Source organism: Diabrotica virgifera, chromosome 5 (assembly GCF_917563875.1).
Source record: "Diabrotica virgifera virgifera chromosome 5, PGI_DIABVI_V3a".
In the NCBI taxonomy this organism is placed as follows: Eukaryota; Metazoa; Arthropoda; class Insecta; order Coleoptera; family Chrysomelidae; genus Diabrotica; species Diabrotica virgifera.
In genome coordinates, this window is record NC_065447.1 from 132,007,751 (window position 1) to 132,079,839 (window position 72,089).

The 72,089-nt window shown below is 33.2% G+C and overlaps 1 protein-coding gene and 2 long non-coding RNA genes across 3 annotated transcripts in view; 2 read left to right on the top strand and 1 right to left on the bottom strand.

The window, feature by feature from the left end:
• LOC126885157 (uncharacterized) overlaps positions 1 to 867 on the bottom strand; it is a 2,731-nt gene extending 1,864 nt beyond the window's left edge. The window contains exons 1-2 of the long non-coding RNA XR_007698311.1: positions 376 to 867; positions 115 to 317 (exon numbers count right to left, since the gene is read on the bottom strand). This is a non-coding gene — a long non-coding RNA (uncharacterized LOC126885157). The remainder of the gene's footprint in view (positions 1 to 114; positions 318 to 375) is intronic.
• A 5,822-nt stretch (positions 868 to 6,689) lies between these two features.
• On the top strand, positions 6,690 to 9,726 carry LOC126885160 (uncharacterized). Its single transcript, XR_007698315.1, has 3 exons — positions 6,690 to 7,226; positions 7,310 to 7,484; positions 9,370 to 9,726. It is a non-coding gene; the product is annotated as an uncharacterized LOC126885160 (long non-coding RNA).
• Positions 9,727 to 12,695: 2,969 nt separating this feature from the next.
• LOC126885155 (cytochrome c oxidase subunit 6C) lies at positions 12,696 to 32,020 on the top strand. Its single transcript, XM_050651582.1, has 3 exons — positions 12,696 to 12,862; positions 13,018 to 13,190; positions 31,717 to 32,020. The coding sequence occupies exons 2-3, from the start codon at positions 13,021 to 13,023 to the stop codon at positions 31,781 to 31,783; spliced, it is 237 nt and encodes a 78-aa protein (XP_050507539.1). The 5' UTR covers positions 12,696 to 12,862; positions 13,018 to 13,020; the 3' UTR covers positions 31,784 to 32,020.
• The last annotated feature ends 40,069 nt before the right edge of the window (positions 32,021 to 72,089 follow it).

Genomic DNA, 72,089 nt, shown 5'->3' on the forward strand with positions numbered 1-72,089 from the left:
TCAAGTACTTGCATCATTACTCTACCCGTGTAAACAAGTCTTAAATCTACTGAATGAAAATCTACTTAATCTTAATCTACTCTTAATGAAAAATGTCTAAAATCATTTACCCACCTAGTATTATTGTAGAATTTAAGACAGTCCAGTGCCTTATAAATAATTTCAATATGAATATTTTTTCCTTTAATTCTCCTTTGATAGCACTCCATTTTAGATTTTGGGGAACTTATTTCATTGTGTTTATAGCCCATATTTATTGAAGGAACCCAATCTGGAGATTGTTATTATCGATTAAGTCGGCTGGTTTTCCTATTTTCCTATAAGATTAAAATGTTAACATCTTCAAAAATCGTTACTGTTGTAATTGTAACTTACCAGATATAAAATGATTACAGCAGACAGGACAGGAAAATTTTCATTTCGCTAGTAAAACCTGTACATTGTATTGCATTTAACCATTGTTGTCTCTCAGATACCTTATTTAGTTCAGTTTAAAAGTGAACTTTATCTCGACTTTATCACAATTACTTTGCATTTCACACTTCAAAACACAACACCAATGAAGCATATTATCTTTCTAAATTAATACTTCCAGAGAAAATATTAAATTAATCTTTGTACAACACAAAATTACAAAGAAATACAACTAAAATTATCTAAAACTCATGAAGAACAGATAGAATAAGATTTATCTTTTACACCCAGTAGCCATATTGAGAATAGTAAATATATTATTATCAGTAGAAACGATTACATTTAAATTTGGTAAATATAACTCCGCACGACCACGCAACTCGAAACACAAGTACGCAAACACGGTTGCGTGAAGCGTGGCTCGCAATCGTGAAATTTACGAGACTTGCTCGACCTGTAGATTCTTGTACTCCGCACGACCACGCAACTCGAAACACAAGTACGCAAACACGGTTGCGTGAAGCGTGGCTCGCAATCGTGAAATTTACGAGACTTGCTCGACCTGTAGATTCTTGTACAATAAATGGCCTCTCTTAAAATCTTGTAATGGAAAATTTTACCCCTCCAGGAAGACATTGTACTATGTTCATAGAATATCTTGTGGTAAGTTTCCACCCATAATTTAATCAGATAGATGTTCACGGAATAGAACGGTAGTACCTACATTCCTGGAATGTTTTGTGTTGTTAGGATTAAACTTTTATTTTATTTATTCTTGAATATTTCCTATTGTTAAACATTGTAACCAATAATTTACAAATAAGATTTTCATTACATTACATAAAATCAAAAACATTTTTTGGATATTAAACTATATAGTTTGTTTATAATTGTAATAATTGTATATACAATTTTGAATTAAGATTTAATCTTTTCGATTTAAACTACAGTAAAACCTGTGTTACCGGCCCCCTGCAAACACCGGCCACCTGTACTAACGGTCAGTTTAAAAATTCCCCAAACCAATTACAGTAAAACCTGTCAGTAACGGCCACTAAAAATGAAAAAGCTATTGGCCGATATAGAAAGGTGACCGGTATTGCCAGTTTTTGTAGTCTAGATATAATTGGTTTGGGGAATATTTAAACTGGCCGTTAGTACAGGTGGCCGATTTTATCAGGTGGCCAGTAACACAAGTTTTACTGTATATCTAGACTACAAAAACTGGCAATAACGGCCACCTTTCTATATCGGCCAATAGTTCTTTCATTTTAGTGGCCGTTACTGACAGGTTTGACTGTATTTCATTAACGTAAAGTTAACGCGTAAGTTAATATTTTATTTAATTATTTTGCTATTTGATCCCGTAATTGGTATAATGTGTCCAATATAATATATAAGCGTTCATAAAACGTCCGTATTTCGTCCAGTATGGACGTCCAAAGGACGTTCAACGTCGGACATCCAAAGGACGTCCATATTTATTCCGTCCGAAGGACGTCCAACGTCGGACGTCCAAAGGACGTCCATATTTATTCCTTCCGAAGGACGTCCGTTTATAGTCCATGGACGTAAGGACCAAAAATGGACCTATTTTGGACGTCCAAAGGACGTCGTGTGCTATTAGGGGTCAAATGACAGGAATCATGTTGGTTAGTAATAGCAGTCTGATTTTTGCATGAGAGTTTAATGAATAGGTAACAAATCAATTGGATGTTCTGTCCGACAAAATACATGGGACGTTTTTTTAATCTGACATTCAAAATTTTTAAACTGTTCCACAATTAAAACTTCCCCTGTTCCAGTGTTTGCGTACATCAAAGTTTGTCCGAATAGACACCATTAAGCTATTATAACAAATTTTCAGCTTTCTATGAATTAACTTTATTTTTGTATGCGAGATCAAGGCCTAGCAGGGTAACATTGCCTGGTACTTACTGTATCCTGATGATGTAGTGTTAGTAGGAAATAATGGAAGCTACTTAGAACAAAAACAAGAACTCACTTTATGATATAATTTATTGAAGTACTAAACAACTAATTAAACTAAAAATCAAATACAGGTATAACACACAAACAACTTGGTTTCACAAATAAAAAAATAACATAATAATTGTTCTGAAGCTATTTCCTTGTGGCATTTTTATAATAATTAACTATTTTTAATGGAAAATAAGCCACAATTTTACAAAACAAAATGATTTTAATAACTCATAATAATGTTAATATCGAGATATCGCAAATGCAAACGATAATATCGTGTCAAGACGTAAATAACGTATAACGTTCTATTTCAGCACAGGCAACAAGAGAGTTATCGCAAATGTTCTGGGGCGGGGCTTAACGTTATTATGACAACCGACGTTTGGTATTACAATGTAACCTAGAAATTAATTTTGAGGAATACTGTAATTGTTTGTTTTTGAAAAATGAATTTGGATATTGAGCTGGTTGACATGCATTTTAATTTTAATGATTTAACCAACAATAAATATAAATAGTTAGTATAAAAATAATATAAAATATCTGAATAAATAATATCCTAACCACAAAAAGTAGTCTATTGTAGACAAAATAAAAATGCACGTATTTCTCAACATAGGATGATTCACAGTATTTAGTTTATAAAATTTGTATTCTATACATTATTTTTATGTTTCATCCCAAATGTCAAATTAGCGTTAACGTTATTACCGTCCCTTATTTCAACCTAAATAGCGGGACACGCTATCCGGTATTAGCGTAACATTCATTCTGCGCTTGCGTACATGTCAAAATAGCGTATTCCGCTATTAGCGTGCGATAAAAATGCATTTGCGATATCTCTCTAATAAAATCATTTTTTTAGTAAAATTGTGGCTTATTTCCCATTAAAAATAATTAAAGCGTGCGTTTATCTAAAAGAAATTACATACGAAGGTAGGCAACCGCTTGGATATCGTTGATACATGATACCGATTTTACGTACATGTGTTATTGGAGATTACAGCCTGTAATTCGAGTTTACCGTACGTAATCAGTTTACGTAAAGATACATCATAGCCCCCAATATTTCATGACGAGAAGCTAATTGGCTGTGAGTTTCGACGGTAGCGCTATCTCGCGGTTTGAAACTTATACTTTTCTGATAAAATTTATGTGTGTGAAATATGCAAAACGAGAAAAATAGATACTTATCTAGAAAGACACAAATTATGAACTGAAATATTATTGTAACCTGATTACTAAACGAATACACAGAATTAATAGTAAAATTAATTATGTTTTTTGATTTTATTCATTATAATTTTAATATTTAATATATAAGTTTTTTGAAAAATCCATATTATCCGCCATTTCAGTTTGTGAAGTTTATCAAATGCACAAAACAAAACTGCCAAGGCCAACTGCCACTAACACAGCGTTGCCACATTTTATTTAGAAAATCTACTGTAAGTTTAGCTTACTAAAATTTACTTATCAAAAACTAAACTATACTATAAAACTTTATTAATATATTTGTATATAATTTAGGACTTTTTATAATAAAAATAACAGCTGACTAACTAGAAATTTGTTTTATTTAGCTAATGCCTCGACAACTAATGGGCATTGGCATGGTGATGGTACAGTGGATTTTACCAATTAGGTAACTAGTGTTATGTGTAGTGTGTGTGTTGAGTAAGTGTCTTGTTACTTTGCAAAGTCGATGTCATTGTCTCTGCAGAGACGCTAATTGTATCCGAACGTCTGCGGTCCCTCCGGTGGGTACCGATCCCACAAGGATAGAAACTATTTTCATTTATTAATTTATAATAAACGAAAAATTCTACCCTGGTGAGATTCGAACTCACGACCATTCGGACCTTTCGATCCAAAGGTAGGCGCTCTTACCACTGAGCCACAGAGGGAGTTTAACTAGAAATTAATATGACTGTTTGTAAACAAAAACCAAACTTTTTTATATTTTAACTGGGGAACAAAATGACCAACTATAATTAATTTTTATCAGTTTCATATTTAATATTTGTATATAATATTTTGTCATCAACTGATTTTAACATTTGCATGTCTGGATCACATTCTTCAAACAATTATTTCGCATTTTACATTAGAAACACGCAAACACAACATTTGTTGTTTTGCAATTATAATATATATTATATAATATATATTATAATGGGTCATTCCATTTCAAATCACTCAATTTTGGAGCAAAAAAAAATTTGGACCTCCGATTTGTATGAAAATTGTATATAGCTTCTTCGTTACGTAAAAATAAGATATTTAAGGTCAAAAAATCTTCTTCTTCGTTTGTTTCTCAAAATGTTATTTTATGCGATTTTACAGTGATTTGGTGTTTATTTAGACAAATTTGCATTTTCTATTGTAAAGTATCAATGGAAAAAAAATATTTTAATAGAAGGGACTCAAAAATGTCATTATAACAAGTTACTTTGATTCAAAACAAGCTTTTGATCAAATTTTATAGTGTAGAAAACGTTAAAATACCGTTTTTTACATTTTTCTCGATTCCCAAAATACATCAAAATCGATTTGGCTGAAAATGTGCCCACAGATAGACAAAACATAGGACTTTAAGTGGTGAAAAGGATTTGAATTATATATTACAATACCAAAAAAGTTACATGCAATATTATAGTCAAAAATATAGGCATCTACTGTAAGTACAATTAACTCAAAAATATCGACTTCACGACAAAAATTGTTAGAAAGAAATTGTAATAATTGTAAATACGATTTATTTGGAACAATTTCAGTTCCTACCATTTTTGTCGAAAAGTTCAAAATGGCGGAGATATTGAGCAAAACAGGTTCTCCTTTAAAATCAAGATGGCGGCAAACGTAACGGAGGAATTAATTCGTGATTTTAAATTTAGGCTACTATTAACTCCCCTAAAGATCAGAAAAATAAAATTTTGGGCAGCTCGGCATTCAAGGTCAAATGCTATCCCGACTGGGCTAATATATACTGTTGAGTCTGATATTACTGCATGTAACTTTTTTGGTATTGGAATATAATTCAAATCCTTCTAACCACGTAGGGCCGGTTGTTCGAACGCTAATCAACATTGATCACTATCAAATATTTAATTACTGTCACAACTGCCAATGTCAACTTTGGTTGGGTTGCTGAAAACATAGTTAATTATAATTATGAGATTAGTTAGTCAATTAACATAATAATTATTAACATAATTGATTAACTAATTTCATAATGGTCATCAATAATTATGTTTTCGGCAACCCAACCAAAGTTGACATTGACAGTTGTGACAGTAATTAAGTATTTGATAGTGATCAATGTTGATTAGCGTTCGAACAACCGGCCCTTAGAGTCCTATCTTTTGGCTATCGGTGGGCAAATTTTCAGACAAATCAATGATGATGTATTTTGGGAATGGAGGAAAATGTAAAAAACGGTATTTTAACATTTTTTACACTATAAAATTTGATCAAAAACTTGTTTTGATTCAAAATAACTTGTTATAATGCCATATGATGACATTTTTGAGTCCTTTCTGTTAAAATATTATGTTTTTCATTGATACTTTACGACAGAAAATGCAAATTTGTTTAAATAAACACCAAATCACTGTGAAATCGCATAAAATACCATTTTGAGAAAAAAAGAAGAAGATTTTTTGACCTTAATTATCTTATTTTTACGTCCCGCAGAAGCTATATACCAATTTTCAGACAAATCGGAGATCCAAAATTTTTTGCCTGAGTGATTTGACATGGAATGTACCTAATATATATTATATTTTAGTTTTTCATCGTTAGCTTCTAACAGGCTCACCGAATACCAGAACTCTTCAATAACACCTGAAATAGGTACTGATTGCACTGCTACTTGAAATCTGCAAGTTTGTTACACCAGAATCCAGTTTCATTTCTGTTTAATATTCATCTTCTACGTCCTGGGGCTAGATTCCGTGCACTGTAGATATCTGCACTTCGCTTTCTATCGATGTCAATTGTCGTGAAAATATTTGAATTTTTAGCTTTAATTGAATTATTTTCTAGTTTTGCTAGTTGATGCTGAAGTGACACTTAGTAAAACAAGAAAATATTTGAATTAAAACTAAAAATTCAAATATATTGACATTGATAGAAAGCGGTCGGCGGTGTTAGCAATTGTACACAGAATCCCACCACTGAATCTTATTTTCGGTAATGACATTGGGAAATTGTAACAAAATGTCTAAAAATTAATTTAGAAATGGGGTAAATACTATTAAAAAGCAAATTTTATTTTATTCATAAGAAAATGTTGAAATATACCAAAAATCTACTAATAAATATTGCCTACTAGAATTTTTTAAAATATATCAAAAATCTACCAAAAAAGTAGAAATCTACTAAATTTGGCAACGCCGCACTAACAGCGCTGGTGAAAACCGTCAAATCCCCTCTCCTCTACCCATGGCGCGCCATTTGAATTTATCAGATAAATGCACAAAACTGCCACTAACAGCGCTGGCGAAAGCTGTCAAATCCCCTCTACCCATCGGCTCATGGCGAATTCGCACACTTTAACCAACGTTGCCAAGTCGCTAAAATCTCGAACTTTGACACCAATTTGACAATTGAAAGATGATCGAGGCCAATCGAGCTGTGATCGAGGGTAAATTGTAAACATAAATAAATCTTAAAGAATATAAAATAAACCTTCTATTTTATATTCATATATTCTAAGAAATAAATCAAATGGATAAATCAACGGGAACAATGGATAAAAGCCAAAAAAAGGAGAACAGATCTAAAATTAAAATATGAAAGAGTATGCAGTGAATATTGTATAAGTGGTAAGTTTAATGTAATTCAATTAATACGGTTTTTAAATGTCTTCAAATAATGATAAATATGTAATAATTCAAACAATTATTAGGAAAGCCAGCCACTTTAGAGGATATAAATAATGAAGATCAGAAGATTGGATTCCAAACCAAAACATAGTGTACCAAAGCCAGGCAATAAAAAGAAATGGTGATCTAGAACGCAAGGAAATAGCTGATAAAAGAAATAAAAGTGAAGAAAATAATGCTGAGACTTCTCTCGACCATGTAAGTGTACGATATAGTTTATTACAATATGGTTAGATGCAAAGCTTACGTTTTGGACCGCCTTAATGCATAGGTATAATCTAAACTGTCCTCAAATTTTCTTCTTCTAATGGCGCTACAACCTTTTGTGAGTCTTGGCCTGCTTAACAACGTTTTTCCATTCTACCCTGTCAGATACTTCAGATACTCCTTCGACACTATCTAATGTGCATGGTTTTAAGATCTCCCTCTATGTCATCTATCTATCTTTTATAGGGCCTCCTCTTGGCCTATTTCTTTGGGGCTTCCATCTTTGGATTACTTTCACAGCTCGATTATCTGGCATTCTTTCTAAGTGATCAAGCCAGTTTCCCAGATAGCACAAGTACGTTTTATGGACATCCAATGGACATACATCTGTGTACATTGGAACGTCCAATGGACGTCCCGCTAAGGTACAATGGACATCTGATGGACGTCCAACGAATGTCCAGTGTTCACAAAATTGGACGTCCATAGAACGTCCGCTACAAACGTACATTGTACGTTGTATTGGAGCTTTCAGTGTACACCTTATGTACATTCAATGTACGTCTTATGGACATTTGTAGGGCACTTTTCAGAAAGCAATCTAGTATCCATAATTTTGTGAATACATAGCAAAAAGCTTTTATAGGAAATAGTTCCTTATAATACTAAACTTATAGATACTTAAAAATATTACACAAAAGACCTTTTTTATTTCTCTTTACTATAACTTCATTATAATAGGAACTTCATTAATGCACGACTGCACTTGCACGATAAACAGAAAACACAAATATATCACAGGATGTATTTTCATAAAGACGAGATTCAGATAATGACGCCCTAGGAAGCATGCACATTAAAAAGAGGTTTAATCTCTGTTCTGTTTCTGTTCCAAACTATTTTTAGAGTCAGTACCGCTGTTGTATATTACAAGCGCGTTTGCCATTCTGTGAATTATCATAAATAAACCATCCTTCAGTATTCCACAACAATTAACAGCGATAATCCCCTAAAAGTACCTGCCTAATACTACACCTTTCACGACCGATAGCGCGAAGAGCGACAACGTTGTCAAGAAGATTCTCATTTAGTTTGTATTGGGACTTAATATAATAGTCGCGTTTTGTGTAAAATATCCATGGACCACAAATGGATGTCCAATGTACGTTGAAATCAAACGTCCAATGGACGTCCCGTAATGTACGTACATAGTACGTCCAGTTTTGGTCCATGGACGTTTGGACTTTAAATGTACATTATATGGACGTACATCGGACGTTGTGTGCTATATGGGTTAGTCTTTGAGATTTTACAAATCTAACAATATATGTGCTCTGCATTAGTTATACAGCTCGTGGTTCATTTTAATTCTCTATGAACCATCGCTGTAATGTGTTTGGACCAAATATCTTCCTTAGTATTTTGCGCTCAAGTATTCTCAGTTGATTTTCATCAGTCTTTGAGAGGGTTTAAGTTTCACATCCATATGTGACCACTGGTCTAATTACCGTTTTGTATTAGACTCACGATTTATTAACTTAATTTTCATTAAGTTTTTGTATGCATAAAAACACTTATTACTGCTGCATTTATTATTGAGCCTAGGTAGTGAAAATTGGAGGCATATTTATTTGTAGATATTATTGTCTACCTTCAGATTGTTATGTTGATTCAACTATGTGCACTCCATATATTTTGTTTAACATTCATTTATATATTAGACCAAACATAGCAGCTTCCTGTTTCAGCTCCATTTCGCTTAATACCTTTTTGTTGTGTCTTATTATGGCAACTGTTCTTAAATAATATTAAAATATTCTTGTATGATTTTTTATGGTACACAATGTAGATGTTTTATTGATGTATTTATTTTTAGGAACAAACACCACTAACACCAGATATTGTAAATGTATAAAAAGGAGAAACTGCTGGAACTTAACACAAAGGGGTTTGACTAGTGAAGATTTGGATAAACAAAAGGAATTACTTTGGGCTATAGCTACATGCAGGTTTATTTCCTTGTGGCTTCCTATGTATATTCTTATGAACTATACACTTTGATATGTTTTTAGTCTCATGAAGATTTTATAATTTATTATTTTATGTATATTGTTATATTTATGATGAATAAACATTATTATTATTATTATTACAGTAATTTCCGTAATAAAGTTTAAATAAATTAACTGTAATCAATAAACCGTTTTTAATGTTAATAAATTATCAATAATGATTCCCAAATATTTTATTTGTTTGACAACTTCTATGGGTCGATTGTTGAATCATGGACCTTGAACGAAGATATGTGCCAAATATTGGAAGCATTTGAGATGTGGCTATATCAGAGAATTCTTAAAAGCCCATGGACTGATCGGGCCACAACTGAGGAGGTCCTTAGAAGAATGGGTAAGAACCGGTAGGTACTAACCACCATGAATCCAGATATGCCCTCCTACAAGCCATTCTGCAAGGAAAAATATTTGGAAAGCGAGGTATAAGAAGAAGAATAACAACCTGGTTAAAGAACCTCAGAACTTTAGCTTTAACTGTTGCTCGTAAGTACTGCTCTGAATCATTTTCAATACAAATATTTGATCTATGGTGGATCTGCCCTTTTTGAATCCTCCCTGGTATTCACCAACCTGCTCATTTAAGTGCCTTTCCAATCTGCTTCTTATGACTCTGGCGAGTACCTTATATGTTACGTCTAACATGAAATTCACACTGGGATTGCAGTACGGTTACGATAGGAATGCAATTCAACACAACATCTGCGCAGCTTTTTGGCGTTGCTGCAGATAAAGTGAAGATTACCATGATGATCACCAACATTCGTTACGGACAGGCACAGCAGGAAGAAGAAGATTGTGAGATTAATATTGATCATATTAATATTTTGTATTAATAATCAATGCTTGGGTTTAACAAATAGACAACTTATAATAGAAATATATTTTATTGTCATGGAAAATTGTACAATTTGATGGACAAAGCTTACTAAAGAGTTATAAAAAATACAAAAAACAACGTTTAACTTGAACCGGTGCTCTACAAGGTTGTTATTGAGTGAAAAACACTTTAAAACCCAATTATAACGAAAACTGTCCATAGAAGGCCATAATTTTTAAATCGATCATATTTTCTTTTAATTTACTGTAAACGGCCATTATCGATCGCTTAGTTTTTTTTTGTTATAACAGCCTGTATATTATACCCTATTCCACGAACATACGCCTGTTTTGGATTACTTCGACAACGAATATTTTACTGTGCAAAATAAGAAGAACGAAAGTAAATTGCAAATTACATTGTTGTTTATTGGAATAATTATTAGCGCCATTTACTTTCGTTCTTCTTATTTTGCACAGTAAAATATTCGTTGTCGAAGTAATCCAAAACAGGCGTATGTTCGTGGAATGGCCCATAGCATTAATTCAAGTATTTCTATACTTTGCATTAGAGGTATTTTTTTTAATGTGTAATAATTGTTTGATTGCTCTTGACCAACCTCATGTTTTCAAAATAAATTAACGAGTAGGTACTTCTACGACTATATAGTTCGTTTTATTGTATTCCTTAAGCCTTAGATATTACATACTTAGTTTGACAAACTGACAAACACTATTTTTTATCACTACGCAAATACAATTTAGGTATGGAAATTTTATATAAACTTTTACTTTTTTGTACATATCGCTTAAAAGCTTGAATACACTTATGTTTTAAACTTTATATTGACTTTAAGATTGCCTAGAACTTTATATTACTACCTTTAATAATTAAATTATTATATTACTTCATATTTATCATTAATTTCATGTTTGTGTGCTGGCACCATACATCGTCTATTTTAAATTTACCGCGCACTGACTGGGACGCGTACAATTGGCAACGTTGGTTAAAGTGTGCGAATTAGCTTCTCGTTATTTCCGTTATTTCATGCAGTTGATGTCATTAAACTGTCAATTGTCTAGAAGCTCGCCAAGAAAGTATTAGCGGTTTGTGGTTTGTAGACTAATGTAGACGCCAACCCTGTAGACGCGAGTAGCAGTGCTGCCGTTCTAGTACAATTGTACTATTTCTAGTACATTTTTAGCGAGCGAGTACGAAAGTACATTTTGTAAATTATCCACCCATTTCTAGTACATTTATTACACAATCTATTTTCTTCACTTTATACAGATATCAACCAATAAAGGAGATGTATTATGTATTTGGTGATTTTTCTAGTGACTTTTTTGGTTATTGTGTTGGTTGTGTGAACTGTCTTTTTAGTTATCTGGCAACTCTGTTCTTAGTTTACACTTTATTACGCCTGCCGTTGTGCCGTTTGCGACTTGCGTCTTGGCTCCTCCATATTTATTGTGGTTTATGTTTATACACAAAAAATAGTCTAGCCGCGTTAATTAGTCAATATTCTACAAGAAATATTTTAAGTATTTGATTTAGTACTCGACTGAGAGTATTTTTTCTTAACTTTCATCTAAAAATGTATATATTTTTTTATTAGAACTTACACTTCTTGATTTCTATATTTTTAGAGTGAGAATAAGTATTTAAAGTTTCAGTTATGTTGTTTTAATGTAAATATAAACTACAGTAAAACCTGTGTTACCGGCCACCTGTACTAAAACGGCCAGTTAAAAAATTCCACAAACCAATTATATTATGTAGACTAAAAAACTGGCAATACCGGCCAACAGTCCTTTCATTTTTAGTGGCCGTTACTGACAGGTTTTACGTTTTACTGTATATTATATAAATAAAAATAAAACTAGTTTTTGTTGTTTTCTTTGTCTTTTATTTTGACATCTAACAAAATATTCTGTCATTTCTTCTTTTTGGGTTGTTATCTGTCATTTTTTTTCTTTTCTGAGCTGTCAAGTGTCATTTTTCCGTCGTTGGCGACAGTGAGTACAATCTAGTACATTTTATGAAGACTTCTAGCACAGTACATAGAGGTATATATTAACATAGAGGGAGCCTACCTTCCGCGCTTCCTGACGACAAGATCTCATGGACTGGTTTGCTGCATCTCTTTCTAACACATTGTATCGAAAATCTCGATGACATTCAGTGTGAATATAGGCATGGAAGAGGAGGACAACTGTAGCAGCTTTACTATGCGTAAGAGTGAAACAGCACTAATCCAAAGAAAAAAGATGGCGTCGTCACTTCGCTCTGAATGACACTCTCTCTATGCTAATATTTAACTCTATGGCACAGTACATGACAGACTGTGACTTCTAGTACATTCCTAAATTTTTCAGCGGCAGCACTGGCGAGTAGTTATTAACTGCTGTGGAAGTGTGGAAGAAGGTGAAGGTGGTATTATTTCTTGTCTTGAACAATCGAAAGTTAGAGGGAGAGTGAGTATTATTTTATTTTTTAATCTATTCAAGCCTATAAAGTATATTTTTTGAAATATGAAAATGTGTTTCCCTTATATCATTTATCGCTTATTATTCACACTTAACCTATACCTTAGTATCACAGACACAGAGTTATATAACATCTTTTTAAGAAAATGGCGGGTGGTGAAGTAAGTAAAACAACAAAACCCCAACTAAGAGGTCTCCTAGCTGGACAAATTAAATGGAATATTATCATTGCTGCCACTATGGCTGCTGCAGCTGCCATAGCCCAGAAAGTGTTTGTCAATGATCAGAGAAAGAAGGATTATGCTGCATTTTACAGGTAAGTAGGTAATAATAGCTAGGCTAAATTTACAACTGGAGTTTTGGAATTTTACAATATTAAAAACTTTTGCTATTAATTTATCTAAAGAGCATTTTATTTCTTTTTTTACAAATTATTATTATAGAGTTGTTCCAAAAACAGGCAACTTACTTTTTGCAGTGTTACCTACCAAAGTTTATATATAAAATTCAAACTAAGGGAAATCAAATACTTCTCGCATATCCATATCCCGCCAGTGGTCGCTATATGAGATTTTCTCTCATGGTTTCAGAAAATTGCACAGAATTTTTTTTCTGGGAAATTATACGCTCTGTAGTTCCTTCTAGTCTCCTAACTATCCTCCCTCGACATTCTAATAGACTCGTCCGCTTAGATAGTGACAGTTGACCTAATATCACCCAATTGTTGAGTCAGCGCGCTTCAAGTGAGACATTCTCTCATCAAGCGACCACCCGCGTTATGAACTGTACATAAAAATTAATTTTATTTTGGCACTTAAAACCTGAAATAGTGTAAAAAAATTGTAATTATTGTCATCAATCAATTTTTCCAGAGCATTCTTGTTATATTTGTGTGCTGTGACGTAAATGATCAAGATACGGAGATTGATTAATATTTGTTTAATTCCGATTATTTCTTTTTATTTTATTATATTATTATCTATATTATGTTATATTATTTTTTTCTTATTATTAGTTAATAAAAAAAGTTTAAAAGCTGTTTTAAAAATTCTATTTTGTAAAAAAAGGCAAAATTTGGATATTTGAGAGAAAATCTCACTCGTGACCACTCGCGTAACAATCTACCTAGCGACCAATGCCGGGATATACTCATTATAGGTCAGATTTATCTGTTTTAGCTCCTAATCAACTTTCTCAATGCCTTTATTGTTAACACATTCACGGACACGACTGCATATGAAGACACTTACTACATAAGATGTGTCTACATGTGAAGCGTGTCAGCAAATATGTTAATCGATTATTTAATTTCGTCTAAACTTTTACTTTCATGTACTCATCGAGTCTATCTTCTCACCTTTTAGTTAGTCTTACACTTCTTTTTGCATATTCCTTTAGCTTTTGTCACCTACTGTAACTTACTTTCGGCCATTCTTACAACATGACCAAACTATTCAAGTTTTATACTTTCTTGTTCAGTTATTCTTCTATACCTACTCATTCTTTGCCTGTTCCTCATACTTTTCCCCTAATCTTTCTTATACCTCTTGCTGTTAACTTACTTTCATATTATTTGTTAAGCATCTCCATGATTTACTAGCATATTGTATTCGTGATGTTAAGTCACAATGACGACCTCTAGTGGATTTCGGCTGAACTAACATTGAGGGTGTTTTCAATGTCAAACGCTAAGCGCACATGCATTTGAAACAGGTAGGTAATATTCATTATTTATTTTTACATGTATTTTACAAATATTATATACAACATAGACGCCAACTTTTATTGAAAGGTGAAAATTTTTTTATGATAGAATTTATTCATCCACAAAGTTTACACAATTCTTACAAAAAAAATGTATAAATCTTATTGGACTAGTCAAAATTTTAGTACAATAGAGTACACTATACAGTAAAAGTACACATAATGTAAAACAGTGATTACAATAAAATACATAAGAAATATAAAAGTTACAAATAAAAATTTTAGAACTACATATGTATTGTTGCAAAAATGTTAAAAATTTAAAAATCCATCAATACTGTAGAATGTGTTGTCCATTAAAAATGAATACACAGTTTGGCGAAAACCTTTGTGAAGAATTACTGAGAGTTAATATATTGACTATTTTATTGTAACATTTTATTCCAATATATTCAGGTGCATGTTGGGATACACCTAATTTAGAGAAAGGTTGTCGAAAATTTGATTTACCTCTAGTATAATGTGAGTGAATGTCCTCATTTCTGTCAAACTTAAGCTTGTTTTCCTCAATGTGCAATATTAATTGGAAAATTAAAAGGCTAAGTAGTGTTAAAATATTAGACTTCTTAAATAGTGGTTTGCAACTATCCGAAAATGGAACGCCATACATACTTCTTAAAACTTTCTTTTGGGCTATAAATGCCCATTCAAAATGAGATGAGCAGTCCCAAAATATTAAGCCATACTGAAGTACAGACTGGACTAAACTAAAGTAAATCATTCGCAATATGATCCTCCTTTATGCTTTAATTTAAACCGCGGAGATGTTTTAACTGATGAAATGAAAACTGAAAGCTTTTTCTACGACTTTAAATCAGCAAATTTTCAAGGTATTTCTGATTACTTAGACACAATATACTGGGATGAAATTTTCAGAGACAAAAGTTTAGATGATATGGTCAATATACTTTATGATGTCTTATATGGCGCTATTGATGTTTATGTACCAATGAAAAAGTTTTATACCAGCAATTTTCCTAAATGGTATACCCGAGAGCTAAGAAACTGCATCATTGCTAAAAAGAAAGCTCATAAGAAATTTAAAGTGACCAGGTTACCTCAAGACTATAATGAATTTTCTAGATTGAGGTCGATATGCAAGTCCTTATCAGGTCAAGCATACAATCAGTTTGTAGCAAACGTTGAACATACACTTCCTAGTAACATTAAAAGCTTCTGGAGGTTCATAAATTCTAAAAGGAACAATAATAGCATTCCGAACACTTTAAACCATAATGGCCAAACCAGTTCCGATGGTCCTACCATAGCCATGATGTTTGCTCAGTACTTTGCTGCAGTATATAGTGAGGACGAATGTCCTATTCCAAATAGTGCAAGGGCTAACACTAGTTTCAACATTACTGGTTGTGACTTATCTATTTCAGAGGTATATACCAAATTATCCCAGCTAAACATACATAAGGGTCCAGGGCCTGATGGAATCCCACCCAAGTTACTGAAATACTGTAGTTTTAATCTTGCTCGTCCCTTATTCTTTATTTTTCAAAAATCATTACAAACGAGTGAATTCCCTCCCATTTGGAAAGTTAGTTTTATATCACCGATATTCAAGAATGGAGATAGAAGCGGGGTACAGAGCTACAGACCTATTAGTATCCTTAATACTATACCTAAACTATTCGAGAGTTTAATATGTGACAAAATTAAGCCTACTATACAAAATGTAATCATTGAACAACAGTATGGTTTTGTTATGGGGAGATCAACTGAAATGAACTTGTTAAATTATACCTCCTTCTTAAATGAAGCATTGGAAAGTAAACAACAGGTAGATGCGATTTATACAGATTTTTCCAAGGCATTCGATAGAGTCAACCATACGTTATTGTTACATAAGATCGAACAGTTGGGTTTCTCTGATCCTCTGCTTAGTTGGATTCGAAATTATCTATTAGATAGAAGGCAGATAGTTCGTATTAAGAATTATTTATCTAATGAAATTATAGTTACATCGGGTGTACCTCAAGGCTCCCACTTAGGACCTATCCTTTTTAGTTTATTTATAAATGACATAAATAAAAGCTTCAATTTTGCTCAATTTCTTCTATTTGCTGATGACCTTAAATTATTTCACATAATTACCTCTGATTTGGATCACTACAATTTGCAATCAGATCTTAATGGTCTTGTGGAATGGTGCTCACTTAATGGTATGGACTTAAATGCAAACAAATGCCATGCTATAACTTTTACTCGACTAAGACACTTTGAGAATAATTCTTACTTTATATGGGACACTAGGTTACAATTAGTTGACTCAGTTATAGATCTGGGTGTTATTCTTGATACTAACTTAAATTTCAACCTACACATTAATAGCATGGTTTCTAAGTCATTATAGATGCTTGGCTTTGTTAAAAGATGCAGCTATGACTTTATGACTGGTCGTTCTTTAAAATTTCTTTATTGTTCTTTGGTTAGACCACATTTAGATTATGCATCATGTGTTTGGTCACCTCAATATAACTGTCATATTAATAAAATCGAACAAGTTCAGCGTAAATTCTTACGTTATTATGCTTATAAGATGCATCTCACTGGTCAAAGTTATGAGTCTTTACTGCAAATTATTCGACTTGACTCATTACAGAGTCGTCGTCAACATAAAGATCTTTGCTTCTTATATAACTTAATTCATGGTCATAAATTCTGTATCCCACTTTTAAATAAAATTGGTCTACATGTACCTTCAAGAACCACCCGTTCTGTGACCACCTTCCACGAGGTCATTAACCGCACAAATTATGGTTCAAGTTCCTATCTCTCTAAAACTATTAAATTAGCAAACACATTATCTCCGCAAATTGATTTCTTTGTGAACGACTTTACTGCGTTTTCCACACAATTACATTTATACTTAACTTAATGTTCTAATTTCAAGACTGATTTGTCAACTACTGTTATTGTCTTTGTTCTAGGATAAGTTGTATTTGTCAATTTCAAAATGTTCTAGCTCTCAAGTGTTAAATGAGAGCAAGTAATTTTATTCTTTATTATTGTTTGTTATGTATTTACCAATTTTGTACCTACTAGATCTTATTTTTCTAATTTGTGTGGCATTTTAATTGTATCATGTACTAATGGACTTCGGTCTGTAAATAAATAATAAATAAATATATCAAATGAGACAGCTTCTCTTAAATAATGCATTATATAACTACATGTACTTAACTTTGCTGATACATGATTTACATGAGATTCTCATGTAAGTTTATGATCAAGGGTTACCACCAACAATTTCGTTGTAGTATAACTTTCTACTGATTTGCCATCCACATGTAAATAAAAGTCAGAATTTGGAGTTAAGTTTTTTGGAAAGAAACGCATAAAATGTGTTTGTGTTACGTTGAGCTTGAGTCCATTATTTTTACAATATTATTCTCTTCCAAATAAAACTTCCAGCGGTCCAGATGGTGTTCCTAATTTCCTGTTAAAAAATGTGTCTGCACTGTTGTTGGGCCATTACTGTTATTATTTAATAAATCCTTACAGTCTTCTACATTCCAGGTGCTTGGAAGGAGAGTTTTGTTGTACCCATATTTAAAAAAGGTAAGAAGAATGACATAGAAAATTATCGTAGTACAGTGGAACCCCGATAAGTCGGCCCCCGATAACCCGGAAGTCCGGCTAACCCGGACCGATTTTCATCGGATAAACATTTTGATTTTCAATATTTTGTATTTTTCAATTTAATTGTGGCTTATTTCCAATCAAAATAGTTAATTATCAGACAATCCTTTCAACAATAAAAATGTATGTAATATAATATTTGAGAGATAATGTGTCTAGACTCTCTGTGTCGTGTACTTATGTGTGTAATTTGAACACGAGATTAAAAATGACTCATAGTACACGCCGCAGAAACAACAGCCAGCTGTCTGAAGTATCTATTCCTTTTTATTTCAAACTGTCAGCATTGTTTAGGAAAGACTATTTAAAAAATTCTTTTATAAACAATGGTCTTTAGTATTGTGTGTCTGGTATTGTTCTGCTTACGTTTGGGTTTGGTGTTTTTTTTAGTAATTTTAATGAGTAGGTAATACTGTGCATATTTATAAATATATTTCATGTTATTTCAATTCTAACGGAGTTTATCTGTAAGTATACCGTATTTTATTAATTTTTACCATATTCTCCGGCTATCTCGGATTTTCGATAACCCGGATCGGTCGTGGTCCCGATTAATCCGAGTTATCGAGGTTCCACTGTATATGCATTCAATCCGCAATTCCTAAACTCTTTGATAGTTTGGTAGCTAAGCAGCTGCCGTGGGTGTGCAGGGGTCTGACACAAGGGGGGTGCAGGGGGAGAAAAATCTACAGTAACGAATCTAATTTGCTACCAATCTGATCTCTTAAAGCATATGGAAGATCGTAAGCAGATTGATGCTATTTATACGGATTTCAGTAAGGCATTTGATCGTGTTGGCAAGAATATTGAAAGTTTTTCTTCAAAACTACCAGCTACATATACATCACTCCAATCAATATTAGCTAAAATATTTTGAAAAGTTATTAAGTTGGCATCGCATAAGTTTCTGGTAAAAATAAATATGTTGCCCAATAATTAATTTAAAACACATAAAAATAAATAATGAATATTACCTACTTGTTTCAAATGCACGTGTGCTCAGCATTTGACATTGAAAACACTCTCAATGCTAGTTCAGCCGAAATGCACGAGAGGTCTCGTTATGACAACTTCGTGAATAGTATTTTGTAAATTCTTATTTTAGTCTTCAGTGAGCTATGGACATAGGTACCTATCCATTTATTATTTATTTGTAAAACAATCACCATCATTTTCACAAAATTTTCTTGGTATTTATTTCTGTTCCCATTTTCTTTATGTCTTCTCGCGATAATGTATGATGTATCTATGGAGACCTGTAAGAAGGAGTGGAAACGCAATGCATCGTTTGTGGGCTAACTTTTCAACATCTAATTCAGTTTCCAGCAATCGCCGCTAGAGGCGCAAGTGTTCGAATAGGTGCTACAAATACTTTAGTTCTTATGGACTTATTTATTATTTAACTCATTCTATTCATGTTTTCAGCGTAATTAGACATTCATTTATTGGTTGACTAGTGCTGAATATATTTTATGTTTTATGCCAAAAATAAATTATTTTAACTTTATAACATATCGACGTGTGGTAAAAAGTGTATTCTTTCTATACCATTGGGCGTGTTCACCAGATGCAAACGTTGGCAATCAGTTTGCACTTTATGGTTCTGAACGACTTGCTAACGTCAAACATGTTTGGAAAGCGGTCGCCATTTTTGCAAACATAAGATATTTAAGTTGAACTTTGCAAACGTGTTGAATATTGAAAAAATATGGCGGGAATTTAAATTGTATATATTGTAGAATATATTGATAAGGGTTTTATATATAAAATAAAGGCTACTGAAGATATTCTGCTACGTTATTATCTATTAAATAAATTTTCTTTTTTCCTTTAATAAAATAAAATAAATTCAAAAACATATTTATTGAGAAAATTTATTTTAGGTTACGTTCAAACCAAGCAAGCAAAATGTCAAATTTTAACCTAAACAACCAACCGTTCAGCTCGCTGTCAACAAGTTTAGAATCAAAGCGCAAACATTTGTGAACGTGTTTGCATCTGGTGAATGCAGTCATTGTAGATGGAGATGTGACATCAAATTTAAATTTGTCATTACTTTAATGTGGGACAGCTTATTTTGAATCGGAAATGTTTTATCACATTATTATCTAACTGCCACATTTATATACCAATGGTATTTCAACTGCAAATTAATTAATATTAAAAAGTGTGTTAGCTGAAAAAAATTGAACTTAACTGTACCTAATTGTTTTTAAAAAGTTATTTATATTATTTGAAGTTTATTAATCAAATTTTTTTTGAATTATTCTTTCATTAAAATTTAAACTGTTTTTTCTTTTGAACGCTTCATTTAAATTCTGAAAGCTTATATTTATACAGATCTTTAAATTTAGTTAATAAAAATATATTGTAAATTAACTACAGACGACAGTCTGACTTTTATAAAATTAATGTTATTTTTTGTGAAATATTTTGTCTCAAAAAATGCATTGTTTCGACAGAAAAACTTTCAAGATCCTCTTACTATTATAATTATAATTTTCAGGCTAAAATAAAAACCAATCATAGGATAAACACAAATTTTATTTACACCGAAGGAAATATACCAACGAATATTTGTTGTTTGTTTGGGTTTATATGACTGCGGACACTAAATCCATTCGCCAACCAACGAGTATCATCCATGAACGTTTTAAATAACAAAGACAAATCTTTATAAAAAGTCTTATATTAACTTTGTAAAGTTCCCTTTTGCTCCGACGCCCCTGAGGGGCATAAGGAGTTTCTAAAAAGAAGAAGAAGTTCCCTTTTGAATTTTTTATGGGAACGATAACTCGATATAAATCCCGGTATGAAGCAAGTTCTTTTAGTGTAAGCTTTCTTGGCACTCATTTAAATAATATTAACCACCAAAACCAGTAATCTTATATTAACTACGAATAATTAATTATTTTCGAAATTTTCACATTTACTCCAATGCAAAACTAGCACCTATCTCTACGCAAACGCCGCCATATCTCGATTCCTCTTCTCTGTGTAGGTCTCCATAGTTATATCTCACTACTATTTATTTTTTGAATCCACTTTTAAAATTATGTATGGAATAGATAGATGGTCAGTTCAGGAATGGACAAAAGCTTAAAGTAGATGAAGGAAAATCATACGAATTCGAAATGGTAGAAATATTTACATACCTAGAAGCAATAATATCACGTAAACTGAACATTAAAGAAGAAATACAAGCTAGAATAATGGCAGGCAACAGAAGTGTACATTAGGGTGGGCCGAAAAAGTCAAGAAAATTTTTTTTTGGAAAATGAAGTTTAGTAAAAAAAAGTTGCAAAATCGGCAGACAATCAGTTTTTTTATTTTAATTAAAAAAAAATAGCCCCGCCCCAAGGGGTCGAAAAAATTTTTTTTCTGATAATTTTTTTGAGATTTGATATAGCATAAAACTAAAGTATATTAGCCCATTTATGATGAGAAAAAATTTGGTCACATTATTTTAATATTTAACCGCGCCCTGGCGTTTTGAAAAATGCACTTGAATAAAAAATTCGAAATATTCAGCCCTTCGCTTGAAACAATGATATTGTAGCAAAACAATGAGTCACCGGCCGCAAGACGTAAGCCGAGAAAAGTCTAGATCGAAGCACGCTATACGTGGAACCGACGCGCGGTTGTTGGAAGGTCACACGATAGTCGGAGAGCTGGCTTAGCCCGGAATGATCGAGAATAACGACTAGGATATACAGGGTGTCCCGAAAAGATTGGTCATAAATTATACCACAGATTATGGGGTCAAAAATAGATTGATTGAACCTCACTTACCTATATACAATAGTGCACACAAAAAAAGTTACAGCCCTTTGAAGTTACAAAGTGAAAATCGATTTTTTTTCATATATCGAAAACTCTCAGAGATTTTTTATTGAAAATGGACATGTGGCATTTTTATGGCAGCAACATTTTAAAAAAAAATTAAGTGAAATTTGTGCACCCCATAAAAATTTTATGGGGTTTTGTTCCCTTAAACCCCCCCAAACTTTTGTGTACGTTCCAATTGAATTATTATTGTGGCACCATTAGTTAAACACAATGTTTCTAAAACTTTTTTGCATCTTAGTACTTTTTCGATAAGTCAGTGTTTATCGAGATATTTTGAATATTTGTCGAATCCACCACATATTTGTATATGGTTAAGTACGGTCATAGAGACCTGTTAATAATCTGAAAATTTATTTATAATTTACATTTTTAGGTATATTTTGAAAAAGAAGCTACATCTCGATAAAAGGTGACTTATAAAAAAAAGACTAAGGGGTAAAAGTCCTAAAAACACGTGTTTAACTAATGGTACCACAATAATAGTTTAATTGGAACGTACACAAACATTTGGGGGGTTTAAAGGAACAAAACCCCCATAAAATTTTTACGGAAATATATTGAAAAAGGAGCCGTATCTCGATAAAAACTGGCTTATCGAAAAAATACTAGGAGGCAAAAAAGTTTTAAAAACGTTGTGTTTAACTAATGGTACCACAATAATGAATTAATTGGAACGTACACAAAAGTTTGGGGGGTTTAAGGGAACAAAATCCCCATAAATTTTTTATGGGGTGGACAAATTTCACTATAATTTTGTTTTAAGATGCTCCTGCCATAAGAATGATACATGTCCATTTTCAATAAAAAATCTCTAATAGTTTTCGATATATTGAAAACAATCGATTTTCATTTTGTAACTTCAAAGGGCTGTAACTTTTTTTATGAGCACATTTGTACTAAGGTAAGTTAGGTTCAATCGAACTATTTTTGACCCCAGAATGTGTGGTATAATTTATGACCATTCTTTTCGGGACACCCTGTATAATGCATAATTTTTGTAAATAGAGTAGTCTTAAGCTAAAGTTTGTAAAGTAAACTTGTATAAATAAATAATAAAGTCGTAAATAAATACCCGAACGCTCGTTTTTGTTACAATATATTTAAATATTGCAATAACATTGTATTTTTATCATTTATTCAACCCACACTCACCACGGGGAGGTGGCTGCATGTCGAGTTGCACCCGCCTCCCTCCCATAAATGTTATGTAGTAAATCTAAATTTAATAATAGTAAAGTAAAAGTTAATTATTATTTAATGTTTTTACCTTTTTAACTGTAAAATATTGTGACTTATTTTCGAACGTAGGAAAATTCTGTCTTGCTTCTAGTCTAACTCTTATAAAACCTTCCCTAGCCGAGTGACCACAAAGTTTGCTAGATGCCTCTGTTACAATTTTTATACATCGCTCAACGGCTTGAGTGTGACTTGGTAATTTGCTTAAAAAACGATCTATTTTTAATAGTGTTGAAAAATTCTCGAGAATGAAAAATCGAATATTCTCGATATGGAGAATTTTCTGAGAATGAACCCTATGACGCGCTTAGGGATATTGTTAAAGATGAAATAGGGTATTAACAATTATGAAATTATATGAGACGAAACAACTGTGTTCTTTATATATAAAAAAATACAAAAACAAGAGAAAACACAAATTTTATTTGATAAAAAAAATGAAATTTTTTTCTTAACAGCAAATAATGGATGTGGTGATCTAATCTGAAAAAGATTAGCCTCAGATTCAGAATCTGTTTCTATCATTAGCTCATCCTGCTCATCTACATTCTGCATTTCAAATGTACTGATGAGAAGTTGTGGGATTTTGTTTTTCACGCCAGCTCAGTCATGGCTTGGTCTATGTCTAACAATTTTAAATTGGTAGCAATAAAAGTTTCCTTACCAGCCTCTTCAGCAGTAAGCCGGTTTCTGCACTGGATGATGGGATATTTAATATATCAACTGCTATTTTGGTTAATTTTGTTCCGAAACATGTACCTGTTCATCATGTGACTTGATTGGATATAGTTTTTCAATTGATTTTACAAAGTATGGTTTTCCAAAAAAAAAATCCTCCTTAGATCAATAAAGTGGCAAATCTGCCATTATTTCAGCCGAGTCATCACCATATTTTAAAGTTGCTAAAATTATCTATAAATTCATTTGTCTCAACCTGTTCCTCTCTGCTTAAATGAACACCATTCTAAATATTTGCACATTAATACGGTTAATATAGCACCAAAACAATAAATTCTGATACTCTACCCTAAACACCCTAGCTAGTGGTTCATGGGATTCCCCAGCCCTGGCTACTTCGATTTTTGGGGATTTTGTCTAATGTCGGATTTATACTCAGCTATTGCCACTGCTGCTGCCGGTGACGGAAATATTGCCCGAAATATGATATCGACGCGAGTGAGGTGTTCACATCAGTTCCTCGACAATGTCCTCACAACTCATTACCGAACGACTCACAAGAAAGGAATGTGACAACAGCATCACCTTGCTCCCTAACTCACTTGCCGCTTTGCCGGCGGCAAGTGCGAGAGAGAGTAGCTGAATGTGAATACCCACTCGTATTCGCGCTGCCTCTCCTTTGACTTCCGCCACAAAAACCGACTTTTTGGTTATGACTGTGCAATGGCAGTAGCATGACGAGCAGCAGCGCGAGTGAGCTATTTACACATTCACGCTGCCCACTTCTCTGCCCAATTCCCTGTCCAAGAGGACTGAGCATAAATGCGGTATAAAAGCGCGTGATTCCCCGGCCGGCCAAAGCGAAAAGGCATTTCATGAGCGGAGCAGCAAGTAGGTGTTTGGCCTTCAAGAACAATAATGTTTGGGATGCAAAAAATATACTAGGTGAATTGGCAAAAGCAATATAATATATATGTTACAGTTCAAGTTGATTATCCAGTTGGAGTTGACTTTTCCTAGTTCAAGTCGACTCAAACGGCTGGTTTTAGTAAAAGTTAATTATAAATATAAAATAAAGATTTTTATTCAACATTTATTAGTAAAAGTAGATTCCAACTAGTTAAAGTATACTCTTCCCAATGCCATTTAGTAAAAGTTGATTCACACAAACAACCGATTCTAGAAATTAAATGTTACTCCATATTATGTTCAAATCGTGATATTTATATTCCAGGCTGTATCGTCGCATCCGTTAGGTAAATTATTCCAGTTCGATTTTTTTGCACAAACTTACTCAAAAAGAGGTCCTTATAATGAATCCACAGGGTGTCAGGTGGTACCGTAATCAAAAAATTGTTTAAACAATTTTTTTTAAACAAATTTACAAAAAAAAAATTCGCTTTGGACATTTTTTTACATAATTAATTTGGGTCATTCGGAGCAAAAAAGGTCTTTTGTGATTTTTCTGTAAAATTTATTGTTCTCGAGTTATACTCGATTTAAAATTTGAAAAATGCGAAAATGACCATTTTCAAGGCTTAATAACTCAGTTAAAAATTATTATTATGAAAGTCAGAAGGTCACCAAATCAAATTTTAACGACCCCCCTACAAGGTACTGAAGAAATATTTGTCATTATTGTATTACTAAGCTGTTATTTTTAATTAACAATGAGCGCTAGGAGCGTATTGAGGCGGCTGTCAATGTGAGTGCGACTGAGATGCACCATTGGACGGTCGGAATGGAGGATCTTACTCGCACTCACATTGACGGCCGCCTCAATAGGCTTTTAGCGCTCATTGTTGATAATTAAAAATAACAGCTTAGTAATAAAATAATCACAAAAATTTCTTCAGGATCTTGTAGTGGGGGGGGGGGGGGGCTTTAAACTTTGAATAGGTGACTTTCTGACTTCATAATAATAATTTTTAATCGAGTTATTAAGCCTCAAAAATGGTCATTTCGCATTTTTCAAATTTTAAATCGCGTATAACTCGAAAACTATCAATTTTAGAGAAAAATCACAAGTGACCTTTTTTGCTCCGAATTACCAAAATAATCTAAAAAAAATTTGTCCGGAGTGAAATACTTAGTTATTTATAAAACAGTTCGTGAAGTATGCTTTTTGCGCACGCACGCGATGTTTAGAGCACGAGCGGGCCGAGTGCTATACATCGCCTAAGTGCGCAAAAACTTCACGCAGTTTCATACAATATTTTATCTACCAAAAAACAAATAAAAAACTGCAACTCTTCGTCACTGGAATACATTCCTATTTTACAATTTTTTAAAAACTTTGACATTTAAAAAATCAAACTTCTGTCAAACCACAAAACTGTCAAATCTTTTTTGTAATTTATTGCTCACATGTCATCACCATGACAAAGCGAAAGTTAAGGATATTTGATTATATGAAAGTGTGCTAAAAACCAGTGCGAAAAAGTAAATCCCATTTAAAATACATTATTACTTCAGGCACACTTTAAACCCTTCATGTACTGCTATCTATATTTACAATTTTCACACAATAAAAACTTATACATAATATGAGGTAGAGTAGATAAGAATTATTTTTGTGAATTTGGGTAACAAAAATTGGTTAAACAATTTTTCGACCGTGGTACCGCCTGACATTGTGTATTTGTTATAAGGATGTATTTGTTTGAGTAAGTTTGTGCAAAAAAATCGAATCAGAATAATTTACCTAACGGGGGCGACGGTACAGCCTGGACTAATAAGTAGTTGAAACGGTCAAAACAAAGAGACGCACACTCATCAAAAATGCACGTGAGATTGTACTCGTATAAATTGTATAATCTACTTTTATTAACAAGAGTAAAGTTGTGTTCACTACGAGGCGCCAAGCCTTACACCGATCAATGTATCATACCCATGTATCCAATATCCAATACCAGGTATACTGTCGGCAAACGTACAACAAACACTGAGTAAATACGAAGGGGGACGACAACAATAGATACAAGGCAAGGATACAATCCATTGCTCTCCGTAGTGAACAAACCCTTAGGAAGAGTCAACTTCAATTAGTAAAAGTTGATTTAAATAAAAAAAAGTTTCTCAACCCCCTGGGGCGCGGCTCTTTTTTAAAAGAAAATTTAAAAAATATGTTTAATTATCTACCCATTTTGCAACTTTTTTTACTATACCAACTAAAATTTCCAAAAAAAAATTTTCGGCCCACCCTAGTGTACATGCGCTTAATGGAATGTTGAAAAGCAAGTTTTTATGAAGAAAGACAAAAATACAGTTATACAAATCAACTATACAACCAATAGTAACATACTGCAGTGAGACTGCAATGAAAAAAAATGAACAAAGTTTACTGGAGATCTGGGAAAGGAAAATCCTGAGGAAGATACACTGGGGTGCAAAATTAACCGGACACCATGGGCTCACATAATGTGAGCTCCACACTCTCGCCGAAGTCGATAGAGGTTCAACAAGTACGAGAGTGTTGACGGCCACCTTGTGCAAGTTTGCCTCGCTTCGTTCTACTTCCGTTCTCTGTCGGTCTGGCGCGTCCGAGTCAAAGGGATCTTTGTCGGTATCGCACCGCTTGAATGTGTTCCTCGCGAAGTAGAACGAGTATGTAGAGAGGTACTTCGGACTTCGGTCAACTTTGGCGAAGTAACTTCGCCGAGAGTGTGGAGCCCGCTTAATACATAGAAAGAAATATGATGAAATTGCATATCTGTGAAATAGTATTATCATATCAACAAAAATAAAGACGCTGAGATTAGCGTCTACATTCGCCGGTATTTTAAACCTTCCGAACTATAAACTAATTGCCGTAGTCTTACTACTAAGAACAAGCGCCGCCAGTGGTGTATCATGAATAATTAACGCGACTAATCAAATTATAAAAAATATATAAAAATAATAAAATATTCTCATTAAAGATTCAACAGATATCGCAACCGCGGTTGATGAGTCCGCGGATAACGAGGGATTTCTGTATAATTCGCTATCTTTATGTTGAAATCAGTAAACAGTCTTGTGAGTGGCTTTGTTAAGTTGTGTATATAGGGTAGTACACCATATTTTGTGGTGTTCTCTAAATTTGTGTCATTTTGATTGTTAACATTGTATACTGTCTCATTTCTTAACTCGTTGGAATATAACAATTTTTTGAGCAATTTTGATGGATAACAGTATCTATTAAAGTGTCAAACAAAAGTTTTAGGTTTTTTTCTTTGAACCTTGAGTGTGATATCTTAAGTATTCTATTTTTCATTCCTATTACAGTGTTGATTTTTTGTTTCATAGGATGGTAAGAATGAAACGGAATGAATCTACCTGAATTGGTGTCCTTACGATACCAATCCAGACAGATGATGTTATTATTTGTTCTAACTACTCTAGTGTCTAGGAAAGGGACCGATGAGTCTGAATCCTCCTCCTCCACTGTAAACTGAAAGTTTGCCATCGGCAAACCCATTTTTTGATGATAAAATTGATCTTGGAACGAGAAAAAAGTGTGATTATATAAAAAGGTTATATCCATAAACATTTGTTTAAGGATACTACAATTAGGTTGTACTAGACCAAAATGCTCTTCTATTATTGTTTTTATTAGTTGAAGGGGTATATTCGTAAGCAACTACATCGAAAGACTACTACAAAACCATCCGGTACTACAATGTTATTAATTTTTTCAGCGAATTCAAATGTATCTTTAATCCGAAACTTATTGAAAGACTCAAAAGATGTGGAAAGTATATGTGCGACTATTTTAGCGAGGGGTTGTGTTAATGCTTTTATACATGATACTATTGGCCTTACAGGTATATCAGGTTTGTGGATTTTTGACAAACCATTTTATTACTACAGCCAAATTTCACAAAACGAAAGAAATTACCACAGTCATATTAGTCCATGGTAATAAGGTTTTTTCCATAACACTCGAGCTGCCAGGGTACTGAAGCGTTTTTTCGACAGGTAATACCTGTAAAAGCAAATTGTAACTATTTCCTGCGTACGACCTGACGGCCATTTTTATTTATAAACATTAAGTGTCATAAAATGGCATTTTTCCCTTTTTTCTTCAAATCAATGTAAAACAGTAAAACTTATGGATTTTTTAGTACAAATATCTTTGAGATTATGAAAAACGCTTTAAAATGACGTATTACAAAGTTTGATATACTCATTTATTGTTAATATAATTGCGAAAAAAGGTCGGAATTACAATAAAAATAATTTCGCAATATCTATTGTAAAAATTAGTGTACAGTTTTGAAATTTTTGTCATATAAGGGTTCTTTGGTGCTTAATATGTGATAAAAATTTCAAAGCGATTCATTCAATTGTTTCAATTTTATTCAAATTGTTTATCCTAGAGAGCATTTTTTTTGCAATAACATAAGTCAGAAAGAAAATGACGTTAGAACCATTCCACAGGTGTCGAATGAAAGATCATGAGCTATATTTTCAACTTAGTTTAAAAAAGCGAATAAAAAATGCATTTATTAGTAATAAATAATTATGCAAAAGTATCGTAAATCTTTCCTTATAAACTTTTTATTTTGTTATATAAGAAATTATATATATTTATTACAATTTTTTATCAATTATGATATAAATAACATTACTTGGTAGTTGTGCACTAAAAACAGGGTAAAAAAGTTAATTTTTTTGGAAAAAGTTATTCAAAAAGTTTATAAGGAAAGATTTACGATACTTTTGCATAATTATTTATTACTAATAAAAGCATTTTTTACTCGCTTTCTTTAAACCAAGTTGAAATTATAGCTCATGCTCTTCCATTTGACACCTGTGGAATGGTTCTAAGATCATTTTTTTCTGACTTATGTTATTGCAAAAAAAATGCTCTCTGAGATAAACAATTCGAATAAAATTTAAACAATTGAATGAATCGCTTTGAAATTTTTATCACATAATATGAAGCACCAAAGAACCCTCATTTGACAAAAATTTCAAACCTGTACACTAATTTTTATAACAGTTATTGCGAAAATATTTTTTTTTTGCAATTCCGACCTTTTTTCGCAATTATATTAACAATAAATGAGTATATCAAAATTTGTAATATATGTCATTTTAAAGCTTTTTCCATAATCTCAAAGATATTTGTACTAAAAAAATCATAAGTTTCACTGTTTTCCATTGATTTGAAGAAAAGGGGAAAATGCCATTTTTTGACAGTTAATTGTTTATAAATAAAAATGGCCGCCAGATCCTACGCAGGAAATAGTTAGAATTTGTTGCTATAGGTATTAATTGTCGAAAAAACGCTTCAGTACCCTGGCTGCTGAAGTGTCACGAACAGGGTATATTTTTGTCTTATTATCCTGGCCTATATGTAAGTGACCTTTACTTACAATAAATTCAATGTACTTCTGTTGCTACATCTAGTTTTTACTATTAAAAAAATTCTAATACATATTTGTGTCCTTTTGATATCCTTCTTTTTACCTTGTAAATGTATAAAGTCAATCCTTCAATTTCTAACTTGTTTATAAAGAAAATATCTAATTCTAATGTCCAAAATTCGACCAATTTAAATTTACAATTTTAATGAAGTATTACGTTTAAATTTTGTACTCCACATTTTATGAACGAGAGTCGTTTCCTGTAAGTGAACCGGATGGCGAGTCTGAGTGGGAGATTCCCTAATCACAATATTTTTAACAACTTTATGTAGGCGACACAGGAAACGGGTGACGAACCGGCATTTCAACAAGTGACAGTTGGAGTGTCAATCGTCTCTACGTTCTCCACAAAAAGACTTGTGGTTTAATGACAAGTCTATTGGCATCTCGTCCTAAGCAATACGCCCTCTGGAGGATATTGCAGTAACCGAGCTAAGGGGCCATTGTTTATTTTCTTTCACGTTGACGGTTGAAGGCATGGCATCTGGCATATTGTTTAGGTTAGGAGACTTTGTTTGTTTATGGTTTAATCACGTTTAATTGTTGCTGTATATAACTCGTTTGTTGTTACGTTATTTGTTGTTTCGCGTTAAAGGTTAATTGTGTTTGTGTACAAAATATAATTAAATTTAAAAGAAAAATACAGATAAACCAACAAAACTAAAACACAAAACTAAACATACAACCAAATACAACGTACAATATGTAAACAATGGGACGCCGCGCCGGTAGTTTCTCCACTGTCATCCAATACGACTAACTTCACAATGGCCCCTTAGCTCGGTTCAATTTGATACCACATTGGCGCTGCGATCTTAATCCGAATCGCCAATTGGCATCTCGTCCTAAGCAATACGCCCTCTGGAGGATATTGCAGTAACCGAGCTAAGGGACCATTGTTTATTTTCTTTTACGTTGACGGTTGAAGGCATGGCATCTGGCATATTGTTTAGGTTAGGAGACTTTGTTTGTTTATGGTTTAATCACGTTTAAATGTTGCTGTATATAACTCGTTTGTTGTTATTTATTTTGTTTGTTGTTACGTTATTTGTTGTTTCGCGTTAAAGGTTAATTGTGTTTTGTGTACAAAATATAATTAAATTTAAAAGAAAAATACAGATAAACGAACAAAACTAAAACACAAAACTAAACATACAACCAAATACAACATACAATATGTCATAGAAAAAAGTGTTGTGTGATTTGGTAGAATGCGATCTTACTCTTTAAAAAATATGTCACGTATTTCAGCGCCTTCTCAGCACCTGGTTTAATGGAAGGGTACTACAAATCTGGCCTCCACATAAGTAGTCTGTAGCTTCGACATGAAATTTTAAACGTTCTTGTTGTTGATTGGATAGGAAGAGAGAATCTAGCCCCCATGCTAGGTACATCATAGCCTCCATACGGTACTTCCAATATTTTATTCAAGTGGACAATAAAGGTACAACACAAACAACTTTTGTTTCTTAATTATTTATTTATACAATAATGTGACATTTTACATAGAAATATGAGTATTTAATTTGGATTAAATATATGTTTACTCGTTGAATTTTTCCACCGTCTGCACACAACACCTGATGGGAGCCATTAGACCTAACAACAAAACGCGAAATAAAATGTGTATTTTAAAACTGTTGGATAAACAGTACCTTATTTATAGTATCATGCCTACAGTCAGAAAATCTCTACCCTAGGCTACGGCTCCACGGGCGAGAAATTGACGCTAGCAGTAGCAGTAAAATTAACTTAAGGTTCCGCGGAACGGAATAGGAATAGCCGAACTGTACCGACTACAGGACTTGTGCGTAGTCGGTTCAGTTCGGTTATTCCCATTCCGTTCCGCGGAACCTTAAAGTTCATTTTACTGCTACTGCTAGCGTCAATTTGTCGCCCGTGGAGCCTTAGCCTTACAATCAGAAAAACTTATCTTTATAAAGGTACTCGATTACAAAATAACAAAAATATCAAAAAACACGACTGAATATCAGCTTTTTATGGTGACACAAACACATCACATAAACCGACCATATAAAATAACTGAACGACAACGAACGAACGAACACGAACACTGAACACAGATAGCGAAGGATTTGTCAAAAGTCATGTTCCACCAATCACAATGCCGACATCAGCGCCTCTGACAAAATGGAAGGAAAATAAATACAATTACATGTTTTTTATTAGAGTGCGCGGGGCATGCAACATGTAAACAATGGGACGCCGCGCCGGTAGTTTTTCCACTGTCATCCAATACGACTAACTTCACAATGGCCCCTTAGCTCGGTTCAATTTGATACCACATTGGCGCTGCGATCTTAATCCGAATCGCCAAAGCAATAAGCCCTCTGGAGGATATTGCAGTAACCGAGCTAAGGGGCCATTGTTTATTTTCTTTCACGTTGACGGTTGAAGGCATGGCATCTGGCATATTGTTAAGGTTAGGAGACTTTGTTTGTTTATGGTTTAATCACGTTTAATTGTTGCTGTATATAACTCGTTTGTTGTTACGTTATTTGTTGTTTCGCGTTAAAGGTTAATTGTGTTTTGTATACAAAATATAATTAAATTTAAAAGAAAAATACAGATAAACGAACAAAACTAAAACACAAAACTAAACATACAACCAAATACAACATACAATATGTAAACAATGGGACGCCGCGCCGGTAGTTTCTCCACTGTCATCCAATACGACTAACTTCACAATGGCCCCTTAGCTCGGTTCAATTTGATACCACATTGGCGCTGCGATCTTAATCCGAATCGCCAATTGTAAGAACCATAATAATTTCTTTTCATTTAAAAGATCACCACTGCCTTCCGAGGCGCAGAGATCGTTGGATTGGAACGACAGTTCAACAAGTGACAGCTGGGCTGTCGGTCTTTCTAACGGTTTTCATTGAATTCTTTCACCTTTGATCCGTCCTTTGAAATTGGTTGGGTGGAAGGTTCTGAATTGGAAATTTGCCGCAATTACAATCAGAGGGGGAGAAGAAGTAATTTCAGACAGCTGTTCGAACAGTGACAGACGAATGGTTGTTTGAAGTTACGAGTCTCTTCTCTCGAAGTCTCTCAAAAAATCTAATATGTGCGGTTGGATTTGGAATTTTGAATTTCCCGGTCAGACGTAACAAAACAGAAGACGACATTGACAATCGATGGATCGATAGGTGTCATTTTGTAAAAAATCAATTTCTAAAGACTTTTGTCTAAATTTTCTTACAATGGATTAGGGTTGTGTAGGGAGGACCTGGCTCAGTTTTGGTATCTGGTTTTATTAGCTAAGTAATAACAACAAAAATATCTGTCTTACTTATGTATTCACAAAAAAGACAAGGTCAAATATGTGTCCTTATTTTCACTGAGCACTAGTGCACCTATTTCGGTAAGAATTGCTTGTTCTATCTTTAAGCATATTTGTAAAGAATGTTTTTCTTTGTAGCAAGTCCTGAAGAAGCCTAAAATCAATAGGCGAAAGCTTGACAAAGATAAAAGGCACTCACTTTGAAGCACCAGTCTTTCATTGCTTGTTCTATCTTTAAGCATATTTGTAAAGAATGTTCTTCTTTGTAGCAAGTCCTGAAGAAGCCTAAAATCAATAGGCGAAAGCTTGACAAAGATAAAAGGCACTAACTTTGAAGCACCAGTCTTTCATTGCTTCCTCAGTACTAGGATTCTTCCCAGCTGTTATCTCAGTACTTTGTTATTTACTGGTAACCCAATTACTCCTTGGACGTTATATATTGTTATATTTCTATTTGATATGAAAATTAAAATTTGATAATTATAGACAAAATTCAATTTAATATAAAATATTTTCAATTTTCTCAACCACGGGCATATAAATTTAGAACAACCTGTATACAACAAATTGTTATATTTAATTTTAAGAAGTGATTAAACGATACTCGGAACAATGCGCTTAAAATAAAACTAAAGTGAAATCGATAATAGGTCATTATCGTTGTTCGCGGAAGGTTCAATCATTAGCCGATGCTAAAGAAGACTTAGTGAAAGTAGATAATAGATCATTAAATTTTGTAATTAGTAGAAAGTAATTTTAGAATGGGAATTAACTATTTTTTTTGGAAATCCATTAAGCATATTTAGAAAGTTTAAAAATCGGTTTTGAGGAATACTGCGAATGAGAGTTGGTGGTGGAAGTTTTGATTTGTGAATCTGGAAGGGATATTTAGAAAGTAGGGGAATGAATGACAAATAGAGATCAGAATGTTTTGAGCTGTCGAGAAGTGAAGTCGAGTAGTAGACGGTAGTGTACGGAGAGTGAGAAAGCCTGTGTAGTTCCGTGAGTGTGAAGTATCTATCGTAGAACGAGAGGTAGGCCAGGTTGAGAGTAAAAGAACCTCCTTGAGCCAAGAGTTCCCGGTAGCTGATTGCAGTTTCGAAAAAGGTAGAACACAGCATCACGACAGAAGCAGGAAACGAGAGCTATACGAGCTAGTTTCAGAGGAGAACATTACTGGAAGCCAGGACGAGGTTTGGATTGCAGCCAAGGATAGCAGGAAACGGATCTTGTGTGAAGACATTCTCAGTGCACCAGAAAAAGGTCAGTCTCATTTGTTTGGACATGAATGTATGGGTTTTTCGTAGTAAATACCACATTTAAAATTGAAGAAACATAATCAATAATATCAGAAAAGCTTCATCAAACTTAAATAGAATTGTTGCTAATAAATCATAATAGTTAAATGTTAATAAAAACTTTCAATTGGAAATCAAAAGAAAATAAGATTCCCATGTGTAAATGTTATGTTTAAGAAAAATAAGATATAGCAAATATTAAGCAGTGATTGCCATTTTAATAAAATAAACAATATTTTGATTACAATTGTAACCCATATGTGTTATTATTTTACTCTTTTCTTTCCTATCCCGATTAGGAACCATTAAGAAATACTTAGAAGCCACGTATGTAAGTAATTAATTTTATAAAAAGCCCTGAGATTGAAAACATATTGATATGTGATCTGGTAAATTAATTAGATTATTATTAATGCATTGATTAAATTAAATGACATATAAAAATATTATCTCATATCAATAATCAAGATCACAACAACTGTCGTCCAACGTGGAGGGCATTGTAAAGTATTTCTAGTGGCAAATTTGAAGGATAGAAAGAGTAAAGCCGGTATTTGAAAATTTATATGCCTGTGGTAAAAAGTGAGATACTTACATTTGATAACATAAAATTTTAGATCTCTTTAGGTACAAATTTTACATAACTGATTTAATATTTTATTTTTACGATATTTACATTTGATATATTTATTGACAATTTATAATATTTGGGTGAGAAAAAGTCGTCTTGGTAACATACTAGTAAAATTTCATATTTGGCGGGGACAGTACTTCTTGAAAACAAATGTCTGTGACAAGAAGCCAAAGCAAAGACAACAAAAAACAAAAAGAACATTCAAATCAAGAGAATAATTCAGACCAAGAAGATATTTTAGACACGACAATCATGGCATCAGAACAGCAAGAATTATCAGGAATAGATAAATTATTACAAATGATGCAACTCCAGTCACAAAGAATAGAACAAAAAATGGATAAAAATCAGGAGGAAACAAAACAAGCAATGGAGAAAAATCAGGAAGAAACATCAAAGAAAATGGATAAAGTGGATCAAAAAATGGATGAAACACAACAAAAAATGGATGAAACACAACAAAAAATAGATGAAACACAACAAAAATTGGATCAAAAAATGGATGAAACACAACAGAAAATGGATGAAACAAAAAGAATAATGCAAGAAAATCTGAAGGAAACAAAACAAGCCATAGAAGAGAACAACAAGAAAATGGAGGAACGCATAGAAAAGTATGAAATGAAAATTAAGGATCACATGAAAGAACAAGAAATGAAAATTCAAAATAAAATAAAGGAGATAACGAATTGCCAGAAAAAAGAAATGGAAAGTTTGGAAAACAAGTTGCAAAACGCTATTCAAGCAGACATAGAAGAAGTGGAAAGAAAGATTGCGGAAATCAATACTCAACAGAATGTCGGAGAAAGAAGAGAAATGATTATACATAGCACAGATGACGTGAAGATAAGGTTTGGCGGGGATGTAAGAAGATTACACCCAGTGCCGTTCATAAATAGCCTGAAAAAGAAAATACAGCATATCGGAAATTTCGAAACAGCAAAAGAAACTATCAGAAACCATCTCAAATATGAAGCAAGCCTATGGTTCGATAGCAAAGAAGAAGAATTCGGCAATTGGCAACAATTTGAACAAAAATTTTTGAATTATTTCTGGGGAAAGGTCCAACAATTGGAAATTAACAAGGAATTGCAAAATGGGAAATACAATGATAGGATGGGTGTATCAGAAAGGACATATGCTTTGCAAATTTACAATAATGCAAAACATTTACAATATAATTACTCATCGGAACAATTAGTCGAACTGATTGCAAGACATTTCGAGGAAACGCTGGAAGACCATATCACATTACAAAATTACAAAGACATAGATAGTTTATGCCAATTCCTACAAATAAGAGAATCACGTCTAAGAGAAAGAAAATCAAGAAAGTCGCGAGAAGATTACAGGCCCCGAGAAACACAAGATTACAGAGATAGAAATCAAAATAGGAGGGACTATACAAGACGAGATTTTAATCCCAGAAGGGAAAACGAAAATAGAGACAACGGAAGAGGAAATTATGAACAAAGAAATAGGCAATGGAATGAGGACAGAAATCGAGAATACCAGAATAGAAACACCACACGCTCAAATCAAGAAAACAGAAATAATGGTAGACAAAATGAACAGGGATATCGAGAAAACCGAAACAGATCCGACAGACCAAGAGAAAATAGAAGAGAAGTAAATAATACCCAGACAGATGAATATGACGGAGAGAGACATTATGACGAAAATATAAACAACGATGAGCAACCGGCGTTTTTTCACGACGGCGCTCACTAAAAACCAAAAATCAAACAGGAATCTTTTGTCACCCCAAGGAGTTTATTAAATTGGCAGGAAACAACGAAAAGAAAAATGGAGTTAATTTAAAATTTGTGGATGGATTTATCAACGAGAAACCAATTAAAATTATGATAGACACTGGATCTGAAATAACATTGGTCAACAGAAAACTAATAGAAGAAGTTAACTTAACAAATTTAATTTACAAAATACCTAGGGTAAATTTAGTGGGCGCAAACAAACGGACATTGGCAACTATAAATGAAGGCATACGAGTAATGGTACGACTGGGTAAGAATATGTATGCACTACAATGTGTAATAATGCCAAATATGTCACATGACATGATAGTAGGAGTCGACGAATTGGCAGAAAAACATGTAGTGATAGATTTTAAAAATAATACGATGAAACTAACAGAAGAAAAAGAAAAGGAACAGGACAAGGAACAGGAGAAACAAAATACGGACGAATCAGGTAAAGAACAAACAGTGGAAATGAATTTGGCAACGAAGCAAGGACAAAGAAGAAAAGGGAGAAAAAGTCAGAAAAGGATAAAAGAAAATGAAACCTGTGGCTCCTCAAAAGAAGAGTTGAGCCCAGAAGAAGAAAATTTGAGAGTATCAGAAACAAAGGAAACCTGGGATTCCTCAAAAGAAGAGACGAGCTCAGGAGAAGAAGAAATAAAGCTAAAAAATGAAAGTGAAAAGAATATGATTGAAACAGTGGTATTTGAAGAGGAGGTATATGCAAACGAGGATGCGGAATGCACGGTAAACATGTGTGAAGAATCTGAAAAAAAAGACAGAAAATTGATATGTGGAGAAGGGAAAGAAAAAGAATTGCGGTTGATGTTAAGAAACTACGAAAATTTGATCAATGAGGAAAACAGAGTGGCTAAAAAGTACGAACATTCATTTGAGGTGAAAAACTTGGGAAATTTTCGATCAAAGACTTACCCGATTCCATACAAGTATCGACAAGAGGTGAAAGAAGAAATAAATAAAATGTTGGAAGATCAAATCATCGAAAGATGTGATTCACCGTATGTTAACCCGATTGTGATAGTAAAGAAAAGCAATGGAGAATTGAGATTATGTTTAGATGCCAGGAATATCAACCAGCACACTGTATCACAATATGAATCACCCCTAAACATCGAGGCCATTTTTGGAAGAATCACCGGGTCACACATATTTTCGAAAATTGACTTAAAACACAGTTTTTGGTTGATACCGTTAGCTGAAAAGTGTAGAAACTACACCGCTTTTTCTATTGATGGTATTGTCTACCGGTTTAAGGTAGTGCCATTTGGATTGCAGAGTGCTTGTGCTGCACTCGTCCGAGCTCTACATACCATTTTGAATCGCCATGAAGATTTCATAGTTCATTATATCGATGATTTATTAATTTTTTCACAAGATACTCAGAGTCATCTGGAACACATAGAAATAATTCTGAAAGAATTGGACACAGCGGGATTGAAATTAAACATTGAAAAATGTCAATTTTTTCAAAAAGAAGTCATTTATTTGGGTTTTCAATTGGACACCAAAACAGTAAGATTAGCCGAAGACAGAGTCAAGCTCATAGATGAATACCCAAGACCAACGAATTTGAAAACATTGAGAGGTTTTCTTGGCACGATAAATTATTTTAAAAAGCTGATTCCCGATTTGAGCCAAAAGGAAATCCCTCTGATAAAATTGCTTAAAAAAGGAATAAAATGGAATTGGAAAGAAGAACAGGAGGAAGCTTTCGAAACATTAAAACGAGAATTCGCAAAAGGAACGAAAATATACCACCCCATTTACAATTTACCTTTTATACTCCGAACTGATGCGTCCATACAAAAATTTGCAGGAGTTCTGTCTCAAATACAAAACGACCAAGAAGTGCCGATATGTTTTATATCTCGAGTGACTAAAACACATGAGAGAAAATATAGTGTTACAGAATTGGAGTTTGCCAGTGTACTATATTGCGTAAACAAATTGAGGTTTTACTTATTGGGAGCAAAATTCACAATCGAAACAGACCATGCAGCTTTAGTACATATCATGAAGAATAGATTAGTAAATAATAGAATACATAGAGGCATTCTATTATTACAGGAGTATGATTTTGAGTTCCGATATATAAAAGGGAAAGACAACATAATAGCCGACGCTCTAACACGGGATGAGGACACCGGAAAAAAGGAAACAATTACTCTACAGGTGGGACTAAATAGATTAATACAAGAAGAAGGGATATATTCGTTAAATGAGATAAGGACAAACCAGGAAGACCTAGAGGAAAGAGAAAAAAGAAGAGCGGAAGTAGAAAATAACATATATTTTAAGAGAATAGACGGAAAGGAACTATATTTAGTGACACAGACATTGGCCGAAAAGATAATAAAGAAATTACATGAGGACAATGGGCATATCGGTAGCAGAAAAGTTTGGCTCGTTTTTAGGGAAAATTACATAAGCCGACAGGATTACCGCATTGCAAAGGAAATTACCCAGAAGTGCGATGTATGTCAAAAATTTAAGAGTCGGAATTTCAAAAACGAAAATGTTGCCAAAAATATTGAAGCCCGAAACAAACTAGACATTGTAGCAATAGATATGTTAAGCGATCTAATTATGACCACTAAAAGGAACAAACATATTCTGGTAATGGTGGATGTGTTTTCAAAATACGTAAAATTATATAGTTGCCGCACCACAAAGGGGGAAGAAATATTAAGAAAAATCGACAATTTTATAGCCATAGTAGGAACACCAAAAAAGATTCTACTGGACAATGCAACGTATTTCCGAAATGATCGTTTCAAGGGACAACTTCGAGAACGAGGAATAGAGACAAATTTTGTCAGCATCAGGCATCCACAGAGTAATCCTTCGGAACGATTCATACAGGAAGTGACGAAATTTCTTCGCATTGCAACAGATGGTCAACATCGCCACTGGGACAGGAAAATGGCGGAAATAGAAAGGTATCTAAATACAATTCCGAGCACAGTAACAAAAGAGACCCCAGAATACATCATGAAGGGTGTACTGCCGATAAGGCCATGGGAAGACCAAGAGCCAAAAGAATATCAACAGGTGATTGAAACCGTACAGAGAAGATTACGGCGAAGCAACGAAAAATATATCCAAAGACAGGAACAAAATAGAAAAAGAAGACCAGTGACTTTCCAAAAGGGTGAAAAAGTACTCGTGAGGGCATTACGAGTATCAAATCTTCCTGGGGGCATTTGCGCAAAGTTGATGCCTGTTTTCGAAGGCCCGTATATCGTGAATAATGAAAATGGGATAAATAGTTATGAGTTGAGGCACAGGAACTCGGAAAAGATCCGAGGAATTTATAATATTCACGATGTATACAAATATCACGAATAAAAGACAGAATTACATGAAGTAGATAGTAAGTTAGGATATAAGACGTAGATTAAAGTAAGGAAATATACAGGGAGTTGGTTTTGCCTCGAGAAAATTTATTTAAAAATGCAGATAAATTTTATCGAATACAAGGCGGGGATTTGTTATATTTCTATTTGATATGAAAATTAAAATTTGATAATTATAGACAAAATTCAATTTAATATAAAATATTTTCAATTTTCTCAACCACGGGCATATAAATTTAGAACAACCTGTATACAACAAATTGTTATATTTAATTTTAAGAAGTGATTAAACGATACTCGGAACAATGCGCTTAAAATAAAACTAAAGTGAAATCGATAATAGGTCATTATCGTTGTTCGCGGAAGGTTCAATCATTAGCCGATGCTAAAGAAGACTTAGTGAAAGTAGATAATAGATCATTAAATTTTGTAATTAGTAGAAAGTAATTTTAGAATGGGAATTAACTATTTTTTTTGGAAATCCATTAAGCATATTTAGAAAGTTTAAAAATCGGTTTTGAGGAATACTGCGAATGAGAGTTGGTGGTGGAAGTTTTGATTTGTGAATCTGGAAGGGATATTTAGAAAGTAGGGGAATGAATGACAAATAGAGATCAGAATGTTTTGAGCTGTCGAGAAGTGAAGTCGAGTAGTAGACGGTAGTGTACGGAGAGTGAGAAAGCCTGTGTAGTTCCGTGAGTGTGAAGTATCTATCGTAGAACGAGAGGTAGGCCAGGTTGAGAGTAAAAGAACCTCCTTGAGCCAAGAGTTCCCGGTAGCTGATTGCAGTTTCGAAAAAGGTAGAACACAGCATCACGACAGAAGCAGGAAACGAGAGCTATACGAGCTAGTTTCAGAGGAGAACATTACTGGAAGCCAGGACGAGGTTTGGATTGCAGCCAAGGATAGCAGGAAACGGATCTTGTGTGAAGACATTCTCAGTGCACCAGAAAAAGGTCAGTCTCATTTGTTTGGACATGAATGTATGGGTTTTTCGTAGTAAATACCACATTTAAAATTGAAGAAACATAATCAATAATATCAGAAAAGCTTCATCAAACTTAAATAGAATTGTTGCTAATAAATCATAATAGTTAAATGTTAATAAAAACTTTCAATTGGAAATCAAAAGAAAATAAGATTCCCATGTGTAAATGTTATGTTTAAGAAAAATAAGATATAGCAAATATTAAGCAGTGATTGCCATTTTAATAAAATAAACAATATTTTGATTACAATTGTAACCCATATGTGTTATTATTTTACTCTTTTCTTTCCTATCCCGATTAGGAACCATTAAGAAATACTTAGAAGCCACGTATGTAAGTAATTAATTTTATAAAAAGCCCTGAGATTGAAAACATATTGATATGTGATCTGGTAAATTAATTAGATTATTATTAATGCATTGATTAAATTAAATGACATATAAAAATATTATCTCATATCAATAATCAAGATCACAACAATATATATATATAATATATATATATATATATATATATATATATATATATATATATATATATATATATTTATATATATATATATATATATATATATATATATATATATATATATATATATATATATACGTCTTCATATCAAGGCGAGATCCGACTAAATCGAGGACAACCCGAGATCCACCAATAGGAAATTAATTATTGGAGTATATTGTTCATAAGTATCTTTATAATTAACATATTAATCATGGCACACTTAGAGGGGAAAAGATTTTTGTACTTAAATTTTTCTGATAAATTTACAGCGAAACGAGATCCGTCGCTGAAAAGTAAAGGGGAGGACTTATATACGAAATTTTAGATATTTACCGTTCAACGCGAGATCACACACTGATGCCAGCTCTAAAGAGTATTAGTCGAGCGGTTGGAGCTCGTGTTGTATTGTATATTTCCCACGATATAAAGATATATAATGGGCGTAACTTTTAAGTATCGCTTCTTTTGTGTCTTTAAAGTCTACGATTGACCTTTCAGAAAGTCCCTTAGTTTTATTACATACATAAGGGTGTGAAAAAAGAAAAAGAATACTTGACAAATAATAACCATTTAATAATGATAATTATTTGCAATACAATCTTTTAAAACTATACATTAATATTCCTAAAAAACACTTACTACGAAACCAAAATGTAATTATTATATTCTTAAATAATACAAATTGTTACAAAATAATTATTTAAATGATTGCTTGTTTTAAAAATACATTACAGGAAAGTAAAATTTTTTATAAATATTATTAAAGTTTAAAAAATAAAATAACTCAATATGTAATTATTATTTGATAGTTAAAAAATGATTTTAAGTAAAATGATTTAAAAGATAAAAAGAAACACACATAATTTTCAGGGTCAACTCCTAATTGCATGAAAATTTGGATTTAGATTCTACCCATCCCCCACTTCAAAGTTGAATTTGTGCCGTTGATTGCTTTTACTTGGAGGGTGAAAAAATATACGTTTAAAATAAGTCCGGAAAAAGATCTGACTAAGTTTAAGCAACTTTTGTTCTATAGAGTTTTTTTAACTTAGGTACTAGGTTAATTTAGTAGTAGGTACTAGAGTCACTTGCGACTAAAAATATTTACTTTTCAACAAAAAAAAAAACACGTTTTTCGGCGGTTTTTCGCAAATACTCAAAAAGTAAGTATTATATCGAAAAAATATTCTTGGAAAAAATGTAGCATATAAAAAAAAAACGAAAAAATGGTATATTCTTAGTCTATAGAACCAATAAAAGTAAATTTGTAGCTCATAAAAAAGACGATCTTATCCTTCAAATTCCAAATCAAATATTTTAACGTGATACATAGCACCAAAAAATGAAGCTCTTTTCGGGGAAAACCCATTAAAATTTTTTTAAAGTGTTAACAAAAAGCTTTATTTTATTTTATAAAAGTTATATACGGGTAGGAGAGACAACGGAACGAATTTTCGAACGTTTAAACAGACGACATCCCAGATTTACCAATTTCTGGACAGTTGATCCAAAGGCTGGATTCTAACAACGAAACAATTGTGGATTTTCAAGTTTTCAATGAGAGTTAGAATGAAAAAACATTAGTGACCTCGAGTATGATGGTTTGGAGAATTTGGCTGGTTATATCTGCCATAAATTGAAGGACTCCAGTATTCAATCCGAAGATGTTTCAACGTACACGTGGGTTGGTCATTTGAGTAAGTCTGGTTTATGTAAACCATCAGACACTCTCTTGTCATATATTAAGTAACTGGAGACAATTTTTCCTTCCACATGAATGGTGATTCCATTTTGGTAACTAAAAATTATTTAGAAAACCTTATGTCCAAAAGTGTAACTGTAGACTGTTCTAACAAAGCGAACAAGTTATTTTTTAGGTCTCGGTTGTACTTCCGAATTAAAGAATTAAACAAGTCTCTTAACAACCTGACATTGCGTAAAAGAAAAATTATGAAAACTGCTACATAGTTGCTGTATGTACGTCTATTTCACATGCACAAAATTTAAATAAAGTGCATGGCATGAAAACTGTAAAACTTATTTTTGTCTTTTCCAAGCCTCTTACTTAAATCTGATGAAATACATTATTTAAAAAGTAAAAAATTTTGTTTTTTTATCAATCCATTAAATTTATGGTTTTATTTTGGGGCTTTTCTTTCCCTTGGTAAAAATTATATTTACTAATGTGTAGGCCACTAATCAATTTTTGCCAACTAACGAAATATAATAATTTTAGTAGATATCGATTATATGAATATTTTTATTTTCCGGATACCAATATAATCAAGAAACTGGGAACTTTACAAATAACTGAAAATCAATTTAAATAAAAGTAAATAGTTTAATAATTTTCCTCTAAACTATAAAAATCACTTAGTTTCTTTTAGTCATAATTCATTCATTTGTACTATTCTCAAATTTCATTCGCGTTCGTATTACGAACGCATAGACGGGACTATGCTTTACTCTGTTGTTAACGTCATGCACCAATCGGACGAGCTTACGTAACTAGAATATCAGGGTGTGCATATTTCCGGGTCCCGGTGAATTCGTATCTATTTTAATCCCCATCCTAATTACAGACCAACTGGCAACTCTGGTGCGCAGTTAATTTTTAAATAACGCATTAACTACCGGTGAATTGGTAACTTTCATTTTTTAAGTATTGTTGATAATCTAATATCGGTATTCCAGGTATTTAGCGCTGCACTCCTAGAAAATGGAAAAAATGTCACAGGAAGTGAAACCGATGATGAAACGAAACGCAAAATAGAAAACTTGGATGATTGTTTTAATAGAAGTAAAATTAAAAAACGGTCACCAAGCAAAGCAGGCAACGAAAACAAGGAAGACATGGAAAATGTTATGATTACAATAATGAAAGAGCTAATGAATAAAAACGATGAAATGCTTCAGGAAATAAAACAAATAAGGAAAGAATAACAACAAACCAATAAAGAGTTAATGGGTGTAAAAGCAGAGAAACAAAAACTAAAAAAAGAAGTAAAACAGCTACATGAATGAATGGAGCAACTGGAGAAATTTAGCAAAAAGAAAAGCTTGATCGTGACTGGGTTGAAAGTAGAAACAAATGATTATAAGAAATTAAAAGAAGAAATGGAAAATTTCAGAGCCCAAGAGTTGCAAATACAAATAAAACTAAGCAGTGCAAAAAAAATAGGAGAAACAGTATGCGCAATAGAAACAGAAGACCTCACGGATAAAATGGAAATCCTAAACAAGAAACGTAAACTAAAACAGCATAAAGATCGTATCTATATAAACAACGATTGGACATCGAAAGAAAAAGAAATACAAAAGGAAATAACTAAAATAGCAAAGGACGAAAGAAGCAAAGGTAAGCAAACGAAAATCGGCTACAAGAAATTAATAGTGAATGGCAAAATCTAGATATGGGACGAAGAGAGAGAACAGCTGATAGAAAATTCAAAAAACTAATAAACGAAGAACAGCGGCTGAAATATGATATTGCCATGGCAAAAAAAGACTCGGAAATGCAAACGGTTAATGAAAACAAAATAACGCACACAAAATAAAGAAAGAATCTCAATAAGAAGAAAAGAACAAAACCCATTAGAATGGGCTCTTGGAATATTAGAACCATGCTGGCAGCAGGTAAGATGCAAGAAATAGCTCTTGAAATGAAAAAATACCAACTAGAAATCATAGCCCGACAGGAAATACGATGGAAGAAAGAAGGAAAAATTGAGAAGAAAAACTTTAGCATGTATTATTCGGGAGAAAACAAACAGGGAACGAATGGTACGGCATTTATGGTGAACAAAAAAATGAGGGAAAAACTGATACAATTCAAAGCAGTTAATGAAAGGATATCTTACATAAGAAAATAAACAAGCCCACATCTCGATAGTCAATTGCTATGCACCCACTGAAGAAGCAAACCAAGAAGATAAAACAGAATTCTAAGACATCCTGGAAGAAACCTGTGAAAATATTCCGAGGAATGACATATTAATAATATTGGGTGATTTCAATTCAAAGATCGGAAAGGAGGACTATAATCGTAATGTAGCTGGCAAAGAAACCATTCATGAAACTACGAATGATAATGGAGGAGAAATCTGCAACCTAGCAGCAGCAACAAATACATATATAGTTAGTACTGGGCATAAACATAAAAAAGAAAACAAAATAACATGGATGATACCAGGAAGAATGGATGGAAACCAAATAAATCATACTCTAATTTCGAAAAAGTGGACACAAATAGTACAAGACGTAAGGTCATATAGAGGGGCAAATGGAGGCACTGACCACATATTGTTGATAGCAAAACTTAAGATGAAAATAATCAAAGCAAATAATCATAAGGAAGGAAAAAGGAGGAAATGGAATATAGCCAATCTGAAAACGCAAGAAACAAAGCAACAATATACAGAACAACTGGAACAGAAATTGGGTCAGTACGAGCACATAGAAATAGAAGGAGAATGGAAAAACATAAAGAACAGCATAATAGAGACAGCAGAACAAATAATAGGATTCCAAAAAACAAAGAATCGAAAGAATGGTTTGATGAGGAATGTCACCAAAAAAGTCAACTGAAGCACCTCGCAAGAAACAAATGGCTACAAAGTGCCGAACAGGAACAACTGGACCAATATAGAAAAGAAAAACAAGAAGCATTGAAACTCTATAGAAGAAAGAAGAACACATGGATCTCTGAACAAATGCAAGAATTAGAAACGAATAATAAAGACAACAAGAAATTGTTCGAATAGATAAAACAACAACACAGTACCAAAAAATCTGTCACAAAAATAAACAAAAAAGATTGGGAAAAACATTTCACGGACCTATACAAAAACGACAATAAGGCATATTCAGAGGATGAGGATATAAGAGATAACAGAGATGAAGAGGAAGTCGCACCTACTTATTAGCAATTCATGGAGGTATTAAAACAACTAAAAGTAAACAAAACGCCAGGGCCAGATGAAATCAACAACGAACTGATCATCAACGGCGGAAGGAGGTCACGAAGCGAATGCACAAGTTAATGGTTACAATTTGGAAGGACGAAAGCATGCCCATAGAATGGAAAAACGGACACATCGCACCAATCTTTAAGAAAGGAGATCCAACTAAGTGCTGCAACTACAGACCAATTATGCAACTAAATACAAAGTATAAGATATTGACCACAATTATAAGAAACCGACTAAATCAATACACAGAAAAAATTATAGGACCATATCAACAGGGTTTTAGAACAATAGATCAAAGGAAGATCAACAATAGATGCAATACACGTACTGACACAAACAATTGAAAAAAGCTATGAACATGACATAGAATTACACATACTATTCATCGACTTCCAACAGGCCTTCAACAGCATATACAGACAACAATTATTAAAAGAAATGAAAAAAAATGGAGATACCGGCAAAATTAATAAGACTAACTAGAATGACAATAAAAGACTCAACAGCAAAAGTTAAAACAAATGAGGGCGATACAAATGACATCAAAATAGAACTTGAAGTAAGACAAGGAGACAGTCTGTCAACGACAAACGACACTAATTAATATCGCTCTAGAAGGAGTAATTAGGGACACAGGGCTGAAAAAGACAATTATTCAAAGCTCAACACAGATCATAGGATATGCAGATGAACTGGGACTGGTAGCACGAGATAAAAAAAGACTAGAAGAGGCACTTTTAACCCTGGTAAGAGAAGCAAAGACGAGAGGACTAATAATCAATCAGAATAAAACAAAATATCTTATAAGCACACGAGACAATGTAAACGGAATAGCAGAAATAAAGATAGGTGAAAATACATTCCAGAGAGTAGATTGCTTCAAATACCTGGGGGTGATGGTGGACGGCAAAAACGGAAGGAGTATAGAGATAAACGACAGAATTAAAGCAGGTAATAGAGTATATTGGAAATATCGCCAACTACTCAAGGACAAAAACCTGAGCAAAAAAAACAAAATCAAAAATATACACAGCAGCAATCAGATCAGTGATAGCCTATGGAGCAGAAGTAATGTGCCTTACGAAAAAAGACGAAGAAAAGTTAAAAATAATTAAGAGAAAAATTATAAGGATACATGGCCCAGTAAAGACAGAAACAGGGGAATATTGAAAGCTGATGAACCATGAAATAATAAATATAAATAAAGGAGAAGATATAGTAAAATTCATTAAAGCACAAAGCCTCAGATGGTTTGGGCACACACAAAGAAGAGGGGTAGAAGAACTGATCAGGAAGATAATGAACTGGAAACCAGTAAAAAATAGACCAAGAGGAAGACCAAAAATTAGATGGGAAGATCAACTGCTAGACGATATATCAAAGATGGAAATTGCAAACTGGAGAGAAAAGATTCAGGACCGGAGAGAGTGGAAGAAGATAGTAGAGAGGGCAAAAAAACATCACAACCTATGAACTAAGACCTAAAGGAAAAGCGGACTAATTTACCGCGTGAAATGGATTAAAAGAGCTCATATTTGAGCGAACTATACTCTAACAAGAGTGAATGGTCCATATAATAATTCCAGGTATGTACCTGTATAAATTACCCTCCTTGAAGTTGGTGTAAAAGGTATTCCCCATTTATGTATTGTCTTTTGGAAGGATTACTAGAGAAAATCCAAATAAATTTTGAAAAAATGGTTGAAATCGCTGAAATTCTTGTAACAGATTCCGTAATGAGTGTACATGGGTGGTAAATGATTTTAAATTTCACTTAAAGAAAGTGCTAACAAGTCTAAAACATTTATGGTACTGTTCTGCATCTGGTTTCCAGGCAACCTGTTATACCAACGGTTAGTTTTTTTTAATATTTTGAGTAGTAACTATGTTGGTTATCAACAATTTGATGTCAAAAATGCACATTTTGCCATTTTTTGTCTACCAGTAGGAAGAAAAACATTCAAAACAAAATTCAAGATAACCGCATTATAGAGCATGTAAAACAATTTAAACAAGGTTTTATAAATTTCGCTATACTTAATTGTTGCTTATAAAACTATAAATTAAGTCAGTTTAACGTTAATATAACTTATGTAAAAAATACAACTTATATCTCGATATTACGTGAAATAGCTCAAAGAAATGAGTAAAAATACACGGTTTTTATGACACTCAGTGTAACTACGTAACAATTGTTTTAGTTTCTATATGGACGGAATAACAAAATTTATGTAAATCTGACCAATTTTTTCTCAATTTAATTATTTATTGACAATTTAAATGAAAAATAGCCGATTTTAAGAATTTTCGTCTATAAGTTACAATGTTTTACCAAAAAACTGAAAAAAGAACCGATTAGTTTATTGAAATAGCCTTAAAATGAGTTGAAGTAAAATAGAATTGGAGCTTTGTTTATCAATAAACATTAACTATTCAAATTTATTTCTTACGTTTTAAGCTAACTACCTGAGGTACCCCTAAACCCTAAAAATGTCATCAAAACGACGATTTTGAAGCTCTTCCGACTGGATTAAAGAAGTTATTATCGATTCAAACAAAAGTTGTGTATTTTTAATTCTAAATTTCAACTATTTAATTAAAAATAAAGTGTTTCAGTTGAAAATTCAAAGTTGCTACACCCACCGCTTTCGCAGGCAGAATAAGAACCCTACTATTGCATAAGTATATAGATTTTGAAAAACCATTCAAAAAGCATTCCAAAGTTTTTTCGATATGCCGTCTAGTTCTCGAGATATTTGACAATCGCCTTTCTGGACAGAGCCCTTAAATAATGTAAACATTCTTATTCAAGCTAGACATAAGCCGAGTGAGAGAGCTGACCGTGAAATTCATTTGCCATGTTTCCAAATTTACCGGATCTCGGGTTGTCTGCAAAATATATATTTACCATATACACAACGGATCGCGCGCGCTGCCCTCTACAGCGGATTTAGTAGAACCACTGCAATATAAAATTCACCAAAAGGGGTGCAAAATGAGGTCCAGACAAAAATCGATTTCCTTGTACCCTAACCATTGTTACATCGAGATGTCACTATATACACGTGAATACAAGGTGAGATCCAAAATCGGATCTCGCCTTGCAAAACGGATCTCATCTTGTATAGCTTATGATACAAACGGATCTCGCCTTGATATGGAGACATATATATATATATATATATATATATATATATATATATATATATATATATATATATATATATATTGATGCACGTTAAGTTGTGACTTCCGGTATACAGAAGAGGCTGTCTGGCTTCCACCTTTTCTACTTGGGATTATTTTTTAAAAATTGTATATTTGATAAGAGGGGGGGTGCTACGATAGATCCACATATTGAGGGGAAAGGATTTACCATAATAAATTTTGTATATATATAGGTATATACGGAAGCGGACATAATACGTTGTGGCTTCTGTAAATAGGGTAGTTTAAGTCGCGTTGTCACTTCCAGCGATGTTGTCATGTTTTTGGAAGTCACAACGTCTCTTCTGCCAAATTTACCTCGTAGTTTGAGCGTGATCTGTTATCTTAGAGTCTCACACTTGGCAGTGGAACTCATTGGTATCTAGCGTTCCAATAAGAATGTCTTCTTTTTAAAGTGCCTACCCGTTCCGGATGTTGGCGATCATCATGGCTATCTTGACTTTGTTTACCGCAGCGCGGGACAGTTCAGTGGTAGCCATGTTATACCACGTTCGTAAAGTTTACCACTTTTACCACGTCCTCTTTTACCACTTACCTTCCGTTGAAAAATCCGTTGGAGAAGGCGGTAACATTCTTGATTTCTCATTACATGTCATTTTCGCATTGGAAATCGAAATTGGTTAATTGGCTTAATTGGTTAATTGGTTAAACGGCTTAATTCTATATATAAAATATCATTAATATTATATAGTTTAACTGTAATAATAATTGTTACAATAATTAAAACTATGCATTAGTCAATTACAGCTGAACATAATTCTGTAAATGAATATGAGTCTGTAATTCGGACCCCCGGAGAATTACAGAGGAATTAATTTATTAAACACAACACTAAGTGATAACAAACACACTGAATACAATTATAAGATTAGCAGAAGAACAACAAGGTTTTAGGTCGGGAAGATCATGCACCGACGCTATATTTATAATGAGGCAGATTCAAGAGAAATCAGTAGAATACAACAAACCGGCATACTTATGTTTCGTCGATTTTAAAAAGGAATTTGACAGAGTCAAATTAAAAGACGTTATCCATTTATTGTACGCAAGAGAGGTACCTCTAGGAATAATTAAAACGATCGAAAATATCTATCAGAACAACACGATCAGAGTAAAAGTAGATAAAGGACTAACTCACCCAATTGAAGCTGACAATGGGATAAGACAGGGAGACTCCCTGTCTTGTTCTCTATTGTTCAACCTGATCATGGATGAAATAATAAAAAAAAAGTAAGAACAAAAGACAGATACCAAGTGGAAGAAAAACAACTTAAAATAATCTGCTATGCAGACGACGCAATACTAATCTCTCAAAGTGAAGATGATTTACAACGTAAGCTGCACCAATTTAATATAACCGCTAGAAAATTTAACATGTTGATTTCCCCAAAAAAGACTAAATGCATGGTTATAACAACAAATTTAGTTGTAAATTAGAGCTGGACGGTCAGATAATAGCACAAGTCATAGAGTTTAAATATCTAGGCATCACACTATCTAGCTCTATCTACGGAAAGCTCGAAACCGAAGTACAAGCTCGGGTGAATAAAGTAAACAGAGCCGCAGGCTGCCTAAATGACACAATATGGAGAAATAAAAATATCGGAAAAGAAATGGAAGGCAGAATTTACAAAAGAGTCCTCAGACTAATAATGACATACGCGACAGAAACACAACCTGATACAGAAAGGACAAAAAGAATGCTAGAAACAGCAGAGATGAAAACACTTCGAAAAATCGATGGTAAGACACTATGTGATAGAGCCAGAAGTGCAGATATATGTATACGACAGAGATGCAAGGTGGACAACATTAATAACTGGGTGAAAAACAGAAGATTAGAATGGTGGAATGACCACAAAAGCCGAATGACAATAAACAGAGTAGTAAGGACGGCGAGAGACGGTTCCCCAATAGGAAGGCGATCAGTGGGAAGACCACGAAAACGATGGAATGACAACTTACTGGAGTCACATTGAAAAACAGACAGAGTTATGTCTACACAAAAAGATGAAGAAGAAGAATAAATGAATATAATGAATAAAATGATGCTAGGTAATAGTAATTTTAACAAATATTTTTAGTGATTTTATTTTAGCTCCAGGTTATTGTTGGAGTTGGAGTTTACTAACGACATTTTAAATTTAATAATATAATATTGAATAATAAAATATTATGAACAATATAAAGGTAGATACACTCCGGCCAAGAAAATCGAGCTTAGTAACAAATAAAAAACAAAATGTTGCAAATCCTATAATTGCAAAAAACGCTCAGGGAGTTTGTCAGTGATCCAAAGTCAGTGTCAGTTTTTTTAACAGTAACAGTGATCCAAAAAATTTTTTACGGCACAAAAATAGCAACTGTAACAATTTGTTTAAAACATTTTTAGAATTTTTAAGTGCTTATTTTCCGAGCTCTGTTAATATGATGTATTTCTACACACGTTTAAAGCAAAAAACTTTTAATAATTAGATACAATTATTCTATTATAGAGTGAACTCTCCCTTGGATGGACAGTAGTTGATCCGCATAAACTGTCCGTTTAAGGCAGGTGTCCGTTTAAGGGAAAAATAAATATGATATAATTATTTATTTTTAATGAGAAATAAGCCACAATTTTACTAAAAAAAATTATTTCATTAACGTTTCGACGCCCAAGTCGGGTGTCATCAAAATAAATATTACTAGAGTAACAATGTATTACTAGAGTAATATTTTGTATTTTGACAACGACAAATATAAAAATGCCACAAGGAAATAGCTTCAGAACAACAATGAATATGTTAATTTAAAATTTTTAATAACTTTAATAACTAAAATTATTTCAGTTACTTTAATTATATGTACATATAGGTTGATGGCTCAGATCATGCACAAAATTTATTGTGAAATTTAATCCGAAAATAATTTACGAAATTTTTACCAAACCGCTAAGACCTACAAATTAATACAATGACGTCTATTGAACCCAAATATTTTCATTCGACAATTAAGTTAAGATTCATATTTCAGTCAAAACACAAAAATTTATCGAGGTATTTATTATCAGAGTAATAATGGGGTCAGCAATTCTTTCATGGATCGACATACACATTAAAATTTTGCTTGCGTTGCTAACAGTTAAAAGATGTGAACAGATTTGTATTACATAATTAATATAGCGTAAACAGTATTCATACCTAATATCAAATATCACTCGTGTAAAGATCTGTTAGCCCGATCAAGGAATACAAAACTTATCGAAAACCTCCAAAAAATAAATTAAGAATGATTTGGGAATAGGTAGTTGAAATTGTCTATTATTATATAAGAAAATGTTTACAATTCTACATCTCCTCCATTTTTGTAAAATGGAGGAGATGTAGAATTGTAGAATTCATTTTTATGCTTATGAACGGTTTTTCGCAAATAACTCAAAAAGTAAGTATTTTATCGAAAAATGTATTCTTAGCAAAAATATAACTTATAAAAAAGAGAAACAAATGGTGTACACATGAAGTCTGTTGACCCAGTAGAAGCAGAGTTGTAGCTAATGAGGAGTAGGTCCTTCTTCGTCAAATTTCAAATCAAATGTTTCGACGTGAAATAACCAAAAAACGAAGCATTTTTCAGGGAAAATAAATTACAACTTTTTTAAAGTGTTTAAAAAAAGGTTTATTTTTGTTTTTTAAAAGAACTTTTAACGTTAAAAGTAAGTGAGTTACGCTCAAAATATTGTTACGCAAATAAAAGGGCTCAACCCTTTCTATTTTTTTGTATAAAGATCGCGAAAATCACCCCCTAATTAGCATCTCAAATAAATTTAATCGTTACCGCTTCACACTTTACTTTTCTTATGTATTCTTTATATGATCTGTAAGTTTCATCGGTTCAAAGTGCTTCTTTTTGAAAAGGCTTTAGTTAAAATGGCTTGAACAAGTCACTAATCACGAGTGTATGCAAATTTTGAAGTCTTAGCATAACCAATTTTTGTCTACCATGAAAACAAAAAATCCAAAATAATCAGAAAAGCAAAACGTACATTTTATTACTGTTTGAGATTTTTGGCATTACTAATAATTTTTCAGTTATTTTGAAAAAAAAAGGAATTTTTTTCAAAATCAGAAAAAAATTTTTATTTTAAAACCAATTTTTTTTCAAAATTGAACAGTTTGAACCAATAAAACTTATAGATCATTATAAAGAATACATAAACAAAATACCTTGTGAAGCAGTAACGATTTATTTTATTTGGGATGCTAATTAGGGGGTGATTTTCGCGATTGTTTTTACCAAAATATAAAAGGGAGCAAAAATATTTTGAGCGTAACTCACTTACTTTTAATGTTAGAAGTTAAAAAAAAACAAAAATAAACCTGTTTTTAAACACTTTAAAAAAAATTTTAATAAGTTTTCCCCGGAAAGTGCTCCGTTTTTTGGTTATTTCACTTTGAAATATTCGATTTGGAATTGGACGAATAAGGACCTACTTTTCATTAGTTACAACTCCGCTTCTACTGGGTATACAGATTTCATGCGTACTCCATTCTTTTCACTATTTATAAGCTATATTTTTACAAGAATATCTTCTTCGATAAAATACTTACTTTTTGAGTTATTTGCGAAAAACCGTCTAAAAACATGTTTTTTGTTGTTAAAAATGAATATATTCACTCGCAAATAACTCTATATTTTTCACCCCCGAGAAGGGGTATTCCCCTCCATTTTTGTAAAATGAAGGGTGTGTAGAGTAGTCAACTTTTTCTTATATAATAATAGACAATTTCAACTACCTATTCCCAAATTTTCATCCTTTCTTTATTTTTTTTGGGTCAGATTATTCTTTGATCGGGCTATGTATCAATTTGAAACGATAAAAAATGACCTACAGTATCATACGCAAAGCATGCGAAACATGGGTGCTGAAAAGTCAGAAACAGACCTTTTAGAAAGATTGAAGAGAAAAATGCTAAGAGCAATATAATATGGAGGTGCGAAAATAGATCAGTGGAGAAGAAGAACCAATAAAGAATTGGAAGAACTGTATAAAGAGCCAACGATAACGATGACGATCAAAGCACAGAGAATAATATTTGGGGCAAATCGAAAGAATGAGAAGTAAAAGAATGCCAAAATGGTACTCTTACGTAGACCATAACAAAAGAGAAGGAAAGGCAGGCCAAGAGAAAGATGGGAGGACAGTGTGTACGAAGACCTGAAGAAAAGTAACATTGAGAGATGGAAACAACTAGCATTGAACTGAAGGAGAGGGGAGTAGGTGGTGAAAGATTGTATAAATGGGGACTGAATTGGAATTATATAAAATTTATAAGACTAAAATAAAATATAATCAGAAATGTAAACGTTTTATTCCTAGGCCAACAAGGAATATTGAGCTTAATAAATAATAAAAAATGTAGTTTTATATCGTAAAATGTTTGGAAAAAGTTCTTCATTTTATATTTGCTATCCACATTTGCGGATACGTGCTGTCGTTCACGGATGGGTGCTGTCGCCACAATTGTTCAATGTGTACTCCCAACTAATATTTCAGGAGGCACTATGGGAAAGAATTGAAGGTGTAAGGATTGGAGGGAGCATCATTAATAACATAAGATTTGCAGACGATACCGCAATCATGGCAGAGAATATAGACAATTTACAAATTCTCCTAGATATCATTAAGAGAGAAAGCAAAAAGATGGGACTAACAATGAATATAAATAAAACCACATTAATGGTGATCTCAAAAAACCCTGTTGACAACATACATCTGACATTGGAGGTAAACCGATAGAAAGAGTCGAGAGGTATAAATACCTAGGAGCAATTATAAACTCACAATTAGATCAAGATGAGGAAATAAAGGTGAGAATAGAAATAGCTCAAAAAGGATTTATAAAATTCAAGTTAATGTTTACAAATAAGAAATTGAGTATGGACATTAGATTGAGGTTCGTCGAATGTTATGTTTGGTCGCAACTACTATATGGGGTAGAAGCTTGGACTCTAAAAGCACAATCCGTAAAAAAATTGGAGGCATTCGAGATGTGGCTGTATTCGCGGTGTGCAAGTACTTGGAAGGGAAACGAGAAACGACCGTGCGCGAGTCGCGGAGAATATTTCAACTATCTTAAATAATTCATATTGTCAATTGAAATTGTCAAATTGACGTATATTTCATACCTTCTGTCATTGAAGCAGAAAAATTATATATTGCTCCACAATATTGATATGATATGCACTTATTATATAAAGGTAAATTTAATTAATTGTATTTTGCTTGCAGTACTCCATTTTAATAACTAATTTTATTTACTACATACAATTGTTTACGTTTGCATAGCATAACCTGCATCTTATTTTTTCTTCTTATTATTTTTTTGGACTATGGCCTTGACAATTATCCAGCAATCAGGACTAATATAATTGGCCAATATAATTAAAAGTGCGAATAAAAGTACAGAGCGTAGAAATAGAGGTCGCTTTGCCGAACTTGCACGGTCCCAATAGGCGTATTCTGAAAATTCCTTGGACTGCAAAAGTCTCAAACGAAGAAGTGTTAAGAAGAATTGGACATGGCAGGATATGAACACAATTAAAATAAGAAAAACATCGTATCGGGGCCACATACTTCGTAACTATAAATACTCTCTGCTACACGTCATCATGCAAGGAAGAGTAGAGGGGAAAAAGGTTTGGGAAGAAAGAAGAAATCATTGCTGAGGAATATCAGAGATTGGACTAACCTCAGTGTTGAACAGATATTTCACTTTGCAAAAGACAGAGAAGCGTTTAAAAAGGTGATCGCCAACCTTGGTTAGAAGACGGCCTAAGAAGAAGAAGATCCGCATTTACACATCATTTTTACTGTCAACGTCCGGTGTTGAGTGTCAGTTGTCAGTTGAAGGGTACAGGTTCATATATCGCCGAATTATTTTTGTTTGAAAAACCGTCCATATAGAGGAGGTGCCCGGCAAAGGGAGGTGTCCGTTAAGAGAGAGTTTACTGTATTTCATATTATTACTAGAATTTATTACTTTATTAGAACTATTTATCACTTTTGATTCATTGTTTCAATTTTTTTGTGGGTTTTTATACTTTTATTACTTCCAAAGTAACAATCACTAAAATTGACTTTTCAGCCTAGGTCCAAAATACCTATACGCGATTTTCGGCAATTTCGTGAAATGAAAATAATATTTACCTACATTTATTTTTTAATAAGGTTTTTAAAAAATAATTTAGATTATTTAATGGACACTTTGAATTTTGTACATGTATAATATACTAATTATAGAGATAATATATTTAATTTAACGCTAACTATGAAAGTAAAGCAGATCTGCTATTACTCATATTTAAATAACAGCTGCACAAAATACTACGACCGCAAATCTATAACAATTACATGTTTGGCGTCTGGGAACGTTTAGACAGCGTTGCCAAATAACGGAAGTCACAACGAGCGGTGTGGTATACGGAAGTCCCTACGCGTTGTGTATATCACGTGTATTCTCGTACGGGAGCGACACTAGCGCTGGTGATATACCGTCGTACTAAAATCTGATCTTATGAGTATATTAGATACGATGTGACTTCTAGTGAAATTTTTGATATAAGCCTTCTAATACCATCTAGTAGCCAAATTCGTAAAAATTTAGGCAAAACGTTGTGACTTCCGAAATCGGAAGTCATAACGGTATATATGAAGTGACAACGTATTACGAGAATCTACTTTGGAAGTTACATGGATACATGTATCAATATATATATATATATATATATATATATATATATATATATATATATATATATGAAAGGAAACGGCAATTGCATTTTATTTCACTTCGACCACCACCGATATTCTACACGACGTGTTTCGAGCTCATGTCAAGCTCTCGTCAGGAACATCTGGGTGGATGGTCGAGGTGTAAGAAAATGCTTTTGGCCTTTCTGGTAATAATAAAATAACCAGACTTCAGTACACTTGGTACGACATCTATATTAATTAAACGAAAAGATTTCTCTGGTATACAGAAGAAATCTTTTCCGTAGCGGACGCGAAAATGTAAATTTCAAAGTCTTCATAAAAGACGATGAACGACAAAAGACACCTCTTTGTGTCACAGATTTGTCTACAAAGCCACGTTATTCGCTACACATTCGTCAATAACGGAGAAGAACCGTGATATGAAAGGAAACGGCAATTGCATTTTATTTCACTTCGACCACCACCGATATTCTACACGACGTGTTTCGAGCTCATGTCAAGCTCTCGTCAGGAACATCTAGGTGGATGGTCGAGGTGTAAGAAAATGCTTTTGGCCTTTCTGGTAATAATAAAATAACCAGACTTCAGTACACTTGGTACGACATCTATATTAATTAAACGAAAAGATTTCTCTGGTATACAGAAGAAATCTTTTCCGTAGCGGACGCGAAAATGTAAATTTCAAAGTCTTCATAAAAGACGATGAACGACAAAAGACACCTCTTTGTGTCACAGATTTGTCTACAAAGCCACGTTATTCGCTACACATTCGTCAATAACGGAGAAGAACCGTGATATGAAAGGAAACGGCAATTGCATTTTATTTCACTTCGACCACCACCGATATTCTACACGACGTGTTTCGAGCTCATGTCAAGCTCTCGTCAGGAACATCTAGGTGGATGGTCGAGGTGTAAGAAAATGCTTTTGGCCTTTCTGGTAATAATAAAATAACCAGACTTCAGTACACTTGGTAAACATCTATATTAATTAAACGAAAAGATTTCTCTGGTATACAGAAGAAATCTTTTCCGTAGCGGACGCGAAAATGTAAATTTCAAAGTCTTCATAAAAGACGATGAACGACAAAAGACACCTCTTTGTGTCACAGATTTGTCTACAAAGCCACGTTATTCGCTACACATTCGTCAATAACGGAGAAGAACCGTGATATGAAAGGAAACGGCAATTGCATTTTATTTCACTTCGACCACCACCGATATTCTACACGACGTGTTTGGAGTTCATGTCAAGCTCTCGTCTGAAAAGATTTCTTCTGTATACCAGAGAAATCTTTTCGTTTAATTAATATATATATATATATATATATATATATATATATATATATATATATATATATTTAATTAAATTTTGTATTTCTTGGGTTTAGGTTCAGTGAATAATGTTAAAAAAAAAAATTGGAATTAGATTTTATTTTTCCATTTAAATCGACGTTTCGGTGGATATCTCTCACCTTTGTCAAGATTCTAAAAATGCATACAAATGAATACAAGATGTTATTATAAAACATGTTCAAAAACTTACCTACACGTAAATCGACACACTCACAATAATGGACATATACAGAATAAAATGTGAAACCTGTTATCTCATTGCTAGATGGTATAGTAATTACTATTAATTATTAATTATGGTACAGTGACGTATCTTTTATGTTGTTATAAAATATTGCAAAGTGGATGTTTGTTACGACTTTAGGAGGTTTTTGTTTTGTTTCGGGTGTTATAATTATCATTATTTATATATATATATATATATATATATACATATATATATATATATATATATATATATATATATATATATATATTATATACATATATATATATATATATATATATATATATATATATATATATATATATATATATATATATATATATATATATATATATATATATATATATATATATATATATAAATTACTAAGTTCTCGGGAAGAACCGCGTTGAGAATTTATAACTCGACGTTTCGGCACCCTTTTTGGAGCCATTATCAAGAGGGGTATGGTTCCGTTCGAGTTCGGGGTCTCAATCTGCCTACTCCCCTCACTCGTGACGTACCAGTAGTGTCTTGTTCTCTAGGAGAACGGTCAAGCGGCACTGAGGTCTCAATCTGCCTACTCCTCAGTGTCGAGTGACGACCTGTCTTCGCCTGTGTAGCTCCTTTTATACTCTCAGTGCGCGCGGGAACTGTATGCGCGGGAGAGGCCTGAGTGGGATCGACTGACGTGGGGATTCGCCGAAGCAGCGGTCGCCATGTTGCCGGCAGTCTTTTGGCGTCATCGCGTGTGTTTAGGCTGTCAGGGCGTTTTTCAATTTCGATGGCTTCACGGATGATTCTCGATTTTAAGGAGCGGACAGGGGCGATGGTTTTTGCTTTCTCGAAATCTATTTGGTGACCTGTCTGAATATGATGTTGGGCAAGGGCTGAAGTAGTGTCGGAATGTTTTACAGATATGGAATGTTCGTAGATACGGTTTTGGATTCGTCGGTTTGTCTGTCCTATGTATGTCCGTGGGCAACTGGAACAAGGTATCTCGTAGACACTATGGTCTTCATTGGGGATTTGGTCTTTTACGGATCTGACAAGATTTGACAACTTGGAGTGAGTAGTGAGGACGGTTTTGATATTTAGAGGGGTAAGAATTCCACTAATCTTGTCAGTGACACCTTTGATAAAAGGTAGAAAGATTTTGGGTTGATCGGGTGGCAAGTTTTCTTTATTAGATGAAATGGGATTTAGATGTTTCTGAATGCTCCTATTAATTTGGGTTTTATGGTAGCCGTTTTGTAAGAGTGTTTGCCTTATTGAATTTATTTCAGATGGTCTGTAATTGTCGTCACTAAGCCTTATAGAGCGAGAAACAAGAGTGTTGACAACTGAACTGAGTTGGGCGGGGTGATGATGTGACTGGGCATTGAGATACCGATTTGTATGGGTGAGTTTTCGGTACACGGAATAGGAAAAACTGTGAGGTGGCTGTATTTGAATAAGTACATCAAGGAATGGTAAAGACTCCTCAGACTCAACTTCCATCGTGAATTGAATACTGGGGTGTATTCCATTCAGGTGGGAGAGGAAGAGATCTAACGTATCTTTACCATGGGGCCAAATGACAAAAGTGTCATCAACGTACCGTAACCAGCAAGTGGGTTTGAGATTTGATGATGACAGGGCTATTGTTTCGAAATGCTCCATGTAGATATCAGCTATTACGGGAGAGAGAGGGGATCCCATTGGGGCACCTTTGATTTGACGATAGAATTGATTTTGGAATGAAAAGTATGTATTAGACATACAATGTTTTATAAGAGATAATGTGTCTTGGGGGATTTGATGTTTGGAGTCCAAGATGGAAATGGTTTCATCAATAGGAATGTTGGTGAATAAAGAAACAATGTCAAAACTAACTAGAATATCTGAGGATGAGATAGAAATATTTTTCAGAAGATCAATGAAATGGAAAGAATTTTTGACGAATGACAAGGCGTTTTCGGCTAGTGGTTGTAGGGATGAGGCGAGATGTTTTGCCAATTTCTGAGTGGGGCAATTGTATGCACTGACGATGGGTCTTAGAGGAACGTTGGGCTTATGAATTTTTGGAAGTCCGTATATTCTTGGAATTCGGGACGATTTTTCTCTGGGTGTAAGAGATTTTTTGATGTCTGGAGGCAGAGTGGACTTATTTATGATGGATTTGGTCGTTTTTTCCAGATAGGTAGTGGGATCGTTTGGGACTCGTTTGTATTCTGTAGAATTGAGAAGTTCGGACATTTTGTCGAAATAATTAGAAGTGTTGAGAATGACGGTGGCATCACCTTTGTCTGCCGGAAGGATGACGATGTCAGGGTTGTTGTAGAGTTCTTTAAGGGCACGTCTTTCTGAAAGACTGATATTTGTCGGTGGGGGTTTGGAAGTACCGAGAATTCTGGCGACATCTTGTCTGGCAATTTCGGCTTGGTCGGAAGGAAGATGAGAAATAGCTTCTTCAGTTTGACAAATAATTTTCTCCGTTGGGATCGAAAGAGGAGTGACAGAAAAATTGAAGCCTTTAGACAGAGCTTTGGTAGCTGAATCGGATATGTTAACATCTGAGAAATTGCGTACAACAGTAGAAGGTTGTTGATTTGAAGGTGGTTGTGGATTTTGATGAGCGATGAGTTGGGCTAGTTTGCGTTTCTGGGTTTGGGTTTTGGTGTCAGAAATGTGTTGAGCTTTTTGATGAGAAAGGCGATCGAAAGTGTCCCATAATAATGGATGTATATTGTAAGAGTGGATATCATTGTAGGTTTTGAAAAGTCGGGAATTTGTTGTGTCTAAGTTGCGGCGGGTGGAATGAATTGAATTTCGAAGAAGTGAAAAGCCTGTTAATCTAAGAATTCTGGAAATGGATGGAGATTTAGTATGATGTTTTACTTGAAGAGATATTGGAATAACCTGATGGTCACGACATGATTTGACCCATTTCATCTAATAAAGAAAACTTGCCACCCGATCAACCCAAAATCTTTCTACCTTTTATCAAAGGTGTCACTGACAAGATTAGTAGAATTCTTACCCCTCTAAATATCAAAACCGTCTTCACTACTCACTCCAAGTTGTCAAATCTTGTCAGATCCGTAAAAGACCAAATCCCCAATGAAGACCATGGTGTCTACGAGATACCTTGTTCCAGTTGCCCACGGACACACATAGGACAGACAAACCGACGAATCCAAAACCGTATCTACGAACATTCCATATCTGTAAAACATTCCGACACTACTTCAGCCCTTGCCCAACATCATATTCAGACAGGTCACCAAATAGATTTCGAGAAAGCAAAAACCATCGCCCCTGTCCGCTCCTTAAAATCGAGAATCATCCGTGAAGCCATCGAAATTGAAAAACGCCCTCACAGCCTAAACACACGCGATGACGCCAAAAGACTGCCGGCAACATGGCGACCGCTGCTTCGGCGAATCCCCACGTCAGTCGATCCCACTCAGGCCTCTCCCGCGCATACAGTTCCCGCGCGCACTGAGAGTATAAAAGGAGCTACACAGGCGAAGACAGGTCGTCACTCGACACTGAGGAGTAGGCAGATTGAGACCTCAGTGCCGCTTGACCGTTCTCCTAGAGAACAAGACACTACTGGTACGTCACGAGTGAGGGGAGTAGGCAGATTGAGACCCCGAACTCGAACGGAACCATACCCCTCTTGATAATGGCTCCAATGGTGCCGAAACGTCGAGTTATAAATTCTCAACGCGGTTCTTCCCGAGAACTTAGTAATTTTCATTTACCTGACCGCGGAAATCTTTCCGAATATATATATATATATATATATATATATATATATATATATATATATATATATATATATATATATATATATATATATATATATATATATATATATTGATACATGTATCCATGTGACTTCCAAAGTAGATTCTCGTAATACGTTGTTACTTCATATATACCGTTATGACTTCCGATTTCGGAAGTCACAACGTTTTGCCTATATTTTTACGAATTTGGCTACTAGATGGTATCAGAAGGCTTATATTAAAAATTTCGCTGGAAGTCATATCGTATCTAACATACTCATAAGATCAGATTTTAGTTCGACGGTATATCACCAGCGCTAGTGTCGCTCCCGTGCTACTATACAGGTTATGTACACAACGCGTAGCGTCTTCCGTATACCACACCGCTCGGTGTGACTTCCGTTTTTTGGCAACCCTGTGTAACGGTTTCCAGACATTTATCTGTTGTAGATTCGCGGTCCTAATCGTACTTAGTATTTTGTGTATGAAACATGAATAATTTCATACTTTTGTGTTAACATTAATAATAGCGTTCTTTTAAATCTGCTTTACTTTTAAAGTTAGCGTTAAATGAAGCTAATTATATCTCTATAAATATATATTATCTGTACTTATTTTAGTCTATAATATTTACTTACCTATTTATTTATAGAAATTCATTTTTCTCGTGTTTTTGTTTACTTCCTTTTTTACAATGAACTTCTAATTCAATCTACACTCACCGGCACGAAAAACGGGCAACCAAAAAATTGGTAATTTTTGATGTCTCGTATCTCCTAAACCTGTTGTCCGATTTAAGTAATTTTTTAATATGTTATAGCCTTATTCTTTAACAATATCGCTATAATAAAATTGTCGATAGGCATGTAAATTTTATTGTATACCCTGTGTACCCCATCAAACTGGGTTTTTTTCTCAATTTTCACAACACCCTGTGGAATATTCTAGCCTTTATAAAATATTGAAATTAAAACCCAACTATAGCCCCAGGTTTTCTTAACATTCTGTTTTTTTTTTTATTTATTCGCTTACGTTGGATAATAAAAAAGGTATGGACTTTAACAACTGGCCATGTTCTTTATCAATACAGGGTGTTTCTAAATAAGTGCGACTGACTTTAAGGGGCAATTCTGCATGAAAAAATAATGATTGCTTGGCAAAAGACTTTTATTTTTGCAAGCATTATTTTTTCATGCAGAATTACCCCTTAAAGTTTGTCGCATTTATTTAGAAACACCATGTATCGATAAAGAACAGGGCTAGTTGTTAAAGTAACTAACTTTTTTATTATCCAACATAAGCGAATGAATAAAAAAACAGAATGTTAAGAAAACCTGGGGCTATAGCTGGGTTTTAATTTCAATATTGTATAAAGGCTAGAATATTCCACAGGCTGTTGTGGAAATTGAGAAAAAACCCCAGTTTGATTGGTACGCCTGGTATTCGGTATATAATGATAACTTACATGTCTAGAAATAATATTATTACAGCGATATTGTTAAAGAATAAGGCTATAATATATTAAAAAAATACTTAAATCGGACAATAGGTTTAGAAGATACGACCCATCAAAATGACCCATTTTTTGGGGTGCCCGTTTTTCGTGCCAGTGAGTATATCTATTAAATAATCTAAATTAATTTTAAAAATCTTATTAAAAGCTTAAGGTGATACAGTAGCGATCAACAGGTAGCCAAAACGCGTTCCAAGATTGCGGCTGTAATTTTGAATATTTTTTCGACGTATTTGGCACACGTATTCGTAATATAATAAAGAATGGCGGTACAGAGCCCAATTTCGGAAATATGTTAGTATCTGGAATTTACTCTATAATTACATACAATATTAAAAAAACGAGCACGTACCGCCATTAAGAAGAAAAAAAAATACACTTTCTTTAAATAAACTTTTTTATCCGATGCCTAGATCTTGTGTCATTTTGGAACTACTAATGGAATAAAAAATTTTAGTAGTTCCAAAATGACACAAAATCTAGGCATCGGATAAAAAAAGTTTATTTTCTTGTTCTTCTTAATTGCGGTACAGGCTCGTTTTTTAATATTGTATTTAATTACAGAGTAATTTCCACATATTAATATATTTTTCAAATTAAGGTCTGTACCGCCATTCTTTATTATATTACGAATACGTGTGCCAAATATCTCGAAAAAATATTCAAGATTACAGCCGCAATCTTGGAACGCGTTTTCGCTACCTGTTAATCGCTACTGTTTCCTCATAAATACAAGAAATGTAGGTAAATGTTCTCATTTAACGAAATTTCCGAAAATTGTAAATTTTTTTGGACCCAAGTAGGCTGAAAAGATATTTTATAGGTATTGTTATTTCGAAAGTAATAAAACGTGTAAAAATATACAAAAAAATTGAATGTACAATTACAATTGAATGTAATTAAATACACGATAAAATGAATCAAGAGCGATAAAAAGTTTAAAGTAATAAATTCTAGTAATAATATAAAATACAGTAAACTCTCTCTTAAGGGGGTAGGCGCAAAATCTCTGTCCAATGCTATTTAAATACATTTATTTTTTTCGAATCCTGAGAAAACTAATAAATATTTTTTAAAACATACACCCAGAATGAAAGATAACATTATTACGGGGGACTTTTAGAATAAAAAAAGTTTCTTTTGAATGAAATATTCGAAATTAAAAATCACACTAACTTTTCTCTTGTTTTTTCATCCCATTATCTTTATTAAAATAAACATATATTGGGTATATAATTTATTAAAATAAACATTATATAAGTTTTCAGGGACTTTCTGCCCTCGGTAATAATGTAAGCTTCCATTCTGCGTTTAAATTTTTCAAAAATACTTATTAGTTTTCTCAGAATTCGAAAAAAATTAATGCATTTAATTAGCACTGGACCAAGATTTTGCGCCTATCCCCAACGAGCACCACGGACGGTATTTAAAACAAAATTCATTTGCCGATATATTGAGCCTGTACTCTTCCGGACAATCCCTTAAAATGATGTGTACCTAAATGAAAAAAAAAAAAAATACATAGGTATTTTTTCCAAATATTTTAGAATACAAAACTACAATATTTATATTTTATTATTTCAAATTAACACAGAGATGACAACGAGTGATATTTGATAACTCTTTACCTTATCAGCAGTAGGTAATAAAAATCTGGTTCTTAGTGTGGGAACGGTCATTAAAATATTTTGTGTGTCGGTCATTAAAAGAAATGTGACACCATAACGCGTTGCTCTAATAATACTTTAACATTGATATTATGTTGTGACTAAAAATGTTAACGGAATGTCTGCTTGATTGAACATATCCAATAAAAATTGTATTTTCTTTTAAAAATGTTTGGGATTGAAGGGAGACTTTGACTGTATATTAAAACAATAATTATACAAACAAAACAGTCAAAACAAACATAATTATCAAGATTTTTGCTGTAAACTCGTGGAGAAATACATTAAATTAATAGAGATCGGGAAATATGCACTTAAAAAACCTTAAATTATGCAAAAAACAGTTGAATTGAAATATGCACTAAAATATTATGCTTTTATGCATTTATAAAAAACGCAATAATAATTATTATTGGTGTATTGAAAGTAGGTATTCCAGGTTGTATCTTAGTCGATAGGAAAAATATTCTGATTCGTTTTTTACGATCTTACGGAGATAGTATAGTTCATTAACGGTTTTTGCTCCAAATTTTAAAGAACGGATTGACGTGAAATTTAGCTTACACATAGGACCCATGTAAAAGAAAAAAGTGAAAAGAAAACTTTGCCCTGGGGGTTGAGTTTCTACTCTAATCGGAGGGGAAAAATATACGTTCAAAATAAGTTCGGAAATGGATAAACACACTAATTCTAAGCAACTTCTGTTATATAGAATTTTTCACTAAGTTAATACTTTTTGAGTTATTGGCTAGTCGATATGTCAATTTTTCAACAAAAAACACTTTTATACGGTTTTTTGCCAATAACTCAAAAAGTAAGTAGGTATGTTATCGGGAAAAACATTAAAAATATAGCTTATAAAGTAACAAAATTGATGTACGTATAACTTTTTAGAATCAGTAGAAGCAAAGTTGTAGCTTTGTAGCTAATGCAAAACAGGAAACAGGTTCATATTCGTCAAATTTAAAAATGAATAATTTCACGTGAAATAACCAAAAAATGATAGCAACTAAAAAATGATACACTGTTCTGAGAAAACTTATTACAACTTTTTAAAGTTTTAAAAAATCTTTTTTATGTTTTCTAAAAAAGTTTCTAGCGTTAAAATTAAGAAAGATACTTTCAAAATAAAGTAGGTCCTATTTTTCTTAAAAAAACTCCGAAAATCACCCCTTAATTCGGGCTTAGTAAGGGCTAATTTTTGAAAAAATTGGGTTTTAAAGTAAAATTGTTTAAATTTTGAAAGAGATGCTTATTTTTTCAAAATGACAAAATTTATTAGTGCTACCAAAAATTACAAAGTGTAAAAAATGTAGGTTTTGCTTATCTGAATATTTAGGATTATGTTTTTTTCTTTGAGACAAATATTGGTTAAGATATGGCTGTTCAAAATTGGCATACACAGTTGGTTAGTGACTAGTTCAATCGCTTTCAATTACATCCCCTTCAAAAATAAGCACTTTGAACCAATGAAGCTTACAGATCATATTTATAAACAATACATACACGAGTAAATCAACTTGTGAAGTGGTGACGATAAATTTTATTTGCTAACTTCCTTAATTTAATGCTAAAAACTTTTTAACCTTTTTTTAAACACTACAAAAAAGTTGTAATGAGTGTTCCCCAAAAAGTGCTTTAGTTTTTGACACTTCACGTTGGAATATTCAATTTGAAATTTGACGTGTATGAACCTGTTTGTCATTAGTTACAACTCTTCTTTTACTGGGTCTAGGGAGCTCATACATAAGTACACCATTTTTTTATGGGCTGTATTTTTCTTAAGAATGTTTTTTTCGATAAAATACTTACTTTTTGAGTTAATTGCAAAAAAACCGTTAAAATGTGTTTTTTTTTTGTTGAAAAATGAACAAAAAAGAACAATAGTTCCTTAGAATTAGTCAGTTAATCCATTTCCGGACTTATTTGAAACGTATATTTTTTCATCCCTAGACGAGGTGAAAGTCACCCCCATGGCAAAAGAAAACATCGGCACAATATCAATTTTCTTCTTTGATATGTTACCTATGTGTATGCCAAATTTCATGTCAATCTTAATTGGTTTTTTAAAATTTATGGGTTTTGCAATATTTTACCGTCAGCGAACGGACTAATAGAAGAGGATCCGATATAAGGCCGATCTGCATCGATCTATTTAATGGATAACAATAATTATTGGATATGTAATTTAGTATGTTAACAATTATAAAAAACAAGGGGTGCATGATCTAATTTTCTTCTGACTATAATCAATTAATAATTAATAAATGACTTTTATCTACTCTATGTCATATTATAATATATAAATTTTTAGTTTGTGAAAACTGTCATTATAGATAGCAGTGCTTTAAAGTAAGCATGAAGTAACAATGTATTTTAAACGGGATTTACTTTTTCTCACTGTTTTTAACACACTTTCATATAATCAAATATTCTTTCTTAACTTTCGCGTTTCATGGTGATGACATCTTCTTCTTCTTCAAGTGCCATCTCCGCGACGGAGGTCGGCAATCATCATAGCTATTCGGACCTTGGAGACGGCTGCTCTGAAAAGTTCGTTTGATGTACATCCGTACCATTCTCTCAGGTTGCGCAACCACGATATTCTGCGTCTCCCTATGCTTCTTTTTCCTTGAATCTTTCCCTGCATAATGAGTTGGAGCAAGTTGTATCTCGCTCTACGTGTAATATGTCCGAGATATTCCAATTTTCTGGTTTTAATTGTATTTAAGACTTCCATTTCTTTATTCACCTTTCTCAGAACCTCTTTGTTTGTGACGTGTTCTGTCCATGATATTTTTAGAATTCTTCTATATACCCACATCTCGAATGATTCCAGTTTTTTCATTGATGCCGCATTCAAGGTCCAAGCTTCCATTCCGTAAAACAGAGTCGAGAAAACGTAGCACCTAGCCAACCTTATTCTTAGCTCTAACCTTAGATCTCTTGTGCAGAGCACAAGAGAGGTGATGACATAATGAGCAATAAATTACAAAAAAAAATTTGACAGTTTTGTGGTTTGAAAGAAATTAGAATTTTTATATGTCAAAGTTCTAAAAATTGTAGAATAGAAATGAATTCCAGTGACGAAGAGTTACAGTATTTTTATTTGTTTATCGTAGATAAAATATTGTATGAAATTGTGCGTGAAGTACTTTTTGCGAACTTACGCGATGTATAGCACTCGCTCCGTTTCATAAATAACTATTCTCATATATTAAAAAAAAATGTTTCGACCCGGGTAGATATTATTCCAGATTTTCAGATTTGGGCACAGAGTTGGATTGTTGGGGCATATATGGAGAGCAGGTAGCGCAACAACTATAAACTCAATTTTACAATGGAGACCCGGAGTTAGAAGGAGACGCGGAGGAACTAGAATAAATGGTTACAGGAATTAAAGGAAGATTTATATAGGGCAGGAATTAGAGACTAGCAGAAAAAGAAAGAGGATAGAAAGAAATGGAGAAGCATAGTCAATAGTATCGAGTAGCAGATTGGGAAAAATCTGCTCGAAAAAGATGGATCTAGATAGCTTTTTAGCGGCTAATCCCCACCTGGAGTGTTTAGCCATTTAATTTTTTATTACATATTATTATTGGTATATCAAAAATTAAAAGGACGGTGCCTGTAATAAAATCTAAAATATTAAAATTTTCTATAAGTTCAAATTTATTTATTAACATTTTTGATATAATTTTCATAAATAAATGACTTACTATTAACACTTTTTTAATTAATTCCAATAAATCCATTTTACAGCAATAATAATATATTAGTATTTTTGTAAAATAAATATCAATCATATTATCATAAATAACACAGGTTTACAAAAAAAAAAACTAAATTTCGGACAATTTGACGAAACCATATGACAAGGGGGTTTTTGGAGTGGCTGATCACAAATCCGGGGTCTGCTCACCTCTATCGCGTCAGGTAAAGGTCATTTCAAGGTCAAATCAAGATAAATCGACAGTCGCTCTGAGAAAGTATATTAGGGGGTTCTTGGGGTCGCTGAAGACGAATCCGGAGTCCGCTGACCTCTATCTCGTCTAGTTCAACGTCATTTTAAGGTCAAATCAACATAAATTGACACAATCGCTCTGAAAGTATAGGGAGTTTTGGGGTCGCTGATCATGAAAACTGCGGTCCGTTGAGCTCTACCACGTCATGTAAAGGTCATTTCAAGTTCAAATCAGGAGGAGTTAACAAAATTGATTTGACCTTGAAATGGCCTTTACCTGACGTGGTTGAGCTCAACGGGCCCCAGTTTTGTGATCAGGGACCCCAAAAACACCCTAATATACTTTTTCACAGCGATTGTGTTGATTTATCTTGATTTGACCTCGAAATGACCTTCAGCTAGACGTGATAGAGGTCAGCGGATCCTGGATTCGTTATAAGCGACCCCAAAAACCTCCTAATATACTTTTTCAGAGCGACTGTCGATTTATCTTGATTTGTCCTTGAAATAACCTTTACCTGACGTGATAGAGGTTAGCGAACCCCGGATTCGTAACCAGCGACCCCAAAAACCCCCTAGTCATATGGTTTCGTCAAATAGTCCGAAATGTATTTTTTTGTAAACCTGTATAATCAAAAGAATATCAATATTTTAATTTAAATAGACAACTTTAAAACACAGACAACTGTATTCACAGTCAAAGTTTCAAAAGATCACACATTACGCTCAAAATAGGAGGTAAATCTAGCAGACGAGTCGTTGTGACTTCCAAAATATGACAACACCGCTGGAAGTGACAACGCGCCTTGAACTACCCTATATATGGAAGCCATAACGTATGCTGTACGCTTCGGTATATACGTATATATATACAAAATTTATTTTGGGAAATCCTTTCCCCTCAATAGGTAGACCCATTTTATAAGCCCCCCTTTTACCAAATACACAATTTTAAAAAAATAATTCCTAGTAGAAAAGGTGGAAGTCGGACAGCCTCTTCTGTATACCGGAAGTCACAACTTAACGTGCATCTATATATATATATATATATATATATATATATATATATATATATATATATATATATATATATATATATATATATATATATATACGTCTTCATATCAAGGCGAGATCCGACTAAATCGAGGACAACCCGAGATCCACCAATAGGAAATTAATTATTGGAGTATATTGTTCATAAGTATCTTTATAATTAACATATTAATCATGGCACACTTAGAGGGGAAAAGATTTTTGTACTTAAATTTTTCTGATAAATTTACAGCGAAACGAGATCCGTGGCTGAAAA

Coding starts and splice junctions, on each gene's coding strand:
- LOC126885155 (XM_050651582.1), top strand. CDS start 13,021: ATGGCGGGTGGTGAAGTAAGTAAAACAACAAAACCCCAACTAAGAGGT. Junction 13,191..31,716: donor GATTATGCTGCATTTTACAG/GTAAGTAGGTAA, acceptor CACGTATTTCAG/CGCCTTCTCAGCACCTGGTT.